The sequence below is a fragment of the Nicotiana tabacum genome, chromosome 7 (genome assembly GCF_000715075.1).
Source record: "Nicotiana tabacum cultivar K326 chromosome 7, ASM71507v2, whole genome shotgun sequence".
NCBI classification, from domain to species: Eukaryota; Viridiplantae; Streptophyta; class Magnoliopsida; order Solanales; family Solanaceae; genus Nicotiana; species Nicotiana tabacum.
The window spans coordinates 41,186,001-41,258,089 of record NC_134086.1 but is presented as its reverse complement, the minus strand read 5'-3'; the positions used below and the strand labels follow the sequence as shown (position 1 = coordinate 41,258,089).

Genomic DNA, 72,089 nt, shown 5'->3' with positions numbered 1-72,089 from the left:
CCTCTCCGTGAAACGATAAATACGATACGGCATCACACTTCGTGCTTTTACTTTCTTCCTCACTATGTATTAATAGATAAATGAAGCAATAAACGGCACGGGATCACCCTTCGTGCTTTAACACTCTCCCTTACCATTCAATAATGAATATAAAAATTTGGGAGATAGATAATGCAAGAATAAACCTTACGTCAATATGGTTCCGAGAAGCCAAACCTTAACTTCCAAAAATACTCAACCATCACAATTAATTCATAAATGCGGAAAGAACGGCCAAATAAATAATAATCTAATCTAAGCATGTCATAATTAAAGAAAATCAGTAAATCACAAGGAAACAAGTCTCACCTGCATGCTCTAACCCAACAACAACACATAAGTACGCTTCACCTCATATATATGTTGTACCCAAACATTTAAACACGTAGCAAATAGGAAAACAAGTCCTAATCTCTCAAGTCAAGGTTAACTACGACACTTACCTCACTCCGCAATCAACTCAGAGCTCTATCGGGGACTTTCCTCTAGAATTCGCCTCCAAACGAATCGTATCTAACCAAAATCGACTCGAGACGTCAAATAATGCTAAGGAAATCAATTACAATACATAAAGCTAGGATTTTTACACCTTTTCCAAAAAGTCAAAAAAAGTCGACCTCGGGATCGCTTTGTCGAAACCCGAGATTTGGACCAAACCCCATTTACCCATTCACCCCCGAGCTCAATTATGCAATTAATTTCAAAATCCGACCCCAAATTGAGGTCTAAATCCTGAATTTGCAAAAAACCCCAATTCTTCCCAAATCCCTAGTTTCCTACCATGGAAGAACAAAGATTAAGGCTAGAAATTAATGGGTAATATTAGAAATGGAAGAAAATGAGTTAAAGGATACTAACCTATGAATTGGTGATGAATTTTCTCTTCAAAATCGCCTCTAGGCCGAGCTCAAATGGAAAGATGGTAAAATGGGTGAAATCTCGTGTTTTGAAATATTTAAGGTCTGTGTGTCAGGTCTTCATCGCATTTGCGAGGGACATGCACCGCGTTCGCGATGCACAGCGGCCAAAATAGTCTTCGCGTTCGCGATGCCCCCCCCCCCAGACCATCGTGTTTGAGACCCAAGGTCCGTGTTCGCGTAGCACTCTACCCCCCCCCTCCCCAAGCCCACTATATTTCGCATTCGCAGAGGAACAGTCGTGTTCGCGAAGGGCAAACCCCCCTCCACTTCGCATTCGCGACTAGGACCCCGCGTTCGTGAAGAACAATCACCTCCCCTATCCCAAACTACCCTTTGCAATCGCGGGACTTACGATCGCGAAGAAGAAGACACCAGAAACCAGCAGAAGCTAAAAACCAGAAATTTCCTTAAGTTCAAAACACCCGTAGCCTATCTAAAACAAACCCGAGCCCTCGAGGCTCCAAACAAATATGCACACAAGTACAAAAATATTATACGAACTTGCTTGCACAATCAAAACACCAAAATAACACCTAGAACTAATAATCGGATACCAAAACGAATGAAATTTCCAATAAAACTTAAGAACTTTCATTTTAACAACCGGATGTCTGAATCACGTCAAATCACTTCCGTTTTTGTACCAATATTTTGCAGACAAGTCATAAATACAGTAATGGACCTATACCAAGTTCCGAAACCAAAATCTGAACCTGGTATCGACAAAGTCTTTGGTCAAACTTTTTAATTCTTTAAACCTTTAAGCTTCTAGTTTTCCATAAATTGCAATAATTCGAGCTAGGGACTTCCGAATTCGATTTCGGGCATATGCCCAAGTCCCAAATCACGATACGGACCCATCGAAACCGTAAAACATGGATTTGGATCTGTTTGCTTGATATATTGACCGAAGTTAACTCTAATGAGTTTTAAAGAACGATTTCATATTTTAATCAATTTTTCACATAAAAGCCTTTCGGAAAAAGGCACGGACTGTGCATGCAAAATAAGGAAGGATTGAAGGAGCTATTTGAGGTTTCGAAACATAGAATTAAGGATTAAAGCTCTAAATGACCTATCGGGTCATCACATTCTCCACCTCTAAAACAAACGTTCGTCCTCGAACGGACATAGAAAAGTACTTGGACTGATGAAAAGGTATGAATATCTACTTTGCATGCCCGACTCGGACTCCCAAGTGGCTGCCTCGGTCGGCTGACCTCTCCACTGTACTCGAACTGAAGGATAACTCTTCGACCTCAACTGTCAGACCTGCTGGGCTAGAATAGCCACCGGCTCCTCCTCATAAGTCAAATCCTTGTCTAATTGGACTGAAACTGAAATCTAACACATGGCAAAGATCACCCTGATACTTTCAGAGCATGGACACATGGAACACTGGATAGACTGCAGATAAACTAGGTGGCAATGTGAGCTTGTAGGCCACCTAACCCACTCTCTCAATAATCTCAAATGGTCTGATATACCTAGGGCTCAACTTGCCTTTCTTCCCGAATCTCATCACACCTTTCATGGGTGAAACCTGAAGCAATATTCTTTCTCCAACCATGAATGCAACATCACGAACCCTACGGTCGACATAACTCTTCTACCTAGATTGAGCTGTGCGAAGTCGATCCTGAATAATCTTGACCTTGTCCAAGGCATCCTATACCAAATCTGTACCCAACAACCGAGCCTCCCTCGGTTCGAACCACCCAACTGGCAAATGGCACCGCCTCCCGTATAATGCCTCATAGGGGGCCATCTGAATGCTTGACTAGTAATTGTTGTTGTAGGCAAACTCTGCAAGCGGCAAAAACTGATCCTAAGAGCCCCCGAAACCCATAACACAAGTGCGAAGCATATCCTCCAATATCTTAATCGTGCGCTCGGACTGTCCGTCCATCTGGAGGTGAAATGTTGTGCTCAACTCAACCTGCATGCCCAACTCATGTTGTATTTCCCTCCAGAAGTGCGAGGTGAATTGTGTACCTCGATTAAAAATGATAGAGACTGGAACACCATGAAGACGGACGATCTCACGGATGTAGATCTCAGCCAACTGCTCTGAAGAATATGTAACTGCCACAGGAATGAAATGTGCTGACTTGGTCAGCTTGTCCACAATGACCCATACCGCGTCAAACTTCCTCTAAGTCTGTGGGAGTCCAACAACAAAATCCATAGTGATACGCTCTCACTTCCACTCAGGAATCTCTACCTTCTGAACTAAGCCACCAGGTCTCTGATGCCCGTACTTTACTTGCTGACAATTTAGACACCAAGCTACATATGCAAACTATATCCTTCTTCATCCTTCTCCACCAATAATGTTGCCGCAAATCCTGATACATCTTGGCGGCACCAAATGAATAGAATATCGGGAACTGTGGGCTTCCTCAAGGATCAACTCACGAAGCCCATCCACATTGGGCACACAAAAATGACCCTACATCCTCAGAACCCCATCATCTCCAAAAGTAACCTGCTTGGCACCATCTTACCGCACTGTGTCCTTAAGGATGAGAAAATGAGGGTCATCATACTGCCACGCTCTGATGCGCTCATACAAGGAAGATCGAGCGACTCTGCAAACTAGAACACGACTGGGTTCTGAAATATATAACATCACGAACTAATTGGCTAAAGCCTGAACATCTGATGCAAGCGGTCTCTCACCGACGGGAAAATACGCAAGGCTGCATATATTCACTACCTTTCTACTCAAGGCATCGGTCACCACATTGGCCTTCCCAGGATGATACAAAATGATGACATCATAGTCCTTCAATAGCTCCAACCATCTCTTCTACCTCAAATTGAGATCATTTTGCTTGAACAAGTACTATAGACTCCGATGATCCGTGAATACCTCGCATGACACGCCGTAAAAGTAGTGCCTTCAAATCTTCAGCGCATGAACAATGGCTTCCAACTCTAAGTCATGAATAGGGTAATTTTTCTCATGAACCTTCAACTGCCGTGACACATATGCGATCACCCTGTCATCCTGCATCAATACTGCACCGAGCCCAATACGAGATGCATCACAATACACCGTGTAAGACCCTGAACCAGTGGGCAACACCAACACTGGCATCATAGTCAAAGCAGTCTTGAGCTTCTGAAAGCTTAACTCAGACTCGTTTGAACATCTGAACGGGGCACCCTTCTAGGTCAATCTGGTCAATGGGGCTGCTATAGATGAAAATCCATCTATGAATCGGCGGTAATAACCCGTCAAACCTAGAAAACTCCGGATCTTTGTAGCTGAAGTGGGTCTAGGCCAGTTCTGAACTGCTTCAATATTCTTAGAATCCACCTTTATGCCCTCTGCCGATACGATGTGCCCCAAAAAGGTGAGTGAGTCCAAACAAATCTTGCACTTTGAAAACTTGGCAATAACTGGCTATCTCTCAGAGTCTAAAGTACAATCTAAAGATGTTGCTCATGCTCCTCTGGACTGCAGGAGTAGATCAAGATATTATCAATAAATACAATCACGAAAGAATCCAAGTAGGGGGAACACCTGGTTCATCAAAACTCTGCCGGTACAGTGGCCAGAAGTCCCTCTCCACTTTAGTCGAGGCAACCCCGGAAAGGCTAAGGTCACCCTCTTGGCGCGACAATCCAATATAGCATGATAAGGTTATAGTCCATCCATACCCAAGATGACATCGAAATTTACCATATCAAGAAGTAGGTGATCTACGCTAGTCTCAAGGCTCCCAATAGTAACCACACACAAGCGATTGACATGATCTACAATAATAGAATCTCCCACAAGTGTGGACACATACACAGGAGCAATCAAGGAATTATGAGGCACAACCAAATATGAAGCAGAATAGGATGACACGTAGGAATAAGTAGAGCCCGTATCAAATAGAACTTAAGCATCTCTATGGAAAACTAGAACAATACCTGTGATAACAGTGTTAGTTGACTCAGCCTCAGGCCTAGCTGGGAAAGCATAACATATGGGCTGGGCCCCACCACTCTGAACCACGTCTCTAGGACGGCCTCTAACTGGCTGGCCTCCACCTCTAACGGCATGACCCCCACCTCTAATGGCCTGACCTCCACCTCTGACTGCCTTACCCCTGCCTCTAGCTGGCTGAGCGAGCGATGGAGCAACCAGTGCCGGAACCATGGCACGAGAACCCTACTATTGTGTACTATCCGGTGCCCATGGGAAAAATCTAGCAATGTGCCTCGGATCACCACAAGTATAACAGGCCTTTGGCTACTGTGACTGTTGACCTTGGAACTGGCCCTATCGACCTAGGTAACCACCCTGATAACTTTGGAGCGGAGGTGCACAAACAGGAGTTGGTGGTGCACTGATATTAAAATAAAATATTTATATGATGTAATTGATATTAAAATAAATAAATAATTGAGCTCTTAATTAATTTATTATCAAAAATATTCAATTCAAAATCATCATATAAATATTTTATTTTTCAAGTCGGCAAATAATTTTTGAAAGAAAACTTGACAATTGCACGTAGGCTCAAATAATCTAATCTAAGAGGAGATGAAGAGATATATCAGTACAATCTTATTGTTTCACTTATTTATATCAAACATCTACTAATTAATTAAAAAATAAAGTTGACACTTATATTGAATAACTTCGATATGTGGAGGCAAAGTGAGAAATCATAATAAAGCATCTGAGGACTTATGTAGCACGTGATTTTTCTTTTAAGCTAACTAAATAGGATCGACATTCATTATATTTAGGACTTTACATTCTTTCTTGCAATATTTTTTTACAACTCATACACATTAGTTAACATAGATATGAAATATCTAAAATCTAATACTCAGGAATATAGAGTGCACACGCAAAGCGCTGCTAATAGTTGTATCACACTTATGCTTTACCAAACCACGTGTGCTTCATTCACTACTTCAGATATAGTACTATCTCTCTAGGATTATCCATCTATTCCCTCTTCTAATTCTCTCTCCTTAGTTACTCTCTCCAATTTTCTTATTGCTCAAAGGTATCAATGATTCAAGGTGTCATCTTTTGTTGGTGAGTTTTTCAATTCTTATGGGCTTATCTGGATCTATAAGCTTGCATTTTCTCTTCTTTCATGAATTTTTCATGAGTTGGTGTTCCGAAATTTTTAACGAATTTTGTTTTTCTTGCTTTTACATTTTGCTTGCAATAATTTTTGAGCCTCTATTGTATTTGTTAAATCTAATAAGTTTTCTCTCCTGTTTCTTTCTCCTGCACTGTGTTCTGGATTTTATTTTATTTTTGTCCGTATTTGGTTCAATGTTGGTTTTTCTCTTCTTTTGCATAATTTATTGCTAGGTTTTCTACATGCATGTATGAAATTCTATCTGATTTTGATATGTATGTTTGGCAAGAAATACTTAGGTGCACGCTCTCTTTTCTTTGCTTTTTTAGTTTGTGTAACGACCCGACTGGTCGTTCTGAGCAATTGCGCCCAGTTCGGCAGTTTGAGGTCAAGAGCAGCATATTATGTATATCGACTTGTGTGAATGGTTGGATTCAGTTTTCGGATGAATCGGAGTCGAATTGGAAAGAAGGAATATAGTTCTGGAAGTTTAAGCGGAGAGAATTGGACCGGAATTTGACTTTTGAGTAAACGACTCCGGAATGAGTTTTGGATGATGTCAGTAGCTTCGTATGGTAATTTTGGACTTGGGCGTGTGTTCGAATTTGGGTTTGGAGGCCCGTAGGGTAATTTGTGGCATTCTGGTGAAAGTTGGAAAAGTTGAAGTTTGGAAAATGGAGAGGTTTGACCCATAGTTGACTTTTATGTTATCGAGGTTGGAATGCGATTTCGAAAGTTGGATTAGCTTCGTTATGTTATTTGGGACTTACCTGCAAAATTTGGTGTCGTTTGGAGTTGATTTGATATGGTTCGGACGTTTGGTCGCAATTCTAGAGGTTCTTGAAGTTCATAGAGATTTTCATGCGTTTGGGCATCTGATTCGTGGTCTTAGCGATGTTTGAAGTATTTGAGAGTGGGGCTAAGTTCGTATGATATTATGGGATGTGTTGGTACATTTGGTTGAGGTTCCGGGGGCCCCGGATGAGTTTCGGGGTGAATTTTGAACGAGTCGGTGCATTTCGGTACTCTAAGATGGTTCTGGCACTTTTGGGAGTGGGGACCACACCAAAAATATGCGGACCACAGAGGAGAGTGCGGACCGCACTAAAATTTCGCGGACCTCGGTGCGGACCGCACAATTTGGTGTGCGACCGCACATCAAGATGTTCTGCAGGATTGCTGGTCCGACTTCAGAAGGTTATATATTTTGATCTATAAGGAATTTTGAGATGATTCAAAACGAAAGTTGTAGCCCTTCGTGTATAGTTTCCAGAAAGATAAAGAAATCATAATTTGGATATCTGTAGAGAAAGTTATGGCCAAAATACTAAAGCATGTCGCTGCAGTCAACATTCTTCGCAGTCAGCGGTGATGGACCTGGACCGCGGTCAGCGGTGGTTTTTGTGCGATCAGCAGTGATGGAAATCTGGGGGGTGCACTATAAATATGAGGTTTAGAGTTTAATTTCATATTTTGACCTAGAGAGCTTGGATCTTGGCAATTTTTCGAAGATTTTTCAAGAAATTTATCGGGATAAGTGATTCTAACTCGGATTTAGCTAGAATACATGAATCTACCATTGAATTCATCATTTGATTTGGGATTTGGGATGGAAATTGGGAAAAATTGTGAAATCTTTCATATATGTAAAATGATGATTTGAAGGACCAAATGGTATCGGAATTGGATAATTTTTGTATTGGTAAACTCGTATCGGAATGGGTATTCGATTTTTGTAAATTTTGTCGGGTTCCGATGTACGGGCCCGGGGAGTTGACTTTTGTTGACTTTTTACAAATTTTATAAGAATTATAGTTTTGTTAATTGGAATTATTTTCTCTTGCATTGTTAGATGTATTCAAGTCGTTTTTGGCTAGATTGAGCCGAGCATTGATGAATTGATAAAGGAAAAGCTAAATTGAGTATTGAATTGGCTGGATTGAGGTAAGTATCTTACCTAACCTTGTGTCTCCTTAGGAATTGAGTCTTATATGTTAATTGTAGTCCATGCATGCGAGGTGACAAGTGTGTGCTCGGACTTGATTGTGGAAAATTTGCCTCTAGGGTTCTTAGGTCCTTATGTAGAAAGTATCTCGTTATGATTGGGTTTCCTAATTGCTTAAATTACCTTTATATGCTCCATATGACGTTGTTAGCTCTCCTTTAATTCTTACTTGTTACATAGACCCTTAATTGCCTTAATTGAAGTGATTGCCTTCCTTATTGTTTTGATACTTCTTGATTGTGAGTTTCTCTATGACTTCGTGCAAATATGTTACATGTCCAATTATTGTGGTTACCGGTGTAGTTATCACGTGCTAATTATGTCTTGTTATTTGTTGAGGTTATCGTGCTTCTTGGTTTTTCCGTGACTCTTATTATGTACATATTGTTTCCCTTGTCGGGATATTATTGTTATACTATTGTTCCCTTGCCGGGAAGTTATTATTTACGATATTGTCTCCCTTGACAGGATGTTATTGTTTATGATATTGTCTCCCTTGCCGGGATGTTGTTGTTATACTCTTGTTCCCTTTCCGAGATTCTTTTATGATTGATGATGATTTGTAAATGGGAGCAGGTTGTACGCCTGCAATAAGATATGTGAAATGGGAGCGGGTTGCACGCCTGCAACGAGATATATGAAATGGGATCGGGTTGCACGCCTGCAACGAGATATATGAAATGGGATCGGGTTGCACGCCTGCAACGAGATATATGAAATGAGAGCGGGTCGCACGCCTGCAATGAGATATATGAAATGGGAGTGGGTTGTACGCCTGCAACGAGACATGAGAAATAGAATCGGATTTCACGCCTGCAACGAGATATGAAATGAAAGTGAAATTCTGTGTTTGTTTTCCTTATCCTTGTTAGTAATTGGATTTTGGTGGTGTGCACCTTCGGTTTGCTATGTTTATTTATTGTTACCAATTCAAGTGTTCTAACTGTTCAGATTCCTTTACCATTGTGATCCTTTATGAAGGAACTCCACCATGTTTTCAATACTCTGTCGTATTTATTTACATATTTTTCAATACTTCAAATTTCAATACTTGTTTCATCTTCAATTCATTTAGTTACTCAATTAAATTTTCTTAAACTGTCTGAGGTTGTATTTTACTTAAAAATAGAATTTCTACTAAGATAATTATTAAATTTCTTGTTAAAGGTAATATTCCATGCGATGTTGTGCTTTAATTGAAAATGGTACTTTCTTTATTTAAATGATTTCAAAAAAATAACTTCCTCTTTTCTTGCTGAGTTCTTAATTAGTTAGAAGTTGTACTCCACTTATGTTATGTAAATCTGACTCCTTGAACACCTTAATTGCATTGGTTATAGACCCTATGAACTGAGTAATATGAGAACGTTGTTGTGTAAAGTGAGATAGAAATATGTGGGTACAAGGTGTCGGGTGTGCTAAAAGTTTGGTAATTGAGGTTATGATATGAGACATCAATCTTTGAGATGGCTGGGAATTTTGCATCAGAAACGATATGAGTTATTGAGCTGGCATCGCCTTCCTTGTTTGAGTACATTTTTCTTTACTTGTCTGTGTTCCAGCTATGTTGGTGTTAATTTATTTGTTTATCTTCGTTTCCACCCGTGTTTCTCTTTATTGTTTCTACTGATTATAGTTCGCTCTTTCCATGTTGTTGATATTACTATGTCATTTTTAGATTGATAGTTTATTATCAAATTCTATTCAATTTATTTGACCAGTAGGTGTCTGGACTGTTCCTCGTCACTACTCCACCGAGGTTAGTCTTGATACTTACTGGGCACCGCCGTGGTGTGCTCATACTACACTTCTGTACATTTTTGTGTACAGATCCAAGTATTTGATCGACAGTAGCTGTGCGGGTCGTTGCGGTGGAGACTCAAGGTAAACCTGCTACAGCGTTCGTAGGCCTCGGAGTCACCTTTATTGGTACTTATTTTCATTTGTTCCTTTTTTGTTTCAGAGCAGTGATGTATTTATTTTGTATAACTACTCTTATAAAGGCTTGTGACTTGTACCACCGGTTTTGGAAATTGTGAGTTGTTCAGAGTAATTTAATTTAAAGTTAGTAAATATCAATGTTATTTCAGTTTATGTTAGATTTACCTAGTTTAAAGATTAGGTATCATCACAACTCCTTCGGAGGGATTTTTGGGTCGTGACAGATTGTGGTTGTGTTCACATTTTGGGGTTGTTCAAAATGATATTTTTGGTGTGAAATTTTTGTTCGGAGTGGGTAGAACTAAATTTACATTTTATGGAATTCTTTGATTAAAAATATCTGAAATGTGTTTGTCACACAATGTGTTTGATTTAATTCATGAGAGAGATGCATTTCTAAATTAAATTTTCCAGTTGCCACTCTATCTCATCTCTATGTGTTTGTTTTCTTAAATAAGATTGAACCCCTGTATATATATTTTTTTCTTTATCTTCTATTTTGTTAATGTTGTTCTGTGAAAAATTATGATTTTTTCTCCTAGGCCTTATTAAAAAATTGAAGTGATAGTCGGTTCGATCAGTTTTTACTTTTTAGTATAACATTCTTGGTATTTAGTAGCTTTCAACTGAAAAAAGAAGAAGAAAGTTATTCGGTCACTCTTTTCTCTTGTGTGACTGTATATGTGGCAACAACAAAACAATCTAAATCTTTATATATGTTGTAAGATTAAATATGCCATTAGGAAAGATTAACATTCAACATCAAAATACAATATTAAGTTGAGATTGAGATGCACATTGTATTTTATTGCTCTTCCTTGGTGCATGTTGCTATTTTTCCTTGAGATTGAGATACAATATTGAGCTGAGATGCTATTTTTACATCTGAGATGGCTGCTCAATAATTTGCAAGGCTATTAAGTCTTTCATAATGAAACTTTGTTAATTTCAAGTATATGCACTTTTCCTATCTACTTCACTCATGGTTGTTCCTACTCAGGAAAGAATTATTCCTATTGCAGTAATTCAATCACAAATTTATGTGTGTCCACTATATATCAAAATATATATGCTTTTTATTGATATAACAAACACGTAATTCGCTTAAGTTGACAGATGCAGAGTTTACAGATCGAGCCAGAAATGTCTGCCAAATGACTTGTAGCATTTTTATGTGCTTGGATGCACAGATTGCAAACAAATTATGTCAGCTCGAAGAAAAAGGATATTTTATTGAACAAGTGCAAAAGATATACAAACATTAGTTCATTGGTATTATTATTTCACCCACTTAGAAGCTTCACGTATTTAGCAGATTATCATATATAGATACAATTATATACATATATATATATATATATGCTAAAATATTTTTGTTACAGATTTTTATTACAAATTGATCTTACCAATGGAAATGGGTCAACAACTGATGTGATTTCTGGTCTTCTTGGAGAAAAGATGCTTTCAAAGACAGCTGCAGAAGTTTATGAAGCGACTTTAATTAAGGTATGTATTAAATCAATTGTTATCTTGTAAAATTTTCAATACCAGTTGATGTGCACATATATTTTTATATTAGAATTATTGAGAGTTGTTTCATATGTAAATAAAGAGAGTATAACTTTCTTAAATATTTACCTTTAGTTGATCGTTTCTCCTTATAATTTTTGCTTAATACAACAGTGAAATAAATTTTGTTGTTGGACGGCCTTGCATCCGTTTAGCTACTTTGACATTCTTTGGTATCTCGCGACTATTAACAAATAATAGATTGTGCTATTAATAATTTTAGAGGAAAAATACACTAGACACCACTATCCACCTATTTCATGTACTAAAATTGAATGACAAATGAAAACTCTGCAAATGTTATCTAAAACAAGACATTGGGTAACACCAAGACAAAGGAATTAATTAAATAGTGAGAGAAAGAGAGCACGATCTTTGTGGGATGACTTGAAAGAGAGCATGATCTTTGTGAGCTAAATACGATTTTTATTAGGACCTATGAATGTTCCCAAGATAGGATTAATCTTTATGGTTTGATTCATGTTAACTGTATTCTTCTATTTTAGTAACATCATTTTTGACAAAAACAATTGTGCTCTCATTGGTTATCAAAATAAAAAGGTTGTGAACTCATAAATGGATCCTTCATTTCTTGACCTTTTCATCTATTATCTTTCACCTTGGATAGCGAGTCAAGATATTTATTTATATGCATCAAATGTAAAAGAGATTTTTGTCCATTTAACTTAGTCCATCAGCCTTATCTGGCCGTTCTCATCCTCGTGGGATCATGGAGGAGATTTCCTTCAATATTAAAGAAAATTATTATACTAGTTAGTAATAATCTCTCTGGTATGAAAGTTTCTTCACATTCATCTTTCGCTTCTCTAAAATAGTGTAATAGTGCCAATAAAATATTACTTCAAGATTTTTTTCATGTTCTTGACTTTTAATTGCTATTGAAAAAAGTTAATTGATCAATCGTCTATTTTAGTGGAAGTTGTGCCAGATACAAAGTAAAGGCAGTGAATTTTATACACAACTTCTTACATGTCACTCGGTGTATGAATTATGCAGCTCTATGAAAATAATGGTTTGGCCCAATTATAATTGAGATTGTTTTCAATTCGTATCATGTTGAATTTGTCGCTATTAAGATCTTAAAAATAGTTAAGGAAAGAAAGGAAGTTGGATCTGAAAAGGATTTACTGCAAATGATTCTTGAAGGAGCCAGAAATAGTGAACTAATTAGCCATGATACATTAATTTGATCGTTTCATAGTTGATAACTGCAAAAATATTTACTTCGTTGGTTATGTTTTTGCGTGTCTCGTGCTTTTGACTGCAAATCCAAATTGGCAACAACGTATCCGTACTGAGGTCATACAAATTTATAAGGGTCGAATTCCTGATGCTCTGACATAATTCGAAAGATGAAACGACAAGTACTTAATTATAAAGGTTAGTTTCATAAATTGGCCTGTTTGATCGAACTTCCAAAACCAGCTTAGCTTGAAATATGTTTTTTGTCAGAATACTTTTCTAAAAAGTTATTCTTGGAGAGTAGTACTTTGTGTTTGGCTGATCAATTTTAAAAAATAAAGTTGTCAATATTAAAGTAGTAATTTGTGCTTAGCCAAGGTTTCAAAAGTGTTTGTAGAGAAAAGTTGTTTCTTTCAGCGTCTCATAAATAATTATTTTTCCCCCTAACAACTTAGCTAAACACTTGAAGTCTCTAAAATAAGCTTCTTCTTTTTTTAAAAAAAAAATGCACTTTTAGCTTGCCAAAAACTTGGCCAAACATGCTATTAGAGTCTTAAGTTTGCTTCGTATGGAATACCTTGTTTGCAAGTTTTAAGCAATCCGCCTGATATCTTTTCTCATTTTGCCCTTGCTTTGCCTCTGCGATTGATTCTTATAATTATTGTTGCTTAATTTTATGTTTCTGCTGGTGAAGATTGCTTTTTCTTTTTTCTTGCTTAGTCATATAATATTCACATAAGCCATAACAAATATTTTGATTGTACCGATCTTATTTCACGCTACACACTTATGATGTTCATTAAAATATTCTCCACTTTTGTCACTTGGAGATCTCAACTCTTTCAATGAATTTTTTTTTTTCTTATTTTAACTACTGAATATATGGTGCAGCCTGGTGACAAGAGGGACTCTTTTAAGTGTTCAAGTTTTCAAAGAAAGGGATTCCAACATTGTCTTGGGTGGATGAAGAATTATTTAAGGCTATTTCATAGTAAAGCATAAAATTGTAGGTGTCAAAATGACATACTAAGATCCTCTCTCTGTGTAGCTGGCATGTATCGATGAGTTGAAGAATGGCCACATGAAAAAGCTAGGGAGGTGTATTATTCACTTTTATCTTTTGTATTATTCAGTGTTGGTAAACACAATCGAGAATTTTGACCAGTTCATCAACTTTCTTTATAAGTTGTAATATTTACCTCTATTTTTTATTAACATGTCTGAAAAAGATGCTCTTTTTCCTCTATGTTTTCCAAACTAAATAGTATTTTCTTAGCACTGTCGTTTGCATTGGCCTTAATAACGATGGGGATATTTGAAATTTTTCAGAGCAGACAAATCTTTGTGTTGGGCCTGTGCATTAGCATGGGCAACCATATCTAGCATATATATATATATACTAGGTGGGGATAGCCCGTGCCAGCACGGCCCCAACATTGCAAAAGTTAGAATTATTATTTTTTTATTTATTAACTTTATTTTCATATGAAATTTGAAAATCGATGCGTTTGGAACAAAAATTTCACTCGATGTTGTAAGGTTGGCAAATGATATACTCTTTACATCTATGGCAGTAAAAAGTGTCAGATTCTTTGTATTATGTATAGGAGAACCATTTACATTCTATACTATTTACATATTGGCTGTCACAATGCTTTTTCTGTGCGGTGTTTAGCCTTCTTAGCAATTTTTGACCAAAAAAGCCTATAAATTATGAAGTAATGATCGATTGTCAGTGTTCATATCTCAATGAAAAAGTGGAAAAAGACAATTAAGTTTTGCCAAAGTGACGGCCAAGAATAACAAAGAGGAAAATTTTAAAGTTTTCAAGGTAGAAGAAAGCAAAGAGACCTATTTGGCCAACTTTAAATTTCTCCCAACTGTATTGTTAGATCATTATTGTTATTTTAAACATTAACATATTCTTTCATGTAGGTGAAATGCAATCCTTCAAGATGTGAAATGTTCTGAAAATGCATCAAAAAGATCGACAGATTCAAGTCATGTGAATTTTGAATTTTGTGTGCCTAAGATAATATGAAGAAGAAAAAAAAAAGGCTTATTTGAGACAACAAAGCATAAGGGAACATGCAAAATGCACTTTCAAAACCTCTTCCCAATATAACTTAGCATACTCTCTAATATCAATAGTTATACAAAATCTGAGAGTTTTTGGACAGCGTGAGATATGTGGCTCATCTGTATTCATAAGAAATATGTTATAATATCAGTTCATCTTTGCCTATTCATCAAAACCGCAACAATAAGTTATCCTTGATTTAAAAAACTCAGTTAATTGAAATTTAGCGTGCTTCAAAAATTTCAGTATTTATAAGGTTAACGTTTGCCTCTAAACAGATGGTATCACCTGAATGAGCTCCAAGATCCCGATGCTAGTGAGCTATAAACTAAAGCTATTATGATCACACACCATAGTCAGTCTAGCACTCGGAAAAAAGTGTCTGACACATAAAATTCAAATCCAATTTACTTAAAAAAATTAAAACAAATTAGGCAGTCAACAGCGAGACGAAAGAAGCTGGAATTTAAAACCTGAGAACACAACACTTTTATTCTATGCTTAATAAAAGAGAAACTTAAATTTTTGCACACCTTGACATAGATCCTGTTGTCGAGGGTGAACTTATGGTAATTCTAATAGGTAAGACAATCAGATCACCAACTTTAATCCAAGATACAAATTTAGCGATCATCCTCGTCTCTTACATCAAGATATCCACTCCTTCAAGACAGCATTATATCTCCTCGTCTGCATGTATGTGCTCAGGGTAGAAATTTTTCGACTTCTACTCATAGTTGGCATGTGCCCGTGCGGCGCCCGATCACACTGTTTCTTTCACTATTAAATCTGCATCCTTTAACTTCATAATTTTGTAATTCATTTAGGACCAACATTTTTTCAACATATAATAAGAAAGTGCAAAAAATCACACTTATATAAAGTTAGGAATTAACAATGCGCTTATTTAGCAAGTAATCAATTATCATTAACTCAATTACATAAGATATGTCAAATCTTTATAATTTTAAATTGAATAATTTTAGAGTTCATTCAAATCGAGTACAAAGCATTTATAGATGTTCCATCGTAATTACAACATCAACATCATGAGTCCTCGTGCAAACGAGGAGTCTCACATCATAACTGATGCATGGAGGAAAGAAGAACCAACTTTCTTTGATAGTACTACCTCGACTATTTTCAGGTTGTGCTTTGTAATGACGGAATGAACCAAACTTCAAGGTTAAATATATCAATAGATGTGAAAATTGTAAATGAACAGGAATGACTGTGTATACAATATATATGTAACTTGATAATGAGGTAACACCCAATGTCAGGTTATACATACATCTAATGTACAAAAAGTAAAATGGTGACCATTTGATCCAACTCGAATATCAAAGAACTCTGACATAAAGATTACTTTTAATGATATAAGCTTATTTGTGACATCTGGATGACATTTCTTGTGCTTGTTCCATGCTTTATTTTATGATTAATTTTCTTTCACTAATAATATTCATAACCTTAAAATCCACCATATACGAAAACTGGATGGTGAATCAAGTAAAAAATAGCTGCTCTAATTTTTAGGTTCATACTCTTCGGTGCAACGAATGGACGTTGCTACAGGTCCTTAAGATTTGTTGAGACTTACCTCAGTTATCTATGTATTTCCTTGAGGATTATGTTTCAACACTTACAACTACAACGTAGAAAGAGAGACAATAGACACAGAACTCTTGCAGATTATGAATTTCCTTTGTCACTTCATTCAATAACTAATATTTTACACAACTAAGGCGAATAAAGCAGGAAATGGAGCATTATTTTTGGATAACCATATGGCATTTTGACCTTATACCACTATAATCTTCCTAAGATTTTTTGCACATGGTAATAGAAGAGGAAAAGAAGAATGTGCAACCATAAAAACACGCTAAAGAATTTTTTTAAAAAGAGCACTCACTGGACTCCTCCCCAATGATATCTGCATCAAAATGTCTTAACACCAGCAGCAATAGAAGGATAGTAACAACCTAGAAATGCATCAAAGACAATAAAATGGTCAGAACATTGTAGTATGACAATTTCTACCAATAAATTTATATATTCTCCTTTAAGAGCACAGACTGTTAAAACAAAAAGAAATTCATAAATGTTGATGTAAATGCTTTTCAAGGGAATTATAGCACGTAAAATAATACACATAATGACCATACACCGAGAATCTAAAAACAGATATTTTCAGGTCTTAAGTATTTAGTATTTTATCACACAAACTCTAAATAGTAATCTGAATAGCATCTTACAATATAACACCTAAAATTCTAGAATGGACTATTGTAATTGCACCTACTTGTTCCTCTCACAAATTACTATTATAATAGAAAAAAATCAAATAATTCCGTTTATGCTTCTATATAACAACAGAACACATTTCATCAAAATAGAACAGCTGATATCTCGAAATAATATTTTCAAGTTTTTTTTCTTCTTCATAACCTCAAACGATTTTCTATCAGACAACTCATTTCTCCATTCAAAGGAAAAGAAGACATTGGTAATGTAAGATCTTTCATGTACAAACAATAAATTACAGACATTTCAACTTAGAGCCATCCAGCCAATAGATTCATAAGCATTTCACATTTCTTTCATCATTCCATAATCTATATATCTAAAGGGTTAGAGATCTTAAATCAACCATGTGCCTTATATCAAGAATCAAATGCAAAATCATTGCCTAAAAGCACTGCAGATTGCCAATGAAAGCTTCTTTTTTGGTATCCTTAGGGAAATCATCTGAAAAATACAAACTATTAGCAACTTTATGACTAAGATTGATCTTTATTTTATTTAATAAACTATAAATTTTATGTAATAAAAATTAAAATGAGACAAAAGACACTTGAAGCCCCTAAAAGCATGAACTCTGAGAGTCAATATTGCATTCTCTAGAGATACACTACTCAATTTGTAGTTCCTTTGTCTGGAGATATTTTTGAAGAGCTTGGTTTGTTTAGTGCACAACTATCTTGTTTTACACAAAATGTGCAACTATCTAATTAAGCAGCAAGCTTCTGTGGTGAAGAAATTACTTCATTAAGTTCAACTGTAGAACGAAAGAAAAGGAAAAATAAAAATTCAAGCCTTTAATAGAATCTCAAAAGATAGAGATAGTTTCTTCAAGTGCTTGAATGTCTATAACATTAAGTTTAATTGTAGAACGAAAGGAAAGGGAAAATAAAAATTGAAGTCTTTAATAGAATCTCAAAAGATAAGAGGTAGTTTCTTCAAGTGCTTGAATGTCTATAACATATGAACTGTTTCAACAGAAAATATTGAATTGTTCCTTTTAACTGGTCTTTATTCACTGTAAAGCACTTCTATACTAATAAAAATAGCAGATACCTCGACATGAGAGCAAGAAGATTTCTTGTCCTGCAATAGTAATGCATAGACAAGAGTTCAAACCCATAAAAGATGAGCCATATATCAAAATCTACATATATTTTAGCTTAGAGCCCAAGAAGAGATGGGTCATATATCAAAATTTGCATATACCTTGCAAGCCCCAGATTCCTCCAAATTGAGGCACATACTATTTTACAAAATTGATTCATTTTATCCAAGTTTCATCATAGTGATCTCTACTCCAATGGAGTACTTGAAGTTTTTCTTTTCCTGGACCAAAACATAGATACCACATTAAAAAGAGTTGAAACAATTGACTTGTTTAAGACATCAAGAAATATATACAGATTTAAGTAGAAAGCACCCTATAGAGGAAGGATTCCTAAGAAAAAAATCTGCATTTCGTGGAATACTACAGTCATGAAGTACTTAATGTGACAAAGACAAATAGATTAAAAAACAAACTGCAAACAAAAATTTTTCTCCATCTCTTTTATACAAAAGGAAGTCAAACTCACCATAATGTCTTCAAAAAGGGAAGTTTGATGAACCATCGACAATAAAGACATGACCACCAATTATATATACTGAAATTCTCTACATGGATATCCTTGAGAATAAGTCCATGACCGTGACCGTCAAGATTCCAATACACTACAGCAATCCCAACTTTTACTTCTTTCATTTCTTAAATGTGCATGGTATTGCCCCTGCATAATCGAAACATTAACTAATGAAAAGAGGGAAATAGAAAGCCAAAGCCTGCTACTTTTTCTTTTCTTTATTTTTTTCTTATTCTTAAAGTTCAATAGAACTATATCAACCCACCATCAATTTTGCAAAAAACTTCATATATAAACACACCATCAGGCCTTATAAATGGACAGTAGCAGAACAAAATAGAGTACTTTCATACTATATAAGTACCAATCATTATTTAAAGAATTAATTCTTGCTTACTTCAACAGAATTGTCTCACAGGCAGAGACACTAGCACAGATGAATGCAGACTTGTATTTCTAACCTCCACTAAGACAACAATTCATTCCACCACCTTGGCGTCACTTTTACATAGGTCTGAATTTCCTCTGTATATTAAATAGTCAATCAACATACTGTCGAACAAGGGTGTATGAATACATTTCTAGGGAAAAAGAAAGAATTACAAAAATATACCTCACCAGCGCATAAGCAGTAAGAGGTACTTTGACAAAAGACGGAGCATGTATGATACTTGTGTCTTCTCAGAAATTCAAGATATTTCAGCTAATATTCAACGGTTTCGCAAACATGTTATATCGTACCTTGTTATAATATCCCCTTTAGATATACCAGATAGTAGGATAGAATATAGCAGGGCTAACAATATTTTTTGAATAGATGTACACTCCACGATCCATTATTGTTAGCTCCTTAATATCACTTGCTTGATGAGGACCAAAAATGACACAAGTTGCCAGAAATGCTCATCTTTTCAGGTTTTAAAGTACCACAAAAATGACAAGCCACCGGAAAAAAAATTCAGCATGAACCTTTTACAAGGGAAAAAAAAAAGACGTGTTGCTAATATATATTCGAACCAGAGAATACCATTGTAGATTTATGAATAGAGCATATCGAAAATGAGTAAAACGATCACTACTCTTCGAGGAATCAAGAATTTATTGGTGTTGGCATGTATTTACTCCAAAGCAAGTTAAATGAGATAATACTCATGACCTCCAGGCATTCAACTGTCACGCAATCTTCAAAGGAATTTTAGAAGTGAAATGTGAAAAAAGAAGAACAAAAGGAAAATGCGTTCCACATTCATTAATTTTCATGTAATCTAACTTTTCAAGTAGGTGATAAGTCACACTTGCACATATGAACACCAAATATGATTACCAAAACTATAAAAATCTTCAAAGAACAAAACTTACAAGAATAATAAGAATTTAAGTAAGGAACTTAATAATGCGAACAATGATGGTGTTGACTTTTGGACTTCATTTTCAATAATACTTGCCAAAGAAAATAATTGACTTATTTATGCCAAATTTATCTCATCTCCTTTGGTCTCACACTACGAAGCAATCACATATGTGTAAGTTTATAATGATGGAATATAATGTAGAATTCCCTGTTCTTACATGTCCACTATGTTTTCACTAAGTTATAGAATCATATAATATTTTGATCGTAGATATAATTTTTTTATTGTAACCATTCTAAATGAATCCAGCACCTACCTCTTTCACGAAAACAAATAAATTTAACCAAACAAAAAACAAAAGTCCCAAGTTTTAGAATAACAAAGCATCTGTATCATATGTATTCATGAATTTGCAGAAAAAATGCAATGAACGTGCAGTTTAAAGCTAGTTATACCAACAACAAAAAAAGCTATCCTCTCTAAGCTCCTAAAAAGTTCACGCACTTGCTGGGTACAAACCTTTCTCTTTTAATGCTGAAAGGGCCAATATTTCATCTTTAGTACTAAAAAGTTGGACAGATAGCAACCAACTTGAACCAAATATTTCTTTATTGTTTAGTAGTATCATTTAAAATAAGATTTTCAAACGATTTGCATGGTGTGTCATTTTTCCTATATGAAAAGTTATACCAAAAAGGTAAAAAGAAGTGATAGAAGGAAAGAAAAGCTTGTAGGAAGCATGACTACTTTATGATATGATTGATGAATCATGGAAATTAGATAACTTAAAGAAACATTAGAAACATGACTATTTTCAGCTTTTTTTTTCACCTCCAAACAATAGTTCTTTTTTACTTTTCAAATTTTCCCATAAGGCAGTAGAGAATAAGAGGCTATTCCACATTGAAACTTTTTATTATTATTGTATAGAATTCTAACCACCATGATCATATGGATGAAATGAATGTAATAGAGGCATAAAATAGTAGAAACAAAGTAGCAATGAAGAGAGGTTATTGTATGTCTTTGAAGATCAATGTCACGATAATTCATAGGAGTAAAAAATATGAAAACTTACTCATAAGAACGGAAAACTCTTTATGATCTTTGATATGTACCCATTAGGAGACTGAAAAAACAAACACTGAATATATAAATCAGAGGACATCTATACTTTATCAATAAAATCAGAGGACGTCTTTAAACTGCAAGTATATAGACACATAAGCGACGAATCAACGACATGACTTTAAAAACATGCATTTGCCACACGTCTAAGTTTTCTTTTTATTAACACCAATATTCAAGTAGAGAACAGCTATTTTATACAAATAGTCAAACAATCAAAGGTTGTGTAAAAAGTTCTGTGAACTTTAATTCTTGTTACTTACAGCTATGAAGCCAGCATACGCGAGAGAAAATAAAAAAAAACACCATACCCAAATCTAATACTGAGGATATCATCTACATTTAGAAATCGCAACCAAATCTAAGTACAGAATCCATCCTCTATTCTCTGAAGATTATGAAGCTACATCGAATTAATGAGAATTTGGATATTTAAAATATACTGACCTGTTATTTTAGATGAAATTAACTGACTGTCAACCAAAAGATTCCAACCATAATCAACAGAGATACATACATTCCACAATCAGAAAACCAAATAAGCATGCTGCATAGTCCTGACTAAATATAGAGGAAAGCAAACACTTGAGATGGAAAGAGAGAAAGTTTATCTTTGGTTCCGGCGATGAGCTCTAAATAGTCTCTCCTTCCTGCCTTGCACTCTTCTTCCTCATGCCTTACTATCTAACCCCAAGTTTCAGATCAGATTTAAAGAGCATCAAGAACAAAATGAATTTGGAATATACCTTTGAGAAACTGAAGAGAAGCAAAACAAATGAAGGAATAAGATACGGTCGAGTAAGAAATGAAGGAAGATGTGTTGGCTGCAAAAACAAAAGCCACCGCAACGACCAATATCAACTAAGTAACTAAAATGACTAAATTGCCCTCGGGCTTGAATTAAAAATACCACGAAGCACACACGTCAAAAAAAACCATAAAGTACATAAATCGGATGCCAAAATACTGACACAAATTGAAATTGAATACAAAAAACATACAGAAGTGATAATATCAATCTGACCCAAATCTTATTTCTCTTCTTATTTTCATTGTCACTTTCGATTCAGCTACTATGATAAGGAAGCATTAAAAATCAGGAAAAAAATGAGCGTCAATGATTCATACCTTTCATTCCACAAATACAAAAGCAAAAGAAAAGGTTTGATTGCATCTACCAGTTTGAGTTTCCTTGTATCCAAACATAATCAAACAACTAAAAGAAAAAAGAAAGAGATTAAAAAAATCATGTAAGAGCAATAAAGCAATGAAGAAGCAACAATACTGACATAGGATCGATGGAATAATACCATAGAACCCCTGAAATTAAGAATTTTGATGAATTTCCTGAACTTTACTCGAACCAGCAAAGAGCGTAAAGGTTTCAAAACAAAGAGTATCCTTGTTCTGATATGTGGCTATTCATCTTCGGATAAAAGTCATGTTCCAAGGTTTAACAACCATGTCTCAATTAAGCATTGTGAAAAGTCTCAAATATCCTCAAATACAATTGTAAAGACTTTAAGCCAACACGTCGAAACTATAGCTTTTCTTAAATTCAAGTTTATTAGTTGGCCCCTCTCTCAAATCTAGCATAAGAAGTTTAGTCTCAAGGCGTACAACTAAAAAAACAAATAAAATAAAAAACTGAGCGTGCGTCACATTTAAAAATACATTTTATCGCTCGATTTAACACACACCAACCATGGAGTTGCAAAATTAAACTTCATCACAGAGCCCAAAAGAAGATAGGGCAAAATTAGAAGAAGGGAAAAAACGATGAGGAAAATCAGCCATGACATTGCAAAATTTAGAAGGTATGGAGAATCTAGAAAAAGCACGGAAGGAAATAAAGATTAAAAAAAAACCGTGAAATTTGAGTAAGCACTTATACCCAAAAAAAATTCCTTTTAAATTAGGTTTAGAAGCTATTGATCTCAACCAAAAAAAATTTATGTGGACTGAAACTAATCGAATGAGCAAAAGAAGGAGAAACAAATACAAAACTACAAAATTAAAGTGGAAGAGGGTAGAAAAGAAGTATGAACAGAACCCATGAAACTTGAGTAAGCACTGCAACACTATACCCAAAATTTTCTTCCTTTTAATTAGGCATGATACCCATACCAGTATCATGATTGATCTCAACAAAAAAATTCGCATGTCGGATGAAACTAATTGGAAAAGCAGAAAAAGGAGAAACAAATACAAACTACAAAATTGAAGTTGAAGATTAAGGGATTGTTTAATTTATCATATGCACAGCAAAAATCATGGAAAAAATTGATTAAAATTGTACCTGCAGATAGAAGGAATTTGAGGAAGACAAAGAGAAGTGGAGAAGCAATCCAGAATTTGAAAAAAAAATTTATGCACAAAGAAATCGGGTGAAAACCTAATATGCTCCGTAGAACACACGTTCGTGTGTACTCATTTAAAACTTGGCTCAATTAAAACTTGCACGTAGCATTTTGTATAGAAAAATAAGTCACGTGTATGATATTGCAAGAATTGGTGCGAAATGACTAATATAGCCTCGATCCTTTTAAAAATAACATGAAACACACATGTCGAAACTCTCTCTTTTATATAAATAGAACTAGTTACGATTAGCTCGGGCTGGGCCCGGGCCCAACAACCATAGTAAAAGGTAAAATTTTCATGCGAAGCCAAATTTTGCGTCATTCGTTGAATTTATATTCACTTTTTAGAAAAGGTTTAACTGATACCTAATTTTTAGATAATTTCAGATATATACACTTTTCTCTTTTCTTTAATTTTGTTTTCTTTTCGGGTTTGTTAACTTTATAGTTGTTTCAATAATTTATTGATCAAGATTTTTTATTTATGATATTTAAAGTTATGTTTCAAATTTGAGCTCATTTAAAGTAGATTTGAGCAGTGAATCGTGTAATGGATTATTGCAAATCAAAAAATAGGTTTATGTTTCAGAATCTAAGATTCGAAATTTGAAGTTGCATTCAATAGTGTGAACTACTTAAGATTAGAATTTCTGAAGTTGCAACCAAACAAAACTTCAAATAATATTTATTCGTATTTTCAAATATTACATATATGGAATTCTCATTAATTAATGAGCATTCTCTATACACACCTTTATGAATTACAACTCTCAATAATATAATGAAACCTTATCATAAACTCATAAATGTTGCTAATATTTAGTTTGTATTTTTGCCTCATTTTATTTAACTTAAATACATATTAGAAGGTAAAATAATTTTGGCCTAATACATACTTTGCCCCTTTAATCTGTATGCAAATTCCTTTGACACACTGCAGTTTTACGTGTAATATTCTTGTCAATCCCTTTTCAATCAAATTAATTTTATTCGTAAGGTAGTTTCTCTGCAATTCAAAAAAGAGTAGTTTTTTGTTTTATATTTTTTATAGATGAACTTCTCAATTATTGAAGAATTACTTTTCATAAAATAAATTGGTATACATTTATATTATGCTAAATAATTAAAAGCAAGTTTAATATAAATATACACATAATTAATGTTAGTGCATAGTAGGAGCTTAGTGCATCGGGTTGCCCTTTTTTATACACCTAATTAACATTAAATGTTCAAACTCTAATAAAGAAAAACAACATCTACAATATCACTTGAAGTTGCTAACCTATGAGACCTGAGTTGAGGATCTATCATAAATAACTTCATATCTGCATAAGGTATAGGTAAGATCTGTGTACATACTATCATGTGGAACTACACTCGTAATTGTTGTTCCTAACCTAGGAAACCATAAGAAAGTATTCAACATTAGTACAAGAAACAAAACAACTCTTGTTTGTTTTTGTACCTGTTAATTTTATCAAAGTTTTCAAACAAATGGAATATCAGAAAAATTTCCTAAAACCCAAATGAAGCTATAATTTTTAGAATTTACATTCACTATATTTATGGGGGAAAATCAATTATTAAGGTTTAGAAAATAAATTTGCTAATGTGTGGAATTATTCAGTTATTTATTAACTTATTAAAATACAATCCAAATATAGGAATATAACAAAATTTCGAAATAATGGCCATTCAAGATTTCCTTTTCCAAAATAAAATGTTAATGTAATATCCAAAATTAATTTAAAATTTTGAAGGAAAAAACACAAAAATAAAGTAAACAAATACATTATGACCAGTTTTGGACTTTTGGTACTCTGATTTTCCTATTTAGTGATGTTCACGTATTTTGTCTTATTATGATATCTTAAAAAGTTTTATGTTATGGAATATTAATTTTAATGTGGAAACCTAGTATAACAAATTTGAGTTCTACTAAAAATAAGGATGTTATCCTGTAGGATTCCAATAACACACTTGGGTATAGATTGAAAAGCCATGGATGATAACCGAGAGCTCTTTATTTTTCTGCTAGCACCATGAATGATGACCCAAAGCTCTTCCTTTTTTCTAATTTTTTTGAGTATTGAAGTAGATGCAATCTCTTGTTTGTTCAGTAGAAATTGGTTCTGGACCCCACATGTGCCTGACTTCTTCCACGTATCCCTAAGTCATCAAGTTTTGTGGGTAAATTCTTGAAACTTGGTCAATAAAAGGGGCTTAAATCATGGGCCAGACAGGCGTGTTGATGATACATACATGCAGTTGAAGGACCCAAACTGTCGCTTCTAGAAAAATACTATCATGCACCGTCTACCTACACAAACTACATATGCTATCACATCATGAATCTTGGATTCTTCTCAAAAGATAGAAAAAACTTATTCTTGATCGAGCTTTTATAGGTAAATATTACCTGATAGGGCCGATAGTAATACAATTTGTTGACATGATAATATCTTGCATTTTCATTGCAGCTTAGCTGGAGCATTCAAGCAGTGAGAGAATGTGACTGGGATTTTCAATAAATCTGAACCATTATTTTAATGCATAATTAATTTCTACAAAGGAAAAAAAGTTAAAGATATACGAATTTGGTAAAAATTTATCCACACTATTTATATCAAGCGAATATGCTTTACATGGTTAAGTAATAATGAGGTAAAAATGCCGATTAATTAACCATATTAGCTGATAGATGATTATGTGGAAGACTCATCTCATGCATCATTGATTTGGTATAACCCAAGTGTGAGTAAATTTTTACCGACTTTGTTGTCACTTGCAAGAAACTCCAACTCAACTTGAAGGATGAGGGCAGTAAGCAGTTTTATGTCAAAAGTGCATATTTTATTTGGAAATCCATACAAAATAAAACCACTTCTCACTAAGGAAATTGGACAATGTATCATAAAATGAAGAAGATGAAATATAAGAACAATCTAAAATTTATATTATTTCATGCCTCTGAACTTCCAAGCCAATTAGCAGGTGTAGCTACAGGTTCAGCAAAGCCACCATTGGACTAGTTAAAGTGGAAACTGATCAAGTAAAGACTAGCCTCCATTATGAGGGAAAAAATACAGAAATCAACATTGAAGAACAATGGGAAGAGAGGCAGCAAAAAAGTGAGTTAGCATTGATTTGAGAGCTGAACCATGAATAAGGCTAGTTATCTACATGGTGAATTTACAAGAGCCAAGAAAATAACAGTTGATAATACATGGTCTACATCGGTACTAATGCCAGAATTTGGTTTCTGATTATTCCCATGCACTGCTGTATTTCCGCATAGATTGGAAAGTTCTGTGAGCAACAGGGTTGTAAGCTTGCTACAGCGGAATCCAGTACTTTTGCTACATCAGCTGGTGGGAACTGTCGTTCCGAACACTTCTGCAATCGTGTACAATATACAATCAATTTATGTCAAGCATAATGATGGGAACACCAGAGCTATGAACTGAATAAGCAAAGTGAAGTATGGCTTTAGGAGATATCATGTCATATTCTGCCATAAAACACTTTGGTCAATTTTTTCTTTCGGACTTAAGTAGCAAGAAATATTCATCTCTAATGTATTGACGTGAGACTTAACAAAATGCAGGTTATATCAATGTTTTTATTATACTGGAGATCATGTTTAAGCAACAGCGAGAGACTATAGACCATCTTTTCCTTTTCCTTTTCCTTCTAATTTCTAACATATCCTCCTCGAAGGCTATCTAGCAATCTTTATGGAATAAAACTTGGTGAGGAAAGAGGAATTGCCCCTTCATCAGTCAATCTGTTTTGAGTCTCTCCTTCTTCCGTTATTTTTCAGTGATCGAAAATCACAACACATAGTCGACTTAGCTAGATAAAAATAATTTTGTAATCCAACTTGAGAAGCACGAGAAGCATCTTTCTGAGGAACATCTTACGTCAATGCAAAAAGGAGGCAAGCCAACATGGAAATCCAAAGTCCAGTAAAGGACAGAAAGTGAAAGGTAATCCAAGCAAAGGTAATTTCCATCCCCTACGTTCTAAAGCAATACTCTTATGACAAAAGCCAGCCCAAAGAAACAGAAAAATCGTATTTACCTGAATCATAAGCAAAGTAGCGACGCATTTAGTAATAAGTTCTGAAGGAATTTCTGCTTCATTTTTATCTGACATATTCTTTGACTTAGGATCAGTAGGTTGCTGCAACAGATCAATGCACTAAAAGTCAATTGATAGGAGAAGCAAAATAGCCACTAAGTGAACATGAGGTGGTAAAAGATCTCACAGTTGGCATGCAAGAATCATCTAGTGGAATCCGATCATTCACATAACCAATAGCCTCCTCAATCTTTTCAGTGGTGTTGTCTCTATCAGTAAGTGAAAGCATCGCCTACACAGACAAGTTAATCAGTATCAAAGAGAATCTACAGCAACATGCAGAAGATAATGACAAGGTCACAAACATGACTGAAGAAACATAAAGAAAAGTTAGGATGCAATGCACGATCATAAATTTTCCACTGCACGCAAAACTCTGGTGGTATTGAATTGATAAAATCAGATCCAAACAGATTACAGGTTGTCATATTATTTAACCTAGTTAGAAACTGTTTTAAATGAACTTAATATCTATAGCTTTCAAAAGAGTGTTTCAAAGAAGTTACTACACGTCCAATTTTTCTCTCTAACCTTTCATTCCTGATGTATTTTTCGAAGTATTTTGATTCGGTTATATATCGAAATGAAAAAATTACAACCTTTATGCAAAAGTATATACTATAATTTTTCAATGGAGTCAAAGGGCCCAAAAGTTCTAAGAAGCCTCCAACAAAGAATTATTTTATTTTAAAATGCTAAAGCAGAAATCACCAGGTAACAGGATAAGTATTAGAGATCCAGAGAATGTGCAATTATGCAAAACCATATTAAGAAATATTGAGGACACCAAAGCCCTAAAGATCATATAGGTAAAACCCAGTAATTAGTGCCTTATAAAGAAGTTTCTCCTCTCACTCAGATAAAAGAGGGACAAAAGCAGGTACTTCCATGAAATTTCATTTATACTGATTAAACAATAAACAGCATTATTACTATTTGTGCAGTTTGTTATGTTGTAAATGCTATTACTGAAGAGAAAATGGACAATTGCATCTTTTGAAGAAACATGTTCGAATATTTGCCAATCTGCTGAGGTGGATTCAGGAATAAATCGACCTGGCAACCATGTGAATGAGGTTTCTGAAGAAACTAATAAATATTGACATGCTATGCTTAATCATAACCCGCTTTCGAATTGTTTCAAACATTATCTTACAACCGATTTGGGTCACACAACCAATCCTCTTAGAAAGAATTCGAACAGAAATAAAAGTTGAATGAATGTATACCTGCACTGCTGCATCTACCATAGTCCGGGCTTTGATTTTTGAACTTTCTATTATCTCATTGACAAGGAACCCTGATTCTTGCGACTGACTTGTACAACGATCAAAAGTGCTCAACGTACTAGGATCAGCAAAATTTGGAACTGGCCTTGGGAATGCAAGTGGAATGCTTCCCTGATAGGTATTCCGCTGTCTCAAGCGATATAGAGCAGAAGAAACCTGCCAAAACAAATGAATACTATAGCAAACTTTGTGCACTTTCAAAATTTCAAATTCTAATATGAGGATAGACAGACCTCCTCATTGACCTCATTTAACTGTATTAGCATGGCAGCATATTGCTTCTTGAAAGTCTCTGAGTCCTTAAGAGAACAGTCATTGCTCGTTTGGTTTTCCAACACATCATCATTCATGCGCCTCAACTCTGAAACCACTGCTTCCTACACGTTCAACCAAATGTCATGAGCTCACTGCACATCTGGCACAAAATATGCTTGCCTATTGTATATCTAAGATCAACTAGAAAAATGCATCTACTGACACAAATTCCTGAAGACATACATCGAAATACAAGAACAGCCAACTACTTAACAGTGAACTTAAAAATAAAATACGAGAAGCAGTACAGCTCTAAAATAGAAGAAACTAGTCATCAATATGGTAGCAGCAACTGCTCAAACTAGCTCACCTCTATCTTAGATATTCCCCATCCTAAACAAAAAGGTAAACGCATCTTTTCTTAACACCAAATACAAGCTTAATGAATACTTCCACAATTTTAGATTCAATTTTTAGATGTACATATGCCTATAATAAGTTCTATAAAACTTCTTCAGTCTTCGTTTTTAAAAAGTAAATAGAGCTTTAACCGACTAGTGAATGAAAGCTTACCCCTTCAACAAATCTTCTTCATTTTTCTTTTTTTTTTTTGGATTTGCACCGGGTGTCCGAGTCTCTAAGAGCCCCGACTAATCCCGGGGGTGCACAGGCCCTCGGCAAGGAGTTTCCCGCAAGTGCACCACGGTTAATTCAGGTTTTACCCAGTCTGATGGCCCTCAAAAATTGTTTGCACCCAGTGGGTTTCGAACTTGAGACCTTGAAAGGGAGCAAACCCCAAGGCTCAAGTCAATTGCCACCAGGCCAACCCCTGAGAGTTAATCTTCTTCTTCTTCTTTTTACGCAAGTAAACCATTTCGGTTTCGATAAAGAAAGCTATTCTCCCTTATTAGCTTATATAGGCAATTTGAACATAACTTCGACAAGTTTTATTCATAAAGGTATTTTATTTGGTTAAATAAAAAAAACTTACTGCTGAATTGTGCGACCATCTCATCTAATAGCTTTAACTTTAACTTCTAGAAAGGAAACACATACATTAATTTTTTATAGGTTTGCAACATGCTCCCTGACATGCAGGCTTGATTCGTTTACTTGAGCTAACCACGTGGAAATACTTTTGACTTTGAGTGATACTGAGCCTCGAATCTCTTGCTATGCTTCTATGTTAAATTATGTGACCACCTCATTTAAAAGCTTAAGTTGGAGAGTAAATAAGCTTCTTTAGGTCCACAACACTTACATAAGCAGACAAAGATACAAGCATATATATACACAAGCATATATATATATATCGGAAACACCCTGGGTGACCTCCCCGAACCCACTTGTGGGATTTTATTGGTTGTTTTTGTTGTTGTGTATATATATAGAGAGAGAGATCTAGCTTTCATTTGTATAATCTTCATTAAGTAAAAAATAAATTAAGTTTTGTAACCTTTTTGTCTAGTGCACGAGCCAACTCAGCAAGAGCTTGAACATCAGCTTCCTTTGCTTGAATCTGAGCGACCCCAGAAGACTTTGAATATGCTGTCGATTGATATATGGCAGTTTCCATGACTCCAAATCTAGATTGCATATCCACTTCTGCTGAAGCCACCTAACCATCAACGAACTCATATATTAGGTGGAAGGACAAGTGAGAAGCATAAAAAACTACTCACTCTTCTTAATTATGTGAAACCAATATAAGGGAGTTACAATCAAAACTCTAAGGGGTCATTTGGTTGGGAAACAAGTTGTCCCAAGATTAATTATCCTGGGATTGTTATCTCACCCTCCCACAGGGATAAAAATAACACTACAATCTCGGGATAACTAATCTCAGGATTAATTATACAACAATTTTATCTCAACCAAACATGGGATAAACTCATCTCAAATTTAAACTCGAGTTGAAGAATTAACCCAAAAGGGCCCTAAAGGGACTACGAAAGGTATATATTAATACAGTACTGCAGAGAATTTGAGATTCGGAGTATAGTTGGTAATCATGAAATCTACTAACTCCCAAGTTGAGTGTCGGTTTCCATTCTCAGGTAAACCGAATTAAGGTTCAGCTAAATCAAAAGGCAGAAATACACCATTTCTGTTACGTGGCCTACTTTTGTGTGGGTTTTCGCCTCAGTTAACAAAGATTTAGAAAAACAATGGCAGGTAATCATTGCATTAAAATAGAAATACTATCAAATAAGTTTTTTTGGTTAAAACCCTAAGTTCTACTAAGAATAGTTTGACGGCTAAATGTCAATAATTTTAACCCCCAAAAGTCAACTTAGAATAGTTAATTTGAAAAAATACTATATAATGCAGTACAAAAAGTTAAATGACAGTTGCCTGTATTCTTCCTGCTTTTAACCCTTTTCTCTTTCTTACAAACTATAATGTTACATTTGATCCTGCAGTTTTCCATTCACCAAAAACAAATACAAACATCTATTTTGGACGGAAGTACATAGATGCATTGATTGAATACTGAAGTATGTGATATAAAAATCTTGAAGGGGAGATTTGGAGAAGAGGAATAACTGCATGAGGAAAGAAGCATCTCACAGGGCATAAACTTAAAAAGGAAACATGAAATAATTGTTTTCCCCACCCCATCCGACTCCAGCATGACATAATTTTGATTAGGAATTGGATGAGTAAAGTTCTCTCACATTAGTTTGTTTGACCAAAGGCTACGTCAGCCAATCTTAATAATTCAAGCTAGGCTTTAAGTGGAATCTCTACTAGGACTTCACCCACTTAAAGGGACAAGCCAAACCAGAAAACACAGTACATAGATTACAAAACACTCCATAAGCTAGAAGAATCAAAAGGCAACTGTTTCTGGAAATGAGCATAGATACAACCATACTCTGTTTCATTGCACCTACTAATCTAAGTTCATAGCTCTTACAAAAAAATTGTTAGATTTTGTACGGAAAGAGTCAATCCTTCACTTAATCATTCAGGTCTCAGAAATTAAGTGCATTTGCTTTTAAAGTCTGAATCTTAATCATTCAGATCTTGATCATTAAGTGTGTTTGTTTTTTTACTTCACAATCACTTAATGGGTCTTAATAGGTATGTATGATTAAGATCTATAACATACACTTAATTTCATTAAGATGCACATCCACATTCATTACTAACTACCGTCATCGCCTTCCATTATCAACTACCACCACCACCATACTCGACCATAGCCGCCACCGCTACCACCATCCACCACCACCACCACCATACTCAATCATAGCCGCCAGTACTACCACCATCCACCACCACCATACATAGCCGCCACCATTACCACCACCCACCACCACCCCCACTACCATCATCCTCAACCACAACCATACACTCACCCACTTCAACTACTACAACCAACCATCTCATCACCATCAACAATCATAGCCGGCACCGCCCACCATTATAAACTACCACCACCATCACCTTCTTCAATCACAACCACAACCACTACTACCACCCACCATCATCAACCATAGTCGTCATTGCTACCAATCACCACTAGCTACTACCTAGAACTACCACCATCAACCAAAACCACCACCGCCTCTAGTTGGCATTCACAAGCACACCACCACCAACTACCATATTTTAAAAACTATATATATTTTATTGATAGAATATTAGATTAATTAGTATTTTATTTGAATTTTATATTTATTAATTTTTAAATAAAGATAAATTTTATATATTCAGATATTAAAAAATAAACAAGTCGTAATCATTTAGTATTCAGATCTTAATACACATCTTAATATTCAGATGTATATTCAGATCCAAATATCTTAATCTTAATACACTTTTTGATATTCAGAGATGTATTCAGATTCAGACGTCTTAATATTTAAAAAAACAAATGAGGCCTTAAGGTTTTTTCCCCTGATAAGTAATTCTTCACTAATGTTCTCCCAAGTTACAGCACAAAAGGCGGAAAATGCTCGATGAGGTCATAATTATTTTGGTTGGGAATTGGATGCGACAGATTGCAAAATCTTGTTTAATATGATGTCTTGAAAAATAGTTTGGACAAAACTATGGCCATGCAGGAGAGTTTCTCAGTTTTTAAACCAGGGTGCTTGAGAATCTTTGAATCCGAAAAAAACGAAATATAAAAGGTATTTAAGAGAGTATGAGGAGAACCACTGACCTTTGTCTGCTTTAGGAGATCACTGATGGGATGACTTGGTGGGGAGAAATGAGAGAAAACATTTCCATTCTCCATGTTGTCACAGGCCGGAAATTTCATATACTCATTTACTCGTGCATTCACCTTGAGCTCATTAAAACTCTCGAAAAACTTGTCAACAGCATCTGCACGCCTTGTAAGTAGTGTGGGCATGTTTTCAAATGGATTTAGAGGCATGCAGTCAATGTCCTGCCAGAGCAAATGTTTCAACAATTTATCAGGTCCAGAAAGCAACCACTGGAGAACCAGAACAGAAAAAAATAAAATGCCGATCCTCTTTTACAGGTACTGATTACTAACTCATACACACAACCTGTTATGAACCAAGTACAGAAGCCAGTTACAAGGACACATAAGCTTTGTCTTCCAACAGATAAAAAAGGTTAGACGCATGAGTTCAATACTTCAGCTTGGTTCAGTGATCCATTTAATTTTAGTTATATATCTTTTTCTTTTTCTTGCTTTCAGAAGTATCCTCAGAAGAAAGATTTTTTTTCTAAAAAAAATTTAAAGAAAAATTAAGGAGATGGCATCACAGTGTGAGTACAGTTATTTGGGATCTCTTCATGTAACCTAATTTCTAATTCTATTCTCCCACATTATGAGATAGCTCTTAAATCCCAAACTAGCTGAAATTGGCTATATAAATCCTCTGTATACGTCTGCTCTACTCAAGCACACTTCATTCTGATACTAAATATGAGTCTTAGAAAAGGCAAATAAGGGGTTTTCAAGACTAAAGATTCTTTAAGTCTCAGGTAACCTTATATGGACATATAATCTCTAACCACAGTAGACCTATTGTCAAACTCTGGACCTAATGTAAGTGTGATAAAACCAAACCTATCCCAACTAGTTGGCATCGCCTATATGGATCCTTTGATTCCATTGTGTTCTATTATTTGGATAAATCGATATTAATTTTGCGAGATTATAGGGACAGGTGCATATAGGGGTCTATGCAGGACAAGGTCAAACCATCTAAAGCGACCTCCTCGCATCTATCCATTGCGTCAACTACTCACACCATCGTAATTATTTCTAATCTTCTCCAATTTACGGTGACCTAAAAAAAACTAGAGTTTAACATACCAGAATATCATATGAGCATATATTAAGAAATACTAATGAATTACCATGACAAATTCAACCCCGAGCTCAGGTCGGTCAAACTGAACACGACATCTTGAGCGATCAACTGTCAATACACTTCCATCATGAATCTCTCTTGTTTTTGGATGGATGGCAATGACTCGTTGCCCAACAGACAATGGCCTTGCAAGATCTGTGGGTAGTCCTTCCCTGGTACCTTCACGAAGTTCAGTGTAATGTGTTCTGACAGATTCCCGGTATTGATTAAGCTTCTCCTTTTCTTCATTCAGAAATTGCTCAGAGAATCGCCGTGGTTTTCCAAGAGAACTAAATCAAGTTGCGGATTCATTGGACCATCATTAACATAAAAATAACAAGCTTAATGTTCAGAACTTGCTCAGGGAATAGAGTGACTTCCAAATTGCAGGAAAGTTGAGAAGCATACCTTCTTATGACGCCCCATTCAACACGAGTTAACCTTGGAACATGTCCCAATCCAACATGATTCAGGTACTCCACAAAATCCCTTTTGGCAAACCAAGGGTAGTCAATTGCACTGTAGAACCACTCATACGTACACCATCTTCGTACCTGATGGTTGGAAAGGCAATTGGAAATATTTTCCTGCATGCAATGTATGCAAGTTAACTAGTGTTTATATCACGAGAAAGCATTGCAACAGGGACAAAGGTGCATAACCAACCTTAAGACTGAATGCTCTGTCATGAAGTGCAGTGAAGGATGCACTAGTATCATCCAAACTTTTATCAGGAATTTTCAAATCTTTTTGTCTTTGAGGTTTTTTCAGGTCCATCTTACGCCTGCTTCTGACTTTAGTAGGTAAGTTAACCTGGTTTGCCACAGGGATCTCCGCAGTTGATTGAGCTGAATCACTTCGTTCTGTTCTTGGATCTGCACATGATGAAGGCTCTTGATCTTTGATTAATTTCGGGGATGCACTCTGATAGGATCTTTTACCCTTATAGGTTGACTTCTTTGATGCTTCTTTTGCCTATAGGAGAAAAAATCACGTGAAACTAGTTTAGTGCAGCTGATTAAGGTAGCCAACCTGGCAAAATGTTTAAAGGAATGGTTCAAACATCTGTCTAAACCTCTAAACAATCACTTGAAATGGACAAAAATAAGAAATCACCTCAGCTTCCTCGGATCCAGCAACATTATTGTTAACATGACCTTCAGTTTTTCGAGCCTGCAAGATTATTCTCAGAAGTGTTACATATCATTTAAAAAATCAGAATATTGAGCAGGGATGCAAGCTGTCTCCAAATACCTTAGACGACATTGCTTTATGTGCCCTCCTCGCCTGCTTTGTTTCAGGAACAGCACTAACATCAGTAGATGTAACTTTACCATGCTTTGATTTTGTAGTGGAAGCAACTTCAAACTTTGATAAAGGTTGACTCCATCTAGATCTAACCCCCCCAGATCCACGTTTATCTCTATGTCTGTTTGCAGGCACGGCCTCCAAGGAGCCAGATTCATCAACATGATCATCAAGTTCATCATTGAACTGGATCATGGACTCTGAAAAAAGAAAAAGAAAAGGTTAATCTGATACAATCTTAGTTAAGACAGGGAATAACAACTGAAAAATCAAATGGAAATACGTGAACTGATGAAGAAGATACAGGACAGTCGCATATCCAAAGCTTCAATTGGGAAAGAAAATGAAAGAAAAAGCGAAGGAAAGAACAATTTAAAAGGCCAAATACATAGACGGCCCCTTAAACTTGGTTTGAAAATCCATTATGGCACCTCATCCTCGTGTAGTACCTATTGAACGCCTTATGTTACTCAAAAACTCTGCCGATTAGACATGCTTTACTGACATGGACCAGACGTGTTTCTCACTTGTATTGAGTGTGTGAAATGAGCTTTGACAAATTTAAAACGGGCCCCACTCCTCTATAACTAGGGAAAACATCACCTTTTTCAATATTTTTCTGTGTTTCTCCCCCTTCCTTCTTCTTATTCTTTCTCTTCTTTATCTTCTGATACTTTTTCTTTCACATATATATAATTTTTCACTAGACACTAATACATGAATAGACAGGCAGCCAAGACGAATATTTAAGACAAATCGAAGCATAATACAGTCCTGAAGCCAATGCACAAATGATAAGCTAAATAGAAATCATTGTGCTTAAACGAACTAACTTCGATTAAGTTGAAGTTACCTTTTTTGTAAATAATTCACAGAAAAAAATGATATCTAAGTACAAATTTTTATTTTTTCAGATAAGGTAAAGTTTTATTGATATTCAGTATTAAGGTAATACTGCAGAAAATAACAAAAACTGGACTTGTGTTTACATCACAGACTCATAGAAATTAACAAGTCCATCAGATCAGACAAATTTAATACATTGTTTCCTTTCAAGCAATAGTACATCTGATATCTAAGTAAAAAAGCAAAATCAAAGCTCTAAAGTTTGAAATAACAGGACAGAATACCTGAAATCATAAAGGTCAAAGTTGCTAAAAGGTTAGGCTAAGAGAGAATGTGAAAGGGGGAGACGGAGAGATACTATCAACACCTAGCATATCTGCAGTTGCCAAACAAGCAAGCCTCCATACAAATATCTATAGAAACAGAATTTTATGTCCTTACCATCTTCATTTTCTGCTGTTGGCATCATCAGAGACAAATCAGCCAACGTTTGTAGAGCATCAAAAGCGGAGCTTTCGTCTACATGAAGGAAAAAGTAAATTAGCAAATACATCTTCTAATTTGGCTCATTGTACCAAGATATATAACAGTTTCTATCGCATAATAACAGGTTTGCAGTCAATTACTTTTCAAAAACAGCATGCTACTTTGGTGTAAATAGCAGAACTCAGAGAAGTAAGGAACAGTATTCAAAATATAACAAACTTGTGCAGATGTAAGTTGCCCAAAACTTGTAATTCTGAGTCCTTCCTTTCTCTGCCTTTTCCTGCCTGTCTATCCTTTAACGGATGAAGTAACTAGCTAATATTAATGTTATGGGGGTAATGTTCTGATCTAATGCCAGCTATAGTAAAGCCTTGAAAGGTGAAAAGCTGGAAAAAAGGAAGAAGTCCCAGAGAATGGCAACTAGAAAGCTTCGCTTACAATAATTATTATGGCACAGAAGGAACCGACACTTTGAAGGTAGACTTGGGAAACTTTGTTTGATGGTTAAGCACTTGGGAAACCTATATATGCTCTCTTTTGTTTCTTATTTTGTTTAACATTCTGAAGTTCCCGGGCCACTTTGAACTTGTTAAAATATTGCAGGAGGGATGTTGTGTCTATTAGTGGAGCAATCCTTGAGTTTTTGCTTCTGTAAACAACTTTTATCCTTCAATTTTAGTGGCATATCAAGAGTACCAGAAGGGCGAGAGGAGGAATGATTTATACCCGACAGGAAAAGAGGGAGGAGGGGTGTAAGGGGATAATATTTGAGGTTAACGTAGCCTCTGCTAAAGAAAACAGAGGATGTGATCTAATATACACTCATTTATATCGAGATAGTAAGAAATGGCCACTGTGACATTTTCTCCTTCCAAGAGAATTACCCCTAGTTGGGCTAGTGCAATGATAACACCTCACGATACTGCTCAGCACTCTTCCCCCTCCTAACTAAGGGCAGTTAGTTGCATGTTCAGATCCTATTAGGGATTCGACTTTCCTTATTTTCCAAAAGTGGATCTCATTCCCCCTCTTAGCTAATGGCAAAAAGATAAAATAGAATAATCAAAGAGGACCAAATGGAATATTCAAAATCCCGTTAAACCATTCAAAGGGAAAGTTCTCAAGAGCAGTAATCTACAAAACTTTGTAATACCTCTGCTGAAAAGAACTTTTTTGCTCCTCTTTCTAGGGCCTTGTAAAGAGGTCCTTGAATTCTTTTCATATGTGGCCTCCATTTCAAGTTTACCCCTCACCACACCCAATATTTGACCTTCTTCTGTACCACTACATGCCTCTTTGATATCATCAAAATGATTGGCTCCACTATCATCAATTTCCAACTTTTTACCATAAGGTCTTCTTCCCTTCTGTGCTGTTCGACCAAAGGTTCCAGTTTCCACTGAATCATTCTTATACCGCAAAAGCTCTCCAGTGTCCGCTTCCATGCTTCCCTCTTCTTCGTCCACTTCATTACTAAGAAGCTTGGCATTTCCCATACCTATTTTAACATGCTAGTCGAGAAAAAGAAAAAGGAAAAAATAAAAAAGTCAGTGCTCAGTACATATAGTCTACAGAGATAAGTCACACTAGAAACGATAGTTAAGCAATACCTTTCTTTCAGCTGTCTCAACAGGTGAGGACATAGCGCTGTCCGTCCTACGGTTCGGTGTCTGAGAGACCTGAGGAGAGCCACCTCTTTGTGAAGCTTCTGTTAAAACTAATGCTATCTTCACATCATCATCAGTGTCATCTGCCTGTAGTTTCAAACTCTGCCTACTAGGAGAAAAATTCTTCTCACCCTTGGGATTTCCACAAGAAAAAGAAACAGGAAAGCGTGGAGTTCTTTTCCCAACAGCACGAGGCCGGCTTCCTGAAAGGCAACTCCAGAGAATCTTCATCAATAATATTACATGACAAGGCTCAATCCTTAGATAAGTGATAATGGAAGGCAGCTAAACAAAATGAAACCCCAAGAAAAGCTACTACTGCATGTAAGTGCAATGCACTGGTGACAATAAACTGTATGCAAAAATAAAAAGTAAGAGAGTTTCTAATCAAGATCCATCCGGAAGATTTTTAGAAATATCCTATTCTTTCTTTTCACAGGAATAATTCTTCATTTAATTTAATTTATCCCTTTTTTGCGGGAGGGGTAGAAGGGACAACGCACCTCCTGAACGCTTCTTCTTCAACAAAGTTAAACAACCATGACTAGCTGCTAATGTCGGAGATGTCATCTCATATGCTTTAGAAATATTAGACTGAACTTTACCCCGAGCACGTTTTTGAGGTTTTCGAGACGTTCCAGCATCCTCATTACTTTCTTGCTCACTGTCGCTTGCTGCCTGACATCCCATAGTCAAGTTACTTCAACAGCAAATACAAACTAAGACTCAGGTACAAATTTAAACACTAGAACTCAGAAACCATGAACAAATATAAGGGATGGAGTAACATTTAGCAGATAATCACTTTTCTTTAAAAAAAAAAAAATCTGAACATTAAGGACAATGCTTTGCCACGACCTAATGCACAGAATCGCCTTTCCTGATGTTTATTTAATAACAACTTGCAAAGACTTTTCTGTTCAAGACAAACTGCATATGTCAATTGAAGCATTCAAGCAATCCCACACACTGGATGCCACAAAGCTAAAATTCTAGTATCTCATTTGCAAAACTACTCCTTCAGCTTGAAACAAATAGGAAAGCAATAGATGAGTCTGGTGGACGGAGAAAGGAGTGAGGAGGCGTGCACAGATAAAACAAAACATAAGCACACCACATTCCCCATGCTCAAACTCAACATATTTTAAGTTTTACCAAGTTGCAGTAGTGATCAGTCATCATGGCAATCAGCCCAACCACAGATGCGGTCCCCTCTGGAAGAGATAAATAAGCCTGAAAATACAGTAGAATGAAGTAGGTAACGATTTCCATCACCATTTTGTACGATTTAACTATATATTCAATGTTGATTAAGTACTTAGAGTCATTTGTTGTTCTAAAATTAAAATCTTATAATAATATCACCACAAAAACAATCATCAAATTGTCTCTGACTTGTTGCTGGCTAAAATCACAAGACAAAGATTTATGATGATGATCTTTTTGATAAAGACAATGGTTTTATGATGATTAACATGGCACTCAATGATTTCGATGTATAGAATCATGTAAGGGGTATAAATGACCGCAAGAGAAGTGATTACTCTTTCTAAGTGAGATCTTCACCAGGAAATGACAGTTTTCTATTTCAAGTGCAATGATGGAGTACGGAGGGCTGTTACACTGTAATAATACATCAAAAGGCAAATGGACAAATCATTTTACCAACTGGCAATGCAGATTTATGAATCTGAGGCCAGCTCTGGTGCAAATCTTTTCAAGTAATATCAATTACCCACAGGATTACAATGTTTCATATCAGGATCCACAACAGGAAAATAAAGTAGCACCAAAAACCGAACTAAGCTGGTTAAGATGAGAAGGAGACACAAAACCAAAAAAAAAAAAAAAAAAAAAAAAAACAGAGAAATGGAATCTGGTGACTGCCCAAACTTCAGAGAAAGAAAGAGAAGAATAGGTAAGTTACAGTAAGGAAACTCAATCAATGATAAAAGTGTTAAATGCTTACTAACAACAGACTAGAAATGTCATACATATTGAAGGAAGAAAAGAAACAGAATGTAAGCGTCATATTATCCCTAACTGGTATGGGATATCCTCCTGCAAAAGCTGGGAACTATGCACTTTCTTTTTAACACAATCCTTCTCCTTTGACCTTTCCTACAATTCTTTTGTGGCGGCGTCATTTTACAAGGTAGAAAACAGAAAATATATGTGTATGAAAGTGCTTGATTATGTGATAATCTCACAGTACTCAGGGAACCCTACTGTTGGAGGTTTGAAATCTATGCAGCTGGTGAGTAGAAAACAACAAATCGTGAGTACACACTTGACTATCTGATTATGTACAGAGCACTCATCGAGATAGGAGACTGCAGCTCATTTTCATAACATCCATAGACGTCTCTGATACAAGCGGTGAGGCACATAACACCATATTAACAATCATGACCATGAAATAGGAAAGACTTAATTATTTCCAAAAGCAAGATAAAGAAACAAAGGCTCTGTGGCCAAAGGCAGGCAATGTAAAATGATTGCCTACAAGAACAAGAGAAACTGAACATCAGATGAATACAACCCCACAGAAGTTGACAACCTAACCAGATGTCATTGTAAAAAGGATTGAATTCATTAGAGTATTGTTCTCCTCAAATAACTTATATTGAATAATAATATTCACAACAACATGAAGCGTTTGAACAAGATTCTGACAAAATGGGTTCTCTCACCATGCTATTAGCATAGATGAATTTAAGTCCAATTATATATTAGCAGGAAAATAGCTTAGAAGATGGATAAGAAAATGAAGAGAAGTATTGCCTATCAAGATCCGTTGATTTCATAAGCTAAGAGGAATCAATTATAAGGACACGTTACTTTGTTGTCTGTATTCACAGCCTACCCTATTCATCATGTAAAGAGCTTCCACCATTTCTGAAGTTCGGGGTTTCACTGCAGCAGCAACCTGCGATAAGTGTTAGAGGCAAGGCGTCAGAGATCAATCAACAGCAAAAATATGCAAGTTATCGGGGATATCCAAGAAACTTCAATTAACAAAGACTTTGAATTTGAACTGACCTTTTTCCAATCTTTACCATACTTGCGGTATGCTTGATAGAAGCGTGTCAGATCTTCCTCACTCCACTCAGGACCAAGCATGTCGGACAACTTCCTCTTCTACAATTTGAACAAAGAACCATGTCAAAATGCTTATATAATGTCCTCTATGTGTCTTCAAAGAATACTTAAAGACTAACCTAAATGAATACATGAAATATTTCTCCTTTGCAACTCAACATATTACCACTTTCCTAAAGAACCATTTGGTTGACAAGAAGAGGAAAGGGAAGTGCTGGCAAATTTTAACTTTCCTGCATATTCTCCGTGTTTAGTAAGAGGAAATTTGTGGGAAAAGCTTTGAAACTTTCCCACATAATAAACTTCCATCCAAATAATGTGATGAAAGAACTACAGTTTCTTTTAAAGAAAGTTGAAAGTTAGGAACAAATATTTTCTTCTCATTCCAAACTTTCCTTTTTCCTTCAAAGAAAAACATGCAGGAAATATCTTCACTTCACTACATTAGTAGCAACTTCTTGACATTCTTGACAAAGACATTCATCTTTTTCCTTGCACTATCTATCTCTTTAAATTTTCCCCTATGGAAAAGGTAACATGCACCATCATGTGCTATAAACAAGTACCACTTCTCAAAAAAAAAAAAAAAAGAGCATGCTGTCATTTCCAAGAAGATACTAGTTCATCCTATGTGCATGTTCCAAAAGCAAATAAAACCAAAACAGTACTCACTTACATGCCTCTTCGTGTAATATTACAAGAGCAAACAAAAGTTCAGTAAAACTCACCCGCAAGTTTTTCTTCGCACTGTCATCTTTACTGGGAGAGATTTCCGTTGTAGGAGAAAACCGCTTATTTACACTTCTAGATTTTCTTGCTGGAGCCATGCCTAAAATCTTGGGAAACCTCAGCAGGATCAGGCAAGCACAATTTAAGATTCTATTTTATGACAGTTAAATGTTTAGGAAAGTGATAAAATAGATTGGTAATATACATGATTTTAACATGTAAGCACCAAACTATAGTTTCATCAAAATAAAAATCCAACGATAGTTTCATCAAAATAAAAATCCATGGCATAGTTACTTGATTAATATATAAATAAATGGCAGATTTTATGTAAGCGAACAAGTGGCTTATTAGCATATAGTAACTTCTTTCCCTTCGAAACTCACATATGTGGTCCTTTTAATGGTTATCAAAGATATGCATGAAATAATTTGTATTAACATATATAAATTGTAGCAGCACCTTAAGTACTTGTAATGCGTTTCCATAAGTTCAAACAGCATCTTCTATATAAATTTCTGAGCTTCTGCACAAAAAAAATTAAAAAAAATTCCCTACTTGGATGTACCTAGTAAATCCAGCAAATATATGGAATTATACATACCAATAATTCCTATTGATAAGTTTTGTGCAACAAAATTTACAAGATACACTAACAGAAAATAATTATGGCGATCTGATAAACTTCTAGAAAGACCCACAAAGAAAGGATCAAAACTTTCAAATTCATAGTTGAAACCCCTATATTTTTGCACCAATTCGTTGAAAAATAAAATCATACAGAAAGAAAAGTGAGTTGATTTACCAATTGAAACTGATTCAGCTTCTCAATCAAATCTCAGAACCATGAGCTGCGATACAGATGAGAGAAATTCGCTAGGTTAATTTTGAATAAACTTGCGGCAGATAAAATGGGGGAGAAGATGATTGAAAATATTTGGGGGTAATAGCCGCGAAACTCTTTTGTATTTGTATTTTTTATGGGGAAGAAATTGGTTTATATATTATTCTTTCTCTTTTTGAATTGAAACTTAAAATGACTTTTGTCTTTTTCTGATTCAAGGTTTGTTAATGTTTAAATAGGATACTGAAATTATTGGAATACACAATAAGCGAACAAGTTTTAGAATTTAAATTAGAAACAAAACAATGCACGTGCGATGACTCGGTTGGGATTTAGGACGATATATGTTCTTAAACGTAAAAGGTCAAAAATACTCTTATACTATATATGCGAAAAACATTATTCGTATCCTTCATTATATTTAGGTCCATTATTGCCTTAGATGTTACAAAAATACTGCAAAGATACCCTTCCTCTGTTAGGACACTCCCATGTGAAAAACACCATCCTACGTGATTGTCACGATCCAATTCCCGAACCCGGTCGTGATGGCACCTCTCGTGAAGACAAGGTCAGTCAGACCAAAACGGGACATCTCTTTAAGCAGTTAATTATCATAAACAGTAATAAACATAATATAATATCCATAGGTTGCGAAAACTTTAACGATAACAACAGTAGAAACCATTCCGACACAGCTCAAACTGAGGTGTCACAAGTCATGAGCTACTACAGAATCTGTTATAGGTCTACAAAGTACGGAATCCGATACAACAGTCTGAAGAAAACATAAATGATAGAGGATAAGAGAGACAAGGGGCTGCGGACGTCAACAGCTACCTCGTAACTCCAAATCACTGTATAGCCTGGAAGGAATCAGCGCTCAGGTGCGGACTCTGCTATGCCTGAATCTGCATACACGGTGCAGGGAGTAATGTGAGTACTCCGACTCAGTGAGTAATAATTATAAATAATGGCTGAAAGTATGAAAACACGTAAAGGCACAAGACAATTCCATATCAAGCAGTAAAATCACTTAAAGCAGTAAATCAGTGAGGAAATCAAATGATATTCCTTTTTAAAACAAGTAAAACAGGTAATTTAACAGGTAAATAACAAGTAGAAATCTGCCCCTCAAGCACAATATCAATTGCTCAGAACAGTATGAGCCCCTCGGGTTCACTCTCAGCACAGTATCAGCCCCTCGGGCTCACTCTCAGATCATAATGGGTACCCGTGCTCACTGTGGGTGTGTAGACTCCGGAGGGGCCCCTTACGGCCCAAGGCTATATCAAGCCACCTCGTGGCATCATCACTCGGCACTCGGCCTCACATCACTCAAGCCACCTCGTGGCATATAAAGTATCTCAGGCCCTCGGCCTCATATCACTCAGCATATCCTCATATATGGCCCTCGGCCTCACTCAGTCCAAAAATCATCACAAGCCCCTTGGGCATTAGTAAAACAGTAGTTCTCAGCCCAAAACATGATGTAGAAATATCATTTAAGTTTCAAATCTGATTAAAAGTGGCCGAGTTTGTAAAACAGTAGATATCAACAGGACTGAGTTCAAATAATAAGTCAAGCAATGAGGAAACAGTGATAAAAATCCCCGAAGGGTTCAAATAGTTGGCACGAACCCCAAATATGACAATCAACCCAAATCATGATGATAACAAATGTATTTCAGTCAATACGTGGTAAAATCATCAATCGGGACGGACCAAGTCACAAATCCCCAGTAGTAAAAGACCTCACGCTCATCATCCAACGCGTATCTTGCCTCAATATAGCACTACGATGTGCAATCTGGGGTTTCAAACCCTCAAGACATCATTTACAACCATTACTCACCTCGAACTGGCTAATTCTCTAGCTCGCGACGCCTTTTCCCCTCGAATTGGCCTCCACGTGCGTCGAATCTATCCAAAATCAGAACGAATACGTCACAATATGCTAAGGGAACAAAGCCCAAGCGAAAACATTCGAAAAATATCAAAAATCCCGAAATTAGCAAAACCCGAGCCACAGGCCCACGTCTCGGAATCAGATAAAATTTACATTTTTAGAATCCTCATAGCCTCACGAGTCTAACCATACCAAAATTATCCAATTCCGATACCATTTGGTCCTTCAAATCATCATTTTATGTTTTTGAAAGATTTCACAATTGTCTTCCCAAATTCCATCCCAAATCACGAATTAAATGATGAATTCAGTAATAAATTCAAATATTCTAGCCAAATCTGAGTTAAAATCACTTACCCCGGTGAATTTCTTGAAAAACCTTCGAAAAATCGCCAAAATCCGAGCTCTCTAGGTCAAAATATTAAATAAAACCCAAAACCTCGTATTTATAGGGTACCCCTCAAATTTCAGCCTCCGCGGGCCGCACAAGCCAGTGCGGTCTGCGCAAAAACAACCGCGGCCGCACAGGCCTTCCTCTGCAGTGACAAGCTTTAGTATTTTGTCCATACCTTTCGCTACAGATGTCCAAATTGTGATATGTTTACACTTCTGAAAACTAGACACGAAGGTCTACAACTTTCATTTTTGGATCACCTTGAAATTTCTTATAGATCAAAAGATATGAGCTTCCGAAGTTGGACCAGCGGGAAGGTTCTTCACCGCGGCCGCGGCCCCTTTTGTGCGGGCCGCGCGACACCTACCACGGCTGAGGCCGCTTTTGTGCGGTCCGCACAGCACTCACCGCGGGCGCACTCATTTTTGTGCGGACCGTGTGGGTGAGTTCCGGGGCCTCCAACCCTTCTAGACCTGCTACGGCTATGATTTTCACACTAAAACATCCCGGAACCCCCGAAACTTCAAACTAATTGTACCAACACATCCTATGACATCGTTCAAACTTGTTCAACACTTCGGAACGCTTACAAAAATATCAAATCACCAATTTAACATAGGTTTCAAGCCTAAGAACTCCAAGAACTCTTAAATTATGCTTTCGATCAAAAGGTCTATCAAATCTCGTCTGAATGACCTGAAATTTTGCACACACATCCCAAATGACACAACGAAGCTATTGCAACTCTCGGAATTCCATTCCGAACCCTATATCAAAATCTCGCCTATCAACCGGAATTTGCCAAAATATCAATTTCGCCAATTCAGGCCTAAATCTTCTCTACAACTCCAATACCCATTCCGATCGCGCTCCTAAGTCAAAAATCACCTTCTGAAGCTAACCGAACCATCGGAACTCACTTTCAAGCCTTCTAACACATAAGTCAACATCCGGTTGACTTTTCCAACTTAAGTCTTCTTAAAAGAGACTAAGTGTCTCATTTCTTACCAAATCCTCTCCGAACTCGAACTAATCAACCCGATCACATAAAACACGAATAACAAAGCGTAAAGAAGCTGAAATGGGGAAAACGGAGCGGTAATTCATGAGACGACTGACCGGATCATCACATCCTCCCCAACTTAAACAAACATTCGTCCTCGAACGAGTCAAGAAACATACCTGAAGCCTCGAATAGGTGAGGATATCTGCTCCGCATCTCCCGCTAGGTCTCCCAGGTAGCCTCCTCCACAAGCCAACCTCTCCACTGCACTTTCACTAAAGTTATACCCTTTGACCTCAACTTTCGAACCTGACAACCCAAAATAGCTATTGGCTCCACATCAAAGGTCAAATCATCATCCAACTGAACCGTGCCGAAGTCCAAAACATGAGACGGATCTCCGATATACTTCCGGAGCATAGAAACATAAAATGCCGGATGCACACTCGACAAACTGGGTGGCAACGCAAGCTCATAAGCCACCTCCCCAATCCTCCGAAGCACCTCAAAAGGCTCAATGAACCGCGGACTCAACTTGCCTTTGTTCCCAAACCTCATAACACCCTCCATGGACGAAACCTTCAGCAAGACCTTCTCACCAACCATGTGGGACACATCTCGGACCTTCCGGTCCACATAACTCTTCTGACGTGACTGCGCTGTATGAAGCCTCTCCTGAATCACCTTCACCTTCTCTAAGGCATCCTGAACAAAATCTGTCCCCAATAGTCTAGCCTCGCTGGGCTCGAACCAACCAACCGGAGATCTACACTGCCTCCCATACAAAGCCTCATACGGAGCCATCTGAATACTCGACTGGTAGCTGTTATTGTAAGCAAACTCTACAAGCGGTAGAAACTCATCCCATGAACCTCCAAAGTCAATAACACAAGCACGCAACATGTCCTCCAATATCTGAATCTTACGTTCGGACTGTCCGTCCGTCTGAGGATGAAAAGCTGTGCTGAACTGCACTTGAGTACCCAACTCTCGCTGAACAGATTTCCAAAATTGGGAAGTAAATTGAGTACCTCTATCTGAGATGATGGAGACCGGAACACCATGTAACCGAACAATCTCCCGGATATAAATCCCTGCCAACCGCTCTGAAGAATAGGTAGTACACACAGGGATGAAGTGCGCGGACTTGGTCAGCCGATCCACAATCACCCAAATAGCATTGAACTTCTTCAAAGTACGAGGAAGACCACTCACAAAATCCATGGTGACTCTCTCCCACTTCCACTCTGGAATAACCATCTGCTGAAGCAAGCCACCCGGTCTCTGATGCTCATATTTCACCTGCTGACAATTGAGACACCGAGCTACAAATCCCACGATATCTTTCTTCATTCTTCTCCACCAATAGTGCTGCCTCAAATCCTGATACATCTTCGCGGCACCCGGATGGATAGAATACCGCGAGCTATGGGCCTCTTCCAGAATCAACGCTCTAAGCCCATCCACATTGGGCACACAAATCCGGCTCTGCATCCTCAACACATCATCATCACCGATGGTCACATCTCTGGCATCACCATGATGAACTCTGTCCTTAAGGACAAGCAAATGCGGATCATCATATTGGCGCTCTTTGATGCGATCATATAAGGAAGACCGAGAAACCACACATTCCAACACCCGACTGGGCTCCGAAATATCCAATCTCACGAACCGATTGGCCAAGGCCTTAACATCAACTGCAAGGGGTATCTCCCCAACTGGAATATACGCCAAACTCCCCATACTCACTGCCTTTCGGCTCAACGCATCTGCCACCACATTGGCCTTTCCCAGATGGTACAATATAGTGATATCATAGTCCTTAAGCAATTCCAACCATCTCTACTGCCTCAAATTAAGATCCTTTTGCTTGAACAAATGCTAAAGACTGCGATGATCGGTGAATACCTCACAAGATACACCATAAAAATAATGCCTCCAAATCTTCAATGCATGAACTATGGCAGCCAACTCTAAATCATGAACAGGGTAGTTCTTCTCATGGGGCTTCAACTAACGAGAAGCATAAGCAATAACTCTACCCTCCTACATCAATACACAACCAATCCCAACTCTCGAAGCATCACAATACACGGTATATGAACCTGAAGCTGATGGTAAAACCAACACTGGAGCTGTGTTCAAGGCTGTCTTGAGTTTCTGAAAGCTCTCCTCACACTCGTCCGACAATATAAATGAAACACCCTTCTGAGTCAACTTGATCAAGGGTGATGCGATAGATGAGAATCCCTGAACAAACCGGCGATAATAGCCTGCCAACCCAAGAAAGCTACGAATCTCTGTGGCTGAGGACGGTCTGGGCCAACTGTGAACCGCCTTTATCTTCTTCGGATCAACCTAAATACCCTCGCTGGACACCACGTGTCCCAAGAAAGCCACTGTACTGAGCCAAACTCATACTTGGAGAATTTTGCATAAAGCTTCTCCTCCCTCAATCTCTGTAACACAACTCTCAAATGCTCCACATGCTCCTCATGACTACGCGAGTACACCAAAATATCGTCAATGAATACAATAACGAACGAATCCAGATAAGGCCGAAATACACTATTCATCAAATGCATAAACGCTGCTGGGGCATTGGTTAGCCCAAAAGACATGACGAGAAACTCGTAATGACCATATCTAGTCCTGAAAGCAGTCTTAAGAATATCTGAATTCCTAATCTTTAACTGGTGATAACCCGAACTGAGATCAATCTTGGAGGACACCCTCGCTCCCTGAAGCTGATCAAATAAATCATCAATGCGAGGCAAATGATACTTGTTCTTAATTGTTACTTTGTTCAATTGCCTATAATCAATGCACATTCTCATCATGCCATCCTTCTTCTTCACAAACAAAACTGGTGCACCCCAAGAGGACACACTAGGCCGAATGAACCCATTATCTAAAAGTTCCTGAAGTTGTTCTTTCAGTTCCTTCAACTCTGCTGGTGCCATACGATATGGAAGACTAGAAATGGGCTTAGTGCCCGGTGCCAGGTTAATACCAAAATCAATATCCATGTCCGGTGGCATGCCTGGCAGGTCTGCAGGAAACACATCGGGAAAATCCCTCACAACTAGGACAAAATCGATACTAGGAGTGTCAACTTCAACATCCCTCGCGAACGCTAGATATGAAAGACAACCCTTCCCAACCATACGTTGGGCCTTCAAGAAAGATATCAATCTACTAGGAACATAATCAGTCACACCATGCCACTCAATCAGCGGTACACTCGATATAGCCAAAGTGACTGTCTTAGCATGACAATCTAGAATATCACGACACGGAGATAGCCAATCCATGCCCAAAATGACATCAAAATCCACCATGCTCAATAACAATGGGTCTACTCGGGTTTCCAGACCATCAATAGTCACCACACATGACCGGTACACACGGTCTACAACAATAATATCGCCCACCGGGGTAGATACATGAACAGGTAAGTAAGAAACTCACGGGGCGTACTTAAATAACGAGCAAAGTATGATGACACATAAGAAAAGGTGGAACCAGGATCAAATAATACAGAGGCATCTCTATGGCAGACTGAAACAATAACATCTGGCCTACCTGGAAGTGCATAAAAATGGGCCTGATCGCCCCCTAATCGACCTCCCCCTCTGGGGCGACCCCTGGCTGTCTGACCTCCACCCCTAGCTGACTGAGCAGGTGGTGAGGTAACTGAAGCAGAAGTTGAGGGCTAACCCCTCTGCTGAGATGAACTAGCAATACGACAAGGACACTACCTCCACACATGTCCAAACTCTCTACACTCAAAACAACTCCCAGGTGCTGGAAAAGGGGACTGAAGGGAACCCCTCGCACCGGAGTGACCAACTGATGCACTTGGCATAGAAGAACCCTGAGCTGACGGGGCACGAGATGAACTCTGGGCTAAGAGGGCGCTAAGTGAAGGCTGGCCCTGCTGTGACCCATGATAACCATGACCTGAAGATGCCCAACAATAACTTGGGCGAGCTGACTGAGCAGGCCTGAAAGAATGGCCTCTACCATGCTGAAACTGGCCCCTCGAAGGAGCACCACTATAACTGCCAGATCCTCTTGGCCTCTTGGCCTCACTCTCCTCTCGATCCTGACGGCAAACCGTCTCAATCTCGCGAGCGATATCGACCACCTCCTCGAACGTAGCACCCAACACCTTCTCTCGGGTCATAAGAATACAGAGATGGTAGTTAAGGCCATATGATACAAATCTCCTGATCCTCTCACGATCTGTCGAAGTCATCCAAATGGCATAACGAGTCAACTCCGAAAACCTCGACTAATACTGTGACACAGTCATATCCCCCTGTCGCAACCACTCAAACTGTCTACGCAGCTCCTCTCTGCGGGACTACGACACATACTTCTCCAAGAAGAGAGTGGAGAACTGCTGCCAAGTAAGGGGCGCTGCTCCAACCGGCCTACGCCTCTCATACACCTCCCACCATGTGAAGGCAGCCCCAGTAAACTGAAAGGTGGTAAATGTCATACCGCTAGTCTCAAGAATCCCTGCTGTACGGAGCATCCGCTGACACTTATCAAGAAAACCCTGGGCATCCTCACCCTCAACACCACTGAATGAAGGAGGCTGGAGTCTACCAAACCTCTCATGACGACGCTGCTCATCATCTGACATAACTGGCACAACAAAATCTCGAGCTGGTGCAACCGACTGAGCTGGAGGTGCCCTCGGTGTCTATAGTCCCTGCACTACCTACTCAGGTGTGCGAGCAGCGGGGGTCTGATTGCCTCCCCTGGCCTGTGAAGTAGTTGCTGTTGTAGTGGCTGAAACTGCCTGAGCCAGGCCAGTGCAAACTGATAAGATCTATGTCAAGGCCTCCTAAAGAGCCGGAACCACGATAGGCACAACTTGTGCCTGAACTGGTGTTTCTGGAGCATCCATAGCTGGAGTCGGATCCGGAGCTAGGGCAGTTGGTGGATCTACAGGTGCGGTCCTCGCTGCTTTGCCTCTGCCACGACCGCGTCCACGGTCTCTGGTGGCCGCCGCTGGTGGCACTGGTGGTCGCCCACCTCGCCCGGTAGCTCGCGTCCTCACCATCTGTGAGAGAATGGAATAACAGAAGTTTAGTACTCGGACCAACAAGTTCGCACGACAAGAGTTTCAAGAATATAAAGTTTTTCCTAAAGGTTCTGCAGCCTCTCGGGGATAAATACAAACGTCTCTGTACCGATCCGCGAGACTCTACTAAACCTGCTTATGACTCGTGAGACCTATGTAACCTAGGCTCTAATACCAATTTGCACGACCTAATTCTCGAACCCGGTTGTGATGGCACCTCTCGTGAAGACAAGGCCAGCCAGACCAAAACGGGACACCTTTTTAAGCAGTTAATTATCATAAAAAGTAATAAACATAATATAATATCCATAGGTTGTGAAAACTTTAACGATAACAATAGTGGAAACCATCCCGACACAGCCCAAACTGGGGTGTCACAAGTCATGAGCTACTACAGAATCTGTTATTGGTCTACAAAGTACGGATACGACAGTCCCAACACAGCCCCTCGGGCTCACTCTCAGCACAGTATCAGCCTCTCGGGCTCAATATCAATCACTCAGAATAGTATCAGCCCCTCGGGCTCACTCTCAGTGCATAATGGGTACCCGTGCTCACTGTGGGTGCGTAGACTCCGGAGGGGCCTCTTACGGCCCAAGCGCTATATCAAGCCACCTCGTGGCATCATCACTCGGCACTCGGCCTCACATCACTCAAGCCACCTCGTGGCATATAAAGTATCTCAGGCCCTCAGCCTCATATCACTCAGCATATCCTCACATATGGCCCTCGGCCTCACTCAGTCAAAATCATCACAAGCCCCTTGGGCATTAGTAAAACAGTAGTTCTCAGCCCAAAATATGATGTAGAAATATCATTTAAGTTTCAAATCTGAGTAAAAGTGGTTGAGTTTGTAAAACAGTAGATATCAACAGGACTGAGTTCAAATAATAAGTCAAGCAGTGAGGAAACAATGATAAAAATCCCCGAAAGGTTCAAATAGTTGGCACGAAGCCCAAATATGGCAGTCAGCCCAAATTATGATGACTTTCAGTCAAATATTCAGTCAAATACATGGTAAAATCATCAATCGGGACGGACCAAGTCACAATCCCTAGTAGTAAAAGACCCCACGCTCATCATCCAATGCGTATCTTGCCTCAACATAGCACTACGATGTACAATCCGGGGTTTTAAACCCTCAGGACATCATTTACAATCATTACTCACCTCGAACTGGCTAATTCTCTAGCTCGCGACGCCTTTGCCTCTAGAATTGGCCTCCACGCGCGTCGAATCTATCCAAAATTAGAACGAATACGTCACAATATGCTAAGGGAACAAAGCCCAAGCGAAAACATTCGAAAAATATCAAAAATCCCGAAATTAGCAAAACCCGAGCCATAGGCCCACGTCTCGGAATCGGATAAACTTTACATTTTCAGAATCCTCATACCCTCACGAGTCTAACCATACCAAAATTATCCAATTCCGATACTATTTGGTCCTTCAAATCATCATTTTACATTTTTGAAAGATTTCATAATTGTCTTCCCAAATTCCATCCCAAATCACGAATTAAATGATGAATTCAGTAATAAATTCATGTATTCTAGCCAAATCTGAGTTAAAATCACTTACCCCGATGAATTTCTTGAAAAACCATCGAAAAATCGCCAAAATCCGAGCTCTCTAGGTCAAAATATTAAATAAACCCAAAACCTCGTATTTATATGGTACTCCTCAAATTTCAGCCTCCACGGGCCGCACCAAAACGACCGCGGGTCGCACAAGCCAGTGCGGTCCGCGCAAAAACAACCTCGGCCGCACATGCCTTCCTTTACAGTGACAAACTTTAGTATTTTGGCCATACCTTTTGCTACAGATGTCCAAATTGTGATATATTTACGTTTCTGGAAAAGACACGAAGGGCTACAACTTTCAATTTTGAATCACCTCAAAATTCCTTGTAGATCAAAAGATATGAGCTTCCGAAGTTGGACCAGTGGGAAGGTTCTTCACTACGACAGCGCCCTCTTTTATGCGGTCCACACAGCACTCACCGCGGGCGCACTCATTTTTGTGCGGACCGCGTGGGTGAGTTCCTGGGCCTGCAACCCTTCTGGACCTGCTACGACTATGATTTTCGCACTAAAACATACCGAAACCTACCCGGAACCCCCCAAACTTCAAACTAATTGTACCAACACATCCCATGACATCGTTCAAACTTGTTAAATACTTTGGAATGCTTACAACAACATCAAATCACCAATTTAACATAGGATTCAAGCCTAAGAACTCCAAGAACTCTTAAATTATGCTTTCGATCAAAAGGTCTATCAAATCTCGTCCGAATGACCTGAAATTTTGCATACACATCCCAAATAACATAACGAAGCTACTGTAACTCTCGGAATTCTATTCCGACCCTATATCAAAATCTCGCCTATCAACCGGAATTTGCCAAAATATCAATTTCGCCAATTCAAGCCTAAATCTTCTCTACAACTCCAAAACCCATTCTGATCGCGCTCTTAAGTCACAAATCACCTCCCGAAGCTAACCGAACCATCAGAACTCACTTTCGAGCCTTCTAACACATAAGTCAACATCCGGTTGACTTTTTCAACTTAAGCCTTCTTAAAAGAGACTAAGTGTCTCATTTCTTACCAAATCATCTCCGAACTCGAACTAATCAACCCGATCACATAAAACATGAATAACGAATCATAAAGAAGCTGAAATGGGGAAAATGGAGCGGTAATTCATGAGACAACTGGCCGGGTCGTCACAGTGATCTCACATTTTACTAAAGTTGACGTCATGTAGCATACCACCTCATACCTCCAACCCTTTTTCATCCCCTCCCCCATTACTTCTAGCCTTCTTCTACACCACCCTGCCTCACTCAACTATCATCTACAATATTACATTCTCCTTGAATTTCATCCTATTATTATATTCACTGCAAAAACTCTCAATTAGCACCACTCCTCTCTATAATTGCAAAAACTCATCACCATTACCATATCAAAATTAAATGACTTTGACATTATTTTTTTGGTAATTAACAGAACTTTTTACTAATTACCACTTGTAAACATTACAAAGCCATAGCCGCTTGCTATCGGTAGGAAATACAATAAAAGGAAAACCAAATTTAACTATTTCATAAGCTACTACTTAGAATTTAAACTTGTCTAATAAGCTATGGGTTCTAGGTGAACTCGAACACAACAACTATATGTAATTTCCTTTGCATTTTGGTCACATCCTTGCTCTTCTTTTCAAATACTCTCTGATTTCTCTTCATCCAGATTGCATAGATACTTCAACTTTGACATTTTGACTAAATAGTAGAGTCATTTTAAAGATTTCAAACGAATATATTTTTGAAAACCGACCAAAACATAGGAATTGATGACTCTAGATAAAAGGTGGTTCATGACATATGACTCTGAATCGGAAAGCATCTCTAATATTTTATATTCCGCATTTGTATAAATAAACACAAATCACTCTCTTTTAACAATTACCAATAATTTCAACCTCCAAAATTTTAGGAGCAACAAAGTCAGTTGATTTTTCAAGTTTCATCAATTGTCGATGCAAAGATTTATTCCCTTGAAGGACACTGCTGGAGAATCATTCCATGTTCAATCATTAATCCAATTCCTCAGTTACGCAATTTGCTTCTTCAATAAGATGACATTTCATTTTTACAAGAAGTCCATAAGTATCAGTTACTATAGAATCAAGATTCTAATATATTTTTTGATAAAATATATCAATTACTATAAAATTAAAATTCTTTTTAATTTAGTTTAAATCTGATTCATTAATTACTATTTTTGTAGTAATCTTGGACATTTATTTGTTGTCTTTGTGACAAGTTGAATTTGGTGGAAGGGAATATGCAATACTTGTTTGACAAGAATGTGTGGAGATATCTCTATGCATTTGGATGAGGGGGTTGCAGATGGTGAGGATATCATTATTTTATTACATTTTAGTTTCTTAACACATCTTTGTATGTTTAACTTAATTCTAGTAAATTGAGTAATATGATTTTATCTAAATATCATATCCGAGCAAATTGTTTTTACTTGCTTGATTATGAGTTTTTTAATTAAGATTTTCTAATAAATTTTGAGATGGTTTGTGATTGCAGTTTATTTTCCAGTAAAATTAACTATTTTACCAGGAAAAAAATTCATCCCAGTTGTTTTTATTTTTCTAAGTGGACTCTTTACCAAAGTTTGTACTAGTAGAATCCATTTTTTTAGTTTGTCTTCATTCTATTAGTCTCCTGGTGGAGTTGTGTAATGACCCGATCGGTCGTTTTGGGTAATTGCATTCTGTTCAGATTTTTGAAGTCTCGAGTAGCTTCATATAATGTATTATAACTTGCGTGAATCGTCGATTTTGGTTTTCAGGCGATTCGAGATTGATTTGGAAGAATGATTCGCAACAAGGAAGCTTTAAGTTAGAAGAGTTGACCAAGTTTGACTTTTGTGTATTTGACCCCAGATCTAAATTTTGATGGTTCTATTAGGTCCGTATGGTTATTTTGGAATTGAGCGTATGCTCGGATTTGCATTTGGATGTTTCTTGAAGGTTTTGTCGTTAATTGGCAAAAGCAGGCAATTTGAAGTTTTGGAAAGTTTGATGGTTTAATCGAGATTTGACTTTCATTATATCGGGTTTGGATTGTGATTTCGTGAATTGAAATAGCTTCGTATGTCATTTGGGACTTGTGTGCAAAATTTGAGGTCATTCCAAGTTGATTTGATATGGTTCAGCACGAGTTTTGGTTGTTGGAAGTTCAAAAGTTCACTACGTTTAATTTGAGGTGCGATTCATGGTTTTGATGTTGTTATGTGTGATTTGAGGCCTCGAGTAGGTTTGTGTTATATTTTGAGACTTGTTGGTATGTTCGGGTGGGGTCCTAAGGGGCTCGGGTGAGTTTCGAACTTGGTTCGGTTCGTTGTGCCTCATGTTGCATAGTTGAAGAGGGTCTGGTGCTGGTGTTTCTGCATCTGTGGAAGAATGGACGCAGATACGAATCCGCAAATACAGACCATTGGTCGCAGAAGCGGAAAAAAGGCTAGGGGAGAAAAGATCGCAGAAGTGGAATTGAGAGTGCTTCTGCGGGAGCGGTTGTCTGGAGCGCAAAAGCGGAGTGTGGTGTCGCACCTGCGAGTGCGCAAAAGTAGGTCATGGTCCGCAGGTGCGGAATGGCGAGATTTCAGTGGTTTCCTTAGAAGCGGGCGAGTTGTCATAGAAGCAATGCCGCAGAAGTGGCCTTTTTGTTCGCAGATGCGAAAGTACCTAGGAAGAATGTATTTAATTCAAGGTTTTGGTTCTTTTACCACAATTTAAGATTTGGAGCTTGGTTTTGGTCGATTTTGGAGAGGATTTCCACCACATGGATTGGGGTAGGTATTTTTTGACTCGATTTTGATTATATTTCATGAAACTATCTTCGATTTTGGCATTTGGATTATGGATTTTAAAGAAAAATTGAGGGTTTTGTCTAAACTTTCTAAAAGTGAAATTTTGAGTTTTGAAAAATGTTTTGGAGTCGGATTTGAGTGAAATTAGTATGGCCAGACTCATAATTGAATGGGTTATCGGAATTGTGAGTTTTGTCGAGTTCCGAAGTGCGAGCCTGAGTTTGACTTTTTAATTGACTTTGAGTGTTTGATTAAAGATTCGAGCTTTATTGATACGATCCGAGATAAACAAAACAACAAAATATGAAAATAATAATAATTAGAGTAAAACTAATGATACGTTTGATTAAGATAATCAAAAGTAGTCTGAAAAATAAAATTTAGAAGAAAATCTAGAACCCTAAGTGAACGTCTCAAGCAACAATCGAAAAACTATCCGATCGCCTCCCAAGAACGAAAAATTAGAACCCTAGATACAAAAAAAGAGAAGAATATTACCCTCAAGAACCCAAGTCTTGAAAATAGGTAATTCAAAGTCGAACTCGAACCAAAAGGTTCCAAATCTCTCTCAAGAGTTTTCTTATGTCAAAATATGCTAAGTCCTAATGAATACCCAATGGGTAAAATAGGAAAAATTTCAAAGTTAATTTTCCAAAAAATCTCGTCAAGCCAAACCTTAGCCTCAACCGTGACGCACAGCTGCACCGTGTCGAATTTCATAAGCTTATTTTCTTCTGCTCTTCTGACCCCTCTGAACCGTAGCCATTGGTTGGTGAAACCGTGTCACACGGTTTGACTTGGGGTCTTGATTCTTCAATTCTCAAGACTCCAAACATGATATGTTTTGCATGAATATTCCAAGTGACTCTTCAAACATATTGTAGACAATTGTTGAAGATCATGCAACTCCCCAACGTGCATCCCTCGGGCATTCTTGGACTTGGAGCGAGTCAATGGTACATCAAATAATTTGGGGTCATCTTCAATATTTTTTGTTTTGTCCGGACTATCTAGGATCATATCATTCTCTCCCTCTTAAAAAAAATATTTGTCCTACAACATAGAAGAATCACAATAAGATGTAGAACTTACATGATTAACAACACTTATTTGGTACAAGCAATATAAGATAGTGTCCATGCGTCCACACTTATTTGGTACAAGCAATATAAGATAGTGTCCATGCGTCCACTTGACTCAGTTACACCTATGAAGTATAAATACTCCCCTTGAAAGCATATGGACATCATCATCCCCATAAAATTTATGCAAACCGAGATACATAGGATTAAAATCTATGTTAGATGCATTATACATATGATGTATACTAGATAAAGCTAATGCATTAAAAATATAATTACATAAATCCCTATTCCTAATGATAGAATCTCTAGGTCCTAAATAAATATCATGTCAATCCTCAAAAGGATCTAACTGTAGTTTCAACGTAGATCTCTTGGTATAAACTTAAAAGAATGACTCATCAAAATTAGAAACTAAATAGGAAAAGATATAAACACTAGAAATAACGTCAAATGGTTTACTTCCCTTTTCATCTTTGCAGTCTTCAGACGTGAAAGTATACTCTAAACTTGAGCCACTACATTCTTCTTCAACTCAATCCCCGTGGTATCTAAGTAACCAAAATCTCCATGGGCCTTATTTTCCTTATTGGTAACTTGTTGTTTTTATTTCCTCTTCCCATAAGGGCTTAGAATAATACTTGACCCCTCGCATTCTCATTATTGTCCTTTTCCTCATAGTCCTTTTCAAATTCCTGTATAAAGGGAGAATTAATATTAAAACAAGAAATAGTTCATGTATTAATACATGAAGAAGATTCACGCTCCCTCCAGCTCTCTTTGTGTTATTTATTCAATTTTTCTTATGTCATGTTCTCATCACATTGCCGCATATTATTCTCATGAGAAGAAGAATCAACAAGTTTAAACTCAATCATTAAGGAAGTTCTTTCAACACCACAACTGTTACTCTGAAACAAATAATCAACAAGGTCATGGCCATTAGTACTTTGAGTGATGTCTCCACTTAAAGCATCAATCCCCTCAGAATAAGGTGCACATTTAACTTACCCTCCTTTTTCAAATAGCTTATTCACAAAGTCACCCCACATAAGACCATCGAGTTCAGACTCATAGGGGTGATTGTTATCCCGAGTATTGAGATCAACTAGTGAATCATCACAACAAACTTCATGATTTGCAACAAAAGATTCACTAGGCTCACAAGAATCATAGCTAACACAAACATTTATATGGAAATCAGTTTCTCTCAAAGAAAATGAGTTATGATTAGTAATTATACCTCGAGTTATTCCCGGAAGTTCTTCTTTATCATTGTTTCTTATGCTTAAGAATGGATCATTATGCTTTAATGTTGTATCCTCTGGCTTTGGCATCTTACATGGTTTCCTCCAATTTTCCAAAGATATACTTAAAGGCCTGCACATTAGAGAAATATTATCACGACCCTAAATTCGGACCCGGTCGTGATGGCGCCTATCGTGAAACAAGGCCAGCCGACACAAACCCCAAATCCATTTAAACAGTTATAATAATTCAATTTAAGTCATTAATAAGTGATAAACCCCAAAAAGAGAGTAAAATAGAACAAGTGCGGAAATAAACATAGCCCGACATCCGGGTGTTACCATTCATGAGCATCTAAAACATCCATCTAAGAGTACGAAAAGTCTACACAGTCTAGTACAAGGCTAGTACAAGGAAAAATAAAGATAGGAAGGAGAAACACTGGGTTGCAAACGCCGAGCAGCTACCTAGTGAACTCCGAACAGCCCGCTGGAAGCAATCAACCCTCGCTAGGGGGACCCGAAGCTCCTGAATTTGCACACAAGGTGCAGGGAGTAATGTGAGTACGCCAACTCAGTGAGTAATAAAAGTAAAGGTAATTGAGCGATAAGAAAACACGTAAAACATAGCAAAATGCTACAAAGAGGCAGCGTAAAACCAATAAAATGCAATAAAATAGTGAAAACTTATAAAAATACCTTAGTTCAGTATAAGCTTCTTTAAAACATCTTTTAACAGTTAAACGAGTGAATGAAAAGCAGTGAGAAAGGATAAGCACATAAAACCAGCCCCTCAGGCAAAGTACCAACAGAATCAGCCCCTAGGGCTATCTCACAATCACTCGTATTAGCCCCTTGGGCAATAGAATGGAATAACATTATCCCCTCGGGCCATAACACATCTCACACTGGGTACCCGCGCTCACTGGAGGTGTACAGACTCCGGGAGGGCCCCCTAACAGCCCAAGCGCAATAACAAGCCATCTCATGGCATAATCAAGCAAGCTCTCGGCCTCATATCAAGCGACCTTGTGGCGTACAACTCAGGCCTTCAGCCTCATAATCATGAATCAACACAATATCGCTGCGGCGCGCAGCCCGATCCCATATTAACCTCACAACACAGGCCTTTGGCCCAACTCAGTCAGAATCTCTAAAAATCACTCGGGCACAGTAAAATATGATGCTCAGCTTAAAATATCATTTAAGATGTCAAAACAGAGTAAACATGGCTGAGTTATAAAAATAGTAAAATATAGCATGACTAAGTACAAGTATAAAGTTAAAACAGTAAGGAATAGTAGTAAAAATCCCCTAAGGTCCAAAACAGTTGGCACGAGGCCCAAATATGGCATTCAACCCAAAACATGATGATAGCAAATAATTTTCAATCAAATACGCAGTAAAACAGTTATTCGGGACGGACTAAGTCACAATCCCCAATAGTGCATGACCCCACGCTCATCATCTAGCGCGTGCGTCACCTCAAAATAGCACAATGATGTGAAATCCAGGGTTTCATACCCTCAGGATAACATTTACAATCATTACTCACCTCTCTTCGGTACAAACTCTAGCCCGCGATGCCTTTGCCCCTCGAATCGGCCTCAACTCGCGTCGAATCTATCCAAAATCAGAATTATGACGTCAAAATATGCTAAGGGAATGAAACCCATGCGAAAATAATCAAATTACAACATAAATCCCGAAATTAACCAAAACCCGACCCCCGGGCCCACGTCTCAGAATCCGATAAAAATTACATCAATAAACTCCTTATCCTCCCACGAGTTCATCCATATCAAAAGTACCAAAATCCGACTACAAATGACCTCTCAAACCCTTACTCAAAGGTCTCCAATCTTAAGCCCTAATTCCCAATTTTAACCCTTAATTTCCACTAATTTCAAGCCAAATCAGTGAAATAACATCATAGAAATGAGTTTAGGGTCCAAAACCTTACCTCTATGAAATCCCTCTTCAAATAGCTCCCTCAAGCTCCAGCCCGCATGAAAATGGTGAAGAATAACTCAAAAATCGCGAAGGAAATCTTTTATACTTTCTGACCCAGGTTTTTCGCACCTGCAGTCCATACACCGTATCTGCGGTACCATATCTATGACCAAAGCACCGCATTTGCGATTTTTACTTAAAAATCCAAGTTCCGCATATGCGATAAGACACCCGCACCTGCGCTATCGCAGGTGCGCTCACCTAGCCGCTTTTGCGGTTCCGGCTCCCCATGGCCCATTCCGCTTCTGCGACCCTCTAGGTGCTTCTACGAGCTCGCACCTGCGGTCCCCAAGCCGCAGGTGCGGTTATGAAGAAAACTCAGCTTCAACTGCAAATTCCCAACTCTGAATCTTCCGTCAACCATCCGAAATCATCCCGAGGCCCCCAGGACCTCAACCAAAAGCACCAACAAGACACACACCACTATCCAAACTTATACCAATCTTCAAAACACCTCCAACAACATCGAATCAACCAAATCACATCGAATTCAAGCCTAAGGTTCCAAAATCTTCCGAATTTCGCTTTTGATCAAAAAGTCTATCAAACCTCGTCCGAATAACCTGAAATTTTGCACATACGTCACAAATGACACAACGGACCTACTTCAACTCCCGGAATTCCATTCTGACCCCTATATCAAAATCTCACCTACCAACCGGAAAACGCCAAAATTCCAACTTCGCCAATTCAAGCCTAAATCTACTCCGGACCTCCAAAACATATTTTGATCACGCTTCTACGTCCCAAATCATCTCCCAAAGCTATCCGAACCATCAGAATTCACATCCGAGCCCTTTTTCACATAAGTCAACATCCAGTTGACTTTTCCATCTTACCTTACTCAAAAGAGATTAAGTGTGTCAAATCTTACCGAAACCATTCCAAACCCGAGCCAACCAACTCGATAACACCTAATATCGCTGAACAAGACAATAAGAAGCAAAAAATGGGGAAAATGGAGCGGTAACACATGAAACGGCCGACCGGGTCGTTACAAAATATACTAGACAAAGAAGGCGTTAACAAGTCAGAATGAAGACAAGAAGTATTCTCACTCAAACTTTCTTTAGCAACACTCTCTTCTCTAATTTCACTCGAATTTTTCTTTTTTGGCATCTCTCTCACATTACTCCTCTCAACCTCTCCTTTTGCCTCTATTAAATTGTGAATTGTCACTCCCTTACCCCTCTCTTTCTTTTGTCTCGCTTGCTCACTTTTGTTTGTTGCAGATGGGGTTAAACATGAAGAAGAATTTTTTGTTAGAAGCTCTCCTTTTGGAAGGCTTCCATGCTTTGATGTTCTTAGGTAATCAAAAGAAATAGATTTCCCCCTCCTAGAAGTCGCATTCTTCTTGTGTCCCATATCTTTTAAACTCAAAGGTTCAAACTTGCTTCTCAAATAAACTTCATTGTATCCAAGTTCAATGGATGGACAGGAAGTTCCTTTAAAGGTAGTTTCACAATTGTTCCACCATAAAGCAGCATTCCCATGAAGTGTTTTAGTATCCAGCTCCAATTTTTTACTTTCCGAACATGGATAAGATGCAAAGACTGTCACGCCCCAAACTTGGGGAGGCGTGGCTGGCACCCATTGCTACATTGGCCCGAGCGAACCACTCTGTAACTCATTTTTTCTGCTAACTATCATGGGCCAACATGGCCACAACTTGTAATGTATAACTATAAGTGGGAAAACGTTGTATCAATGAACCATCGTTCTTAAAACATGAAAACATATGTGCCATCAAGGCCTATGACATATTGTACAAAATGAACCTCTTTCTACAAAGCCTTTAAGATTATTTGACATCAAATGGGCAGGGTACCGGCCTACCCATAAGTCTGTAGCAAAACTCAGACATGATATCTCATAGACTCGGCTGCACTCCGAATGAGGTGGAGTCTTACCGATCCTTCATTGAATTCTAACCTCGTCTACTATGAGGCCTTGTCAAACTGATTATCTATACCTGCAGGCATGAATGTAGCGTCCCCAACAAAAGGATGTCAGTACGAATAATGTACTGAGTATGTAAGGCAGAACTGAAACATAATCATAAGTCAACATTAATTAAAGAGATATAAGAATCAACCTGAATCTCTGTATATGCATACTTACTATACTTATATATAATGCTTCTCTTTGAGACTATTATCCATATCGTATGATGCATGACCACCCAATTGATCAGTGGTAACTGCCCGATCGGCCGTCGCACGGTGGTAAATGTATGACTGCCCAACCAGTGGTAAATAATGATACATAACTGTCCAACTGGTGGTAACTGCCCGACCGGCCGTAGACCAGTGGTAAATATATGACTGCCCGACCAGCCGTAGCATGATGGTAAATGATGATGCATGACTAGCCCACCGGCCGTAGCACAGTGTAAATACATGAAGATGCATGTATCACTATATTATAAACATTAACATCTTTATCATATACCTCAATAAGGAACTAGAAACATACTTAGACATGCTTGAATATTATTTTACAGGAATGAATAACGTAGACATCCTTAACTACTAAGAGTAGAATCACTTATAGAACAACATCACGTTTACGTTTTGTTACTTGAATCATGCCAAAAGAAGGAAGGATTAACCTTAACATACCTTAAATTCATCTTTGGATGACTTCGCGTTGCTGCTACAAATGGAAAGAGAATACTACTACTATGTTGGAAAAGGGAACAATGTTGCTACTATGTTTCAAATCATAAAATATTGAGTTGAATATAAGAAGATCAAATTAAAAGGTGATGCCTCCATAGATTCATGTTTCCACTACCTAATACTAAGTATTACATATGCATTCCTTAAGCCCTCCTCTTCCTAAAATGAAAGAAGATATATATGTGTATATATATCACTTCCTCCTCTTTACGCGTGGGATCCTCTTCCCATCCACTCTTTCCTTGACTGATGAAACATAGTCATATAAATGACAACCCCCTTATATGCACCCATTTAAAGATAAGAGTTCATATTATGATAAGACCAAAAACACGTGGAAATAAGGCATACATAGTTGTAATTACTATACCACCAACTTATTCCAAGTGTCCACTCATAGATCCTATAAAAGACATTAGTCATGAGCCCCCATTATCCTCATGATTCCAAGTGGATTCATATAAATGACACTTATCAACTTATAACTAGTTCCATATTTCATAACTTTATTAATCAATATGATAACACTACAAAAAAACTGGAATTAACTACGAACATCGTCGCTAAAATGCTCATAGCTAGCAGAATTTCATGATAATCCGTTGCTAATCTGTCGCTAAATGAGATTAGCGACAAATTTTTTTATTTAGCTACATTTGTTCGTCGCTAAAACCTGATTTTTAGTAGTGTAATTTGTACTAGTCACTTGATGCTCCTTGATATGTAGCCACGTGGACATCCTTGTCACCTTGTACTTGTCCACAAATCCTTATCCTAAAGTACTACTATTAAAATAATAAATCACGGTACCATACATAATTAATACATACACTAATACTTTATTAAAATATCTATGTAAAAATACACATATATTTTATCAACTTTTAGTTTTTTTAATCTCATAAAAAGAGTACAATTTTTTCGTACACTTAGTTCTTAAAATTGTAAAAAGATAACCTTCTTTTCTTGTGAGAAAATATTTTATATCTTTACAATAAAGAAAATCTCATAAACTTTCTTATATTATGTGTATAATTTAAAGCATATCCGGAAGTAGTAAAATAGATTTTACAAAGGGGCCTTTAACCACTTACACATGTCATTAAATGAATACCCATTTGATTAGTCATCAAAACCCCATTTGCCACCACTTTGAAAATCGTAACCTTTTCGACAAATGTCACCATTTAATACAAATTAGTCACATCTTTCTTTAGTTGCCATGGTCCCACGTGGACAACACAATTTTTACACTTATCCACTTATACTAATTTCACACAATTAATTTTTAGATCTTACACTACGATCCTCCATTTAACCAACTATACATATAATTAATTCTAGCACTCGATTTACTTAAATACCAATATACTTCATATACCTTACTACCATGGTCATGTGGTATAACACTAGTCCATAAATACGGGGTATTATAGCTTGGACCATATTTTATCCCAAAATATCGAGTCATAAATACTTATAACCTCAAGAATAGTCTTGTCCTTGAACTTATATCAACTATCTTATGACTAATCCAATGTAGAAAAGTACGGGATGTAACAAAGACACCATCCACCTTGATCTCCCAATTAAGATAGGCATTCGGACCATGAATTCCTTCAAAGAATGGTATCGATATCTTATAGTTTCCAAGGATCAAACTTACCTCACTACCCTTGTAAATTATCTTTCCATCTGTTTCTTTCATGTTCCGTGATTCAACTCCATATCTTCCATGACTAGCATGATGGTTATCATACTTGTTAGTAACATACTCATCGAATCATAACCATATGAATCATGATAAGGAACATACCCCGTTTCGTCATCACTTCAATCTTCACCTGAATTATGATAAAGAATACACCCATCGTACTCCCCACAAGAATTACACGAATTATTTCCTCTATCATCTTCGTCATAGGAATCCCAACATTCGTCATTACTATATTCAAACATTCTTTCACCCCAGTCGCTTGAATCTGCAGAAGACATGCTTAAAGGAAAAATAATTGATTAGTAATAAGAGGATCCCCTAATAGCACAACTCTTGTAGTTTGATTAAAACAAGCCCACTCAACCTCTTGTGTTTTATCTCAAATTTATGAGTTTTCGCTTTTCACTCGCGTACAATCTCTGCCTCACTCCTTGGAAATCCTTAAAGTTCGAGCTCAACTGACAAATCACCTATCCAAGAATGAGTTTTCTTGAAAGTAATTTAAGAGTGGAGTTTATATAATTAAGAACGGACTTTTAAAATCTAAGGATGGGAACCAAGAAATTTCTATGAAAATAACGAGAAAATCATGGACGAATTGGCACGAAAGAAATAGTCAGTTTTAAATAATAAGAACGATTTAATGCGAACTAGTACTAGTTCGTCCTTAACAAGAATCCCCAATGAATCTTTCTTATCCAAAAGTAATCCCCCTGTCACGACCCCAAATACCCGGTCGTGATGGCACCTATCACATTACTAGGCAGGCCAACCCAAACCTTTAACTACAACAAATTCCTTTTATAAAACCATTTCTCTAACACAGGTTTAAATACTAAATTTTCATAATAAGTGTTTACAAATAATAAAATATAAGCGGAAGTCAAATTACATGAACTACACACCTTTAAATATCTGGTGTCACGAGTCTAGAGCCTCTACTACATGACTGACTGTCTGATACAATATAAGTCTAGAAAATGCATAAAAGAATAAGATAGGAAGGAGAAAACAGGGTTGCAGATGCCATGCAGCTACCTTGCAATCTCCGTCAAACTCTAGATCAGCTAAGGACCCTCACTCTGCCGCTCGGACACCTGGATCTGCACACAAGGTGTAGAGAGTAACGTGAGTACGCCAACTCAGTAAGTAACTAAATCAAATAAGGTCTGAAAGCAGTGATGAGCAGTTAAAAATCATATAACTGAATAAACAATTTTGTAACAGGTCAACTTCACAGTTTAAAACCAGTTTCGTCGTAAAATCATGAATTTTAGTTTAAAACACTTGAAATCATATATACTTAGCAATTTTCCAACAGAGACTTGTTTTTAAAAGAAGAGTGAAATCAGTGAAAATATCATAAGGACCCCTCGGGTAAGGTATCACTCAGAATATGGCCTATCGGGCAGCCTCTCAGTCACTTGTGACTCACTCTCGTCACTCAGTACTCACTCTCAGCACTCATGCTCATTAGTGTTTCATAATAATAGAAATCATAGTAACCGCTGCAGCGTGCAGCCCGATCCGTAATTTATAGTCGACTATGCTCACTGGGGGTGTACAGACTCCGGAGGGGCTCCTACAACCCAAGCGTCATATCGCTGCGGCGCGCAGCCCGATCCAATATATATATATATCGCTGCGGCGTGCAACCCAATCCATATAAGTATCAATGCGGCGTGCAACCCGATCCATAATATATACATATAATATCCTCACTATTAGGTTCTCAACCTCCCTCAGTCATTAACCTCACAGCCGCTCGGGCATAACAGTAGAAATCCGGGAACTCAATCTGAATAGTTCTCACATTTTAAGAAGTACAGTGGTAAAACCAGTTTTAAATATTTAAACAGGTAAAACATGACTGAGGATATGCTTTCAATAAGTAAAGTGAGGAAAAATAGTAAAAATGCCCCTAAGGGTCTCAACAGGTCGGCACAAGGCCCCAAACATGGCATACAACCCATAATACAGTATAAATGACTAAAGTACGGAATAATATAAGATTCCAATTCAAATACGCGGCTTAATAGTCGCTACAGGACGGACCAAGTCACAATCTCTACTGGTGCACGCCCACAAGCTCGTCACCTAGCATGTGAGTCACCGCATTTATCAAAACAAGTCAAATACCGGGGTTTTGTACCCTTAGTTCCAGATTTATAATGGTTACTTACCTCAAACCGGTGAAAATACTACTCCACGACACCTTTGTCCCTCGAATCGGCCTCCACTTGCATCGAATCTATCTAAAATCAGAATCACGGCGTTAAAATATGCTAAGGGAATGAAGCCCAAACGAAAATAATCAAATTATACCAAAAATCCCAAAATTGGCCAAACCCGACCCCCAGGCCCACATCTCGAAACTCGATAAAAATCATATCAACGGAATCATTATCCTACCACAAGTCCTTATATACCAAGAACACTGAAATCGAAGTCTAAATGACCCCTCAAATTCTCATTTAAAGTCTCTTAATATCAAGCCCTAATTCCTCAATTTTAGGCTTAGATTCTATGATTTATTAGGTAGATTTCACAATAGAATCGAGTTTTAAGTCCAAAATTCTTACCTCCAAGTGATTCCCCTTGAATCCCTCTTCAATCTCCTTCAAATAGCTCTAAAAAAGACCAACAATGGAAGAAATAAACCCCACATTCGCGAACAAGACGACCTTTTAAACCTTCTGCCCAGGCCTGAAATCCTCATTCGTGAACGCGGTCAAAGCCTCGCGTTCGCGAAGCACAAAAATAACCTTGACCAAATTCCTCTTTCGCGATCGCGACCACCACATCACGAATGTGATGCTTTACTTAGACAGGCCTTCGCGATCGCACTCCACCTATCGCGAACGCGATGAATTAAATTCACTGAAGCTTAGCCGCTCATTTTCTTCTATGCGAATGCGACACTACCCCGCGAACGCAATGCACAAACACTTAGCTCCTCGTGAATGCGTAGCCATCCTCGGGAACACGAAGGCTTAAATTCCACCTTCCTCAAATGACTCTTCGCGGACACTAGGGTCCACTCGCGAACGCGAAGAGTAAAATACCTACAACAGGTGAACAAAAATCTACAACTTTTCTTTAACTCAAAATGGTCCGTTCAACCCTCCGAAACTCACCCGAAGCCCCCGGGACCTCAACCAAAGGTACCAACATATCCCAAAGCCTTATTCAAACTTGTACCAATCTTCAAAATACCTCAAACAACATCAAATCGACCAAAACACATCGGATTCAAGCCTAAGTTCCCAAAAACTTCTAAATTCCGCTTTTGATCAAAAACCCAACCAAACCACGTCCGAATGACCTGAAATTTTGCACACACGCCCCAAATGACACAACAGAACTACTTCAACTCTCGGAATTCCATTCCAACCTCTATATCAAAGTCTCACCTATCTATCGGAAATCGTCGAAAATCAAATTTCGCCAATTCAAGCCTAAATCTATTCCAGACCTCCAAAATCCATTCTGATCACGCTTCTAAGTCCCAAATCACCTCCCGAAGCTAACCGATCTATCAGAACTCACATACGATCCCTCTAACACATAAGTCAACATCCTGTTGACTTTTTCAACTTAAACTCACTCTAAAAAGATTAAGTGTCTCAAACCTTACCAAATCCTTTCCGAACTCGATCCAACCGACACGATACCACATAACACGGATAAACAAAGCATAAAGAAGCAGAAATAGGGGAAATGGAGTGGTAACTCATGAGATGACTAGCCGAATCGTCACCCCCCAACAATCAACAAGAACCATAATTTTTTTTGAAACTCAAGAATAATTTTTTTTCATAAGCAAATCGACTAGGGTTTAGTCGAAAACAAGAACAATACTTTTTTTACTAATTCGGATCTTGATTTCAAGATTGGGAACATCTTTCACGCATCAACAAACTGATAGAATCAGAGATAAATAAAACAATGGAATATGAAAATAACAATAATTACAACAAAACTAATGATAGGTTTGATTAAGATAATCAAAAGTAGTCTGAATAATAAATTTAGAAAAAAATCTAGAACCCTAAGTGAACGTCTCAAGCAACAATAAAAAAACTATCTTATCACCTCCCAAGAACGACAAATTAGAACCCCTAAATATAAAAAAAAGAGAAGAAGATTACCCTCAAGAACCCAAGTCTTGAAAATAAGTAATCAAAAGTCAAACTCGAACCAAGAGGTTCCAAATCTCTCTCAAGAGTTTTCTTATGTCAAAATATGCTAAGTCCTAATGAATACCCAATGGGTAAAATAGGAAAAGTTTCAAAGTTAGTTTTCCAAAAAAACTCGTCAGGCCAAACCATAGCCTCAATCATAATCCCAACCGTGACGCATAGCTGAATCGTGTAGAATTCCAGAAGCTTATTTTCCTAAGCTCTTCAGGCCCCTCTTGAACTGTAGCCAACGGTTGGTGAAACCGTGTCACACTGTTTGACTTGGGTTTTGATTCTTCAATTCTCAAGACTCCAAACATGGTATGCTTTGTATGAATTTTCCAAGTGATTCTCCAATTATTTTTTAGTCAATTGTTGAAGATCATGTAGCTCCCCAACATGCATCCCTCTGGCATTCTTGGAATTGGAGCGAGTCAATGGTCCACCAAATAATTCGGGGTCATCTTTAATATTTTTAGTTTTGCCCGAATTATCTAGGATCATATCATTTATCAATTGGGATTATTTCCTTGGGCATTATTTGATATTTTGAGTTGCTTTTGGTTAGTTTCGAGCCGTTCGGAGGTTGATTTGTGCGGGATGGCATTCCTAGATGTTTTTTGGCTTGCTCAGTATTATATTTGGCTTGTTCAAGGTAAATAACATATCTAAACTTGGATTTTAAGGTATTTAACACTGGGAACTATATTATAAAAGATGTATTGGGGTGACACACGTACTAGGAGACGGGCGCGGGTGCATGCACCGAAGTATTCATGATATGCGTAGTTCTTAGGCTATTATATGCCTTGTGTTGCTATCATGCTTCCTTTGATATCATGTTTTCTCCATTTATGTGACTACGTGAGAATTCATGCTAGAAATCATGCTTACGCTACCTATTTAATTGTTTGAGACATGATAGGGCTATTTTCGCCATGTTGAACTATTTGCCCTAACCGTAGTCATACTGTACAGTCATGATAGTACATCTGCATGTTATATCTTTGTCTCTGTGCACTTTTGATATGCTGTCTCATATGTTATTGGTGTCTTTGTACGTGACACAAGTTTGGAATGTATTTAAGGCATATTATGATATTCCGTGTGATATAATTGTATCATGTTTCTGTGAGATATTTGCATATTGAGACTTAAGCGAATTGATGACTGATGTGGGATATAGAGTCGTATTTATATTGATATTTGGATCGGGTTGCACACCACAATGATTATATTGATATTGAGGTGACGCGTAAGCCAGATCCACATTGGGCTAAGTTGTACTTATTTGAGGCTACGCATGCAGAAGGCCCCACTATTGGGCTAAGTGATGATTATGATTAATGCTTGGGTAGGATCCTTCCCTCAGGGGTTTGGCATGCCATCAATGGGCGCATGCACAATATTTAATATACGTGCTTTGATGATGAGCAGTTATGACATGCACCCATGCAATTTTAAGTGTGAGTATTTGATAGATCCATGGTATGCTGTTGGGATATTTGAGCCAGGCACCTGGAGTGTGCTAAGATTGTGTGTACTTGATGAGCTCATTGTGAAACTGATTACTTGACATATAGGCATAGAGGTACATTTTTTCTCATGCTAGACGGTACTGTGACATTCATGATTTGACATGTACATTCAACATGTAGGCATAGAGATGTATATTCCTCATGCTAGACAGTATATAGTAATTAATGACTTGACCTATATATTG

At 37.5% G+C, this 72,089-nt stretch overlaps 1 protein-coding gene and 1 long non-coding RNA gene across 11 annotated transcripts; both read right to left on the bottom strand.

Annotated features, from left to right (window-relative positions):
* Positions 1 to 15,254: 15,254 nt before the first annotated feature.
* On the bottom strand, positions 15,255 to 23,708 carry LOC107808190 (uncharacterized). Of its 5 annotated transcripts, XR_012711587.1 has the most exons (9): positions 23,565 to 23,708; positions 22,012 to 22,089; positions 21,713 to 21,949; positions 19,183 to 19,310; positions 18,741 to 18,932; positions 18,373 to 18,492; positions 18,220 to 18,249; positions 16,775 to 16,844; positions 15,255 to 15,661 (listed from the first exon to the last, which is right to left on the bottom strand). It is a non-coding gene; the product is annotated as an uncharacterized LOC107808190 (long non-coding RNA). The 5 variants fall into 5 exon arrangements; XR_012711586.1 differs by lacking the exons at positions 22,012 to 22,089; positions 23,565 to 23,708 and adding an exon at positions 21,216 to 21,266 and having other exon boundaries at positions 21,713 to 21,853; XR_001653080.2 differs by lacking the exons at positions 21,713 to 21,949; positions 22,012 to 22,089; positions 23,565 to 23,708 and adding an exon at positions 21,216 to 21,355.
* Positions 23,709 to 26,747: 3,039 nt separating this feature from the next.
* On the bottom strand, positions 26,748 to 43,774 carry LOC107808192 (protein ALWAYS EARLY 3). Of its 6 annotated transcripts, none has more exons than XM_075257146.1 (22): positions 43,601 to 43,768; positions 42,795 to 42,902; positions 42,007 to 42,105; positions 41,831 to 41,893; positions 40,120 to 40,197; positions 39,468 to 39,642; positions 38,908 to 39,167; positions 38,451 to 38,808; positions 37,253 to 37,330; positions 35,912 to 36,165; positions 35,774 to 35,830; positions 35,599 to 35,632; positions 35,324 to 35,532; positions 35,066 to 35,244; positions 34,665 to 34,947; positions 33,490 to 33,717; positions 30,772 to 30,933; positions 29,294 to 29,437; positions 29,001 to 29,216; positions 27,899 to 28,003; positions 27,712 to 27,813; positions 26,748 to 27,024 (listed from the first exon to the last, which is right to left on the bottom strand). In XM_075257146.1, exons 2-22 carry the CDS (start codon positions 42,891 to 42,893, stop codon positions 26,860 to 26,862), a joined length of 3,348 nt encoding a protein of 1,115 aa, XP_075113247.1. In that variant the 5' UTR covers positions 42,894 to 42,902; positions 43,601 to 43,768; the 3' UTR covers positions 26,748 to 26,859. The 6 variants fall into 6 exon arrangements, with proteins under 6 accessions (XP_075113247.1, XP_016488169.2, XP_075113246.1 ...); XM_016632683.2 differs by adding an exon at positions 43,258 to 43,321 and having other exon boundaries at positions 35,324 to 35,632; positions 43,601 to 43,737; XM_075257145.1 differs by adding an exon at positions 43,258 to 43,321 and having other exon boundaries at positions 35,324 to 35,632; positions 42,795 to 42,895; positions 43,601 to 43,737.
* Between the last annotated feature and the right edge of the window lie 28,315 nt (positions 43,775 to 72,089).

Coding starts and splice junctions, on each gene's coding strand:
- LOC107808192 (XM_016632682.2), bottom strand. CDS start 42,893: ATGGCTCCAGCAAGAAAATCTAGAAGTGTAAATAAGCGGTTTTCTCCT. Junction 39,643..40,119: donor CTGATCACTACTGCAACTTG/GTAAAACTTAAA, acceptor ATGGGATGTCAG/GCAGCAAGCGACAGTGAGCA. Junction 39,168..39,467: donor GAAGAAGAAGCGTTCAGGAG/GTGCGTTGTCCC, acceptor GTTGCCTTTCAG/GAAGCCGGCCTCGTGCTGTT.